At 46.2% G+C, this 71,931-nt stretch overlaps 2 protein-coding genes and 1 pseudogene across 2 annotated transcripts; all 3 read right to left on the reverse strand.

Annotated features, from left to right (window-relative positions):
- Positions 1-11,795: 11,795 nt before the first annotated feature.
- On the reverse strand, positions 11,796-31,215 carry LOC129147397 (proline-, glutamic acid- and leucine-rich protein 1-like). Its single transcript, XM_054709357.1, is given in 15 exon segments — positions 11,796-11,942; positions 12,116-12,216; positions 12,219-13,563; positions 13,695-13,901; positions 14,063-14,118; positions 14,841-15,000; positions 15,151-15,298; positions 15,405-15,521; positions 15,602-15,690; positions 20,390-20,477; positions 20,622-20,707; positions 20,709-20,767; positions 20,949-21,099; positions 30,710-30,769; positions 31,195-31,215. Coding segments are annotated over 15 exon segments (2,781 nt in total). The 3' UTR covers positions 11,796-11,849.
- A 6,745-nt stretch (positions 31,216-37,960) lies between these two features.
- Positions 37,961-47,765, reverse strand: ALOX15 (arachidonate 15-lipoxygenase). The gene is made up of 14 exons (XM_008156697.3): positions 47,631-47,765; positions 45,769-45,973; positions 45,391-45,472; positions 45,176-45,298; positions 44,918-45,021; positions 44,576-44,736; positions 43,772-43,915; positions 42,191-42,400; positions 40,500-40,586; positions 40,234-40,403; positions 39,933-40,054; positions 39,267-39,367; positions 38,965-39,132; positions 37,961-38,857 (listed from the first exon to the last, which is right to left on the reverse strand). Exons 1-14 carry the CDS (start codon positions 47,763-47,765, stop codon positions 38,678-38,680), a joined length of 1,992 nt encoding a protein of 663 aa, XP_008154919.2. The 3' UTR covers positions 37,961-38,677.
- A 6,136-nt stretch (positions 47,766-53,901) lies between these two features.
- LOC114228129 (SNRPN upstream reading frame protein-like) lies at positions 53,902-54,149 on the reverse strand (annotated as a pseudogene).
- Between the last annotated feature and the right edge of the window lie 17,782 nt (positions 54,150-71,931).

Consider the following 71,931-nt stretch of genomic DNA (forward strand, 5'->3'; position numbering starts at 1 on the left):
AAGCCATTGGAAACCTCACATCTCTGCCTCTCTGAGAGATGGCCCAGCCTGGGGCCTGGCATGGGTCTGGGGAGCACTGCCAATCCCTATCAGTTGAGACAGAAATAACATGCCAGTACCCAAAGCAATCTACAGATTCAATGCACTCCCCATCAAAATACCAACAGCATATTTCACAGACCTAGAAAGAACTCTCCAAAAATTCATCTGGAATAAAAAAAGACCCCGACTAGCCTCAGCAATCCTCAGAAAGAAGAATAAAGTAGGTGGGATCTCAATACCAGATTTCAAGCTGTATTACAAAGCCACTGTTCTCAAAACAGCCTGGTACTGGCACAAGAACAGACATATTGATCAATGGAACAGAATAGAGAACCCAGATATCGACCCAAACCACTATGCTCAATTAATATTTGACAAAGGAGGCAAGAACATACAATGGAGTCAAGACAGTCTCTTCAATAAATGGTGTTGGGAAAACTGGACAGATACATGCAAAAAAATGAAACTAGATCACCAACTTACACCATACACAAAAATAAACTCAAAATGGATACAGGACTTAAACATAAGACGGGAAACCATAAAAATACTAGAGGAAGCCACAGGCAACAAAATCTCAGACATATGCCACAAGAACTTCTTCACTGACACTGCCCCTAGGGCAATGGAAGCTAAAGAGAAAATTAACAAATGGGACTACATCAAAATAAAAAGCTTTTTTACAGCAAAAGAAACCATCAACAAAACAACAAGAAAGCCCACTGCATGGGAAAACATATTTGCAAATGCTATCACTGATAAAGGTTTAATCTCCAACATCTACAGGCAGCTTATGCAACTTAATAAGAGGAAGATAAATGATCCAATAAAAAAATGGGCAACAGACCTAAACAGAATATTTTCAAAAGAAGACAGAAGAAAGGCCAAGAGACACATGAAAACATGTTCAAAGTCACTTATTATCCGAGAGATGCAAATCAAAACAACAATGAGGTACCATCTCACACCTGTCAGAATGGCTATCATCAACAAATCAACAAACGACAAGTGTTGGCGAGGATGCGGAGAAAAAGGAACCCTCGTGCACTGCTGGTGGGAATGCAGACTGGTGCAGCCACTGTGGAGAACAGTATGGAGTGTCCTCAAAAAACTGAAAATGGAACTCCCATTTGACCCAGTAATCCCACTCCTGGGAATATATCCGAAGAAACTAGAAACACCGATCAGAAAGGATATATGCACCACTATGTTCATAGCAGCACAATTTACAATAGCTAAGATTTGGAAACAGCCTAGGTGCCCATCAGCAGATGACTGGATCGGAAAACTGTGGTACATCTACACAATGGAATACTATGCTGCCATAAAAAAGAAAGAATTCTCATCATTTGCAGCAACCTGGATGGAATTGGAGAACATTATGCTAAGTGAAATAAGCCAGTCAATGAAAGAACAATACCACATGATCTCACTCATTTAGGGATAGTAAAGAACATTATAAAGTGGTGAACAAAAAGATAGACACAGAGACAGTAAAGCATCAAACAGACTTTCAAATTACAGGGGGAAAGTTTGGGAAAGGTGGGGGAGTTTTGAAATCAAACGAAGGACTTGTATGCATGCATATAAGCATAAACAATGGACGCAAAACTCTGGGGGGGGAGGGCATGTGTGGGTGTGGGGTGGGGGGGTAATAGTAAGATATGTACACATATAATACCTCAATAAAAATATTTAAAAAAAAAAAAAAGATAGCAAGCAGTAAGCCACGTGGCCATCAGGGCAGCTGCTCAATCTGTTCTTTCAAAACAAAGTAAAAATCACATTGCATATAAAAAAAAAAAAAGAAAAGAAATAACATGCCAGGCTGAGGAGAGGCTGGAGAGCAACCCCTCCCTGGCAGACAGAAACAAGTCAGAGAACAGGCCAGGAATTGAGCAAGAAGGGCATGTGGGTGGTTGCGGAGCAGCAGGTGGCCACTTTTGCTGGGTGGAGATCGATTAGCGTAGAGCCTGGGCTGGTGCCCTCCTCTCTTTTCATGGGCAGAATCTTTGGCTCACCTCCCAATCTTCCCACAGGCTCTACCCTGTCCCATCCCCGTCCCCCTATCCCCCTATCTCCGCATCCCCCTCCTGCCCTTCTGAGACTGCTCTCCCTGAGCGCACTGATTGCCAACACACCCCTGCCATTTCTAGGCAGCACTGAGGCCCCCCTCCTGCTGGAAGCTCTTCTTTTCTGTGACACCACACTCTCCACTGTAAGGTTCGAGGGGCAGGAAATGGGAGTCGGAGAACATGTTAAAAGAATAAGTTTATTCCACACTGACGAGTGAGATAGAAGTACCAGGATTAGAGGAGAAAAAAGGAGGACCCAAACTTGCTGTCTCATTGCAGAGAGAACAGCAGCACGTGCAGAGGTGAACACGCCTTTTGAGGGGAGGAACAGGCAAGTGTGGGGCCAAGGGCGGAACGTGAAGTGGTGGGGCCCAGGGTACTTGGCACGCGCTGACTGGTGGTTCAATGTCTCGGGAATGTTCCCGCCGCAGATGCAGGTTAGGTCATACTCCGCCCATCAGTTGAAGAAAGGGAGGATCTATCATTCCAGGCTTTTGGTGATATTAAAAAAAAAAAAAAATTGAGAGTCCTGGCAAGGTCAGGGGGTGAAGATCCCTTTTCCATAGCTACTTCCTGCTGAGAGGGGGCATCATCAGGGGCGTCTACCCGGGGTCTCAAGGATTCTGGTGACATAGGTGTCTCTAGGTTCTGCATTCAAGGCCAAACAGATCTCTCCCACCTTCTGGTTGGTGAATGCCTGCATTCTGTTCTGAAAAAAACTAGTGAAACAGCGCATGATACAGGGGCCAAAGAGCAAAATTAAAGGAATAGATACCAGTGGGCCTAATGATGGGAGAAGCCATGGGAGTGTTTTCCGTGCTGGATGAGGGGTGCAGCAGCATGATTTCCCCAAGAGACTGGTTGGTGAAGTCTCAAGAGCGATCCTGTTGAGTCACTTGGGAGGTAAAAGCTGGTCCTGAGGCTGCCACAGCATCACTTGTCTGGAGCTGAAATACAACCTGGGGGTAAGGTTCTTGAGGAGGACTGAGTCCCCCCGCTGGAGGGCTGTTCCTCAGGAGTCTTGGTCGACTGGTTCTGGCCAGGGCAGAAACCTGCCAGCATGTTCCCGGAGCAGTTGCCTGAGTAAGGGCAGGTATGGAAGATAAGTAGCCAGGAGAGGAGGGTCAGTAGGGAGACGATGGTTGAGCAAGAAGGGTCTCCCATATAGGAGTTCAAAACGGCTTACGAAGGTGGGGCTCCTTGGTGTAGCCCGAATTCCGGTCAGGGCCATAGGCAGGAGGTACTGCCAGGAGCTGCGAAGTTCTAGAGAGAGTTTAGTTAGATGGTCTTTAAGGAGGCCGTTGATCCTCTCGATCTTACCCAATGATTGTGGGCAGTAGGGTATGTGCAGTTTAGTTAAGTCAGGATTGGAGAGAGGAAAACCTGAGAGTCCCGCCTGAGGTTGAGTGAGGGCCTTCACAACCTCGGGGCAGAAGTGCATTGCCTCAGGTTGGGTGGAGGCAGCTGGAAGGAGAGTGACCGGGTTCAGGGCTGAGGACTGGGTCAGGGAGATGTCAGAACTCTCAAAGAACAGGAGATGGAGTTCCTGCATGCGAGAGGGGGCAAGGAGAGACAAGGATCGGAGGGACAGAAGATCCTGTAGTCTATGGGTGGAGAAGACCTGTAAGGGTTGCTGGAGGCAGATCTTCTGGGCCTCCTTGGTGAGAGCGGCCTGGTATAGGGGCTTAGCTAGGAGATCAAAGTTTGGGACCCAATGGCAGAAGAATCCTACCAGCCCTAGAAAGGACAAGATCTGTTCTGTAGAAGTGGGAGGCTGTAGGTCTCCTATTGTTTGCGTTTGGTCAACTGTCAGTCCTCAGGAATTGGGCGTCAGACAGATCCCAAGTAAGTGATGGTGGGAGCCAACAGTTGTGCCTTGGCAGGGGACAAACGGTATACTTTGTCCCCTAGAAATTTGAGGAGGCCAGCCCTATGAGGGGCCTGCAGAGAAAGAGATCATCTACATACTGGAGAAGAGTGCTGGTTTCTAATGAGCATTGTCGGAGGTCTCTGGCTAAGGCCTGGGCAAACAGATGAGGACTGTCTCTGTACCCCTGGGGCAGGACCGCCCAGGTGAGGGGGTCCTTTTACAATTCTTGTCAACAGTTAACTTTAGAACTTCTTTCTTTCTTTCAACATACCTTCCATTAAATATTTCTAAACATGTCTAGCAATTAATGTTTCAGTATTGTATCTATTTAAAATATTTAGGAAATGCAGGGGGATGAGGGAACAGGCCCTAAAGCCTGTTTCCAGGCCTCTAACTGCTTGAATTTTAAAACTGCCACTTTTTCCCTAGAAATAAAGACCTAAGTTTCTGATGAGCCTGTGCCAGCAAGAAAGTTGTTCTCTAGGAAGGGTGGATGGGGGAGGGGCTGAGTGAGAAGGCACTGAGGCCAGAGCAGTTTTCAGCATTAAAGGGTGATTTGTCATCAATACCCATGACAATGGAAGGGAAAATGACCCTGAAAGGGAGGGCAGGACAGAGAAGGTAGCCCCCGTATCAACCAGAAAGGAGACCAGCTTACCCGCTACCTTGAGCGTTACCCTGGGCTCGGTGAGGGTAATGGGGGTCGTCGAGTCCAGGAATCTTCAGTCTTCAGCCAGTCTTCAGTCATGGCCAGCAGTGGCTTATGACCTGGAAGAGTGGCTTCTCTATGTTGAGACGCAGAGAACCTGTCACTTTTCCAGGGGTAGTCACTTTTACTGCACGCCGGGCAGGGCTTGGTTGGAGCCAGGGGGCAGGGCACTGCTTTGCCCAGTGGCCTTCATTTTCACACTTGAAGCATCCTCCAGGTGGCCTTCGTCCTCACATTGAACCCCCACCACACACAGTTCCCTTGAACTGCCGTCAGCCTCAGAGCTGCAACCAAGGCTTGGGTTTGCAGGTTCACCTTCTGTTGAAGGCGGGCTTACTCTGCCTGCTCTTCATGGGCATTAAAACCTTAAAGGCCGTATTCACTAGATTCAGACCAGGGTCTAAGAAGGCAATAGGGGAGGGGTGGCAGAGCAGGCGGCGGGCCGTGGGATAGAGGAGGAGGAGGATTGTGGCGGCGGACGGCCACACCAGGCCGGACCTTCAGGGGCGGGCTATGGGAGGTCTCAGTAACTTTATTTAAAGAGAGGGGTTGGACTTGCTGTTTCAAGATGGCAGCCCCCATGGGAAAGGCAGGCCATGTTGCCAGAGAGGGGCAGGATTTGGTGTTTCAAGATGGGGGCCCCTCTGGGAATGGCAGGCCATATGGCCAGAAAGGGGCAGGACTTGCTATTTCAAGATGGCGACCCCAGAGGAATGGAAGGCCATGTGGCCAGAGAGGGATGGGACTTTCTGTTTCAAGATGGCGGCCCCCATTTGGTGTTTCAAGATGGGGGCCCCCCTGGGAAGGGCAGGCAATGAGGCCAACTGGAGCGGCTGTCAGGATGGCGGGCAGGTAGCTCGCACGCTGTGCAACGGCCTCTGCTCAGCTCACGGCCCAAGGCAGGGATGGTGGCTCCCACAGGGGCGGCAGCCGGCCGCAAAAAGGGCAGCTGTGGTGAAGAAGGAGGAGGAAGTAGAGAGGGAGCAGAAGGCGGGGCGACAGGAGCGGGAGAGGTGGAGATGAAAGATCGACTGGGATGAAAGAGTCAGAAGACAGAAAGGGGCTGAGGACCGGTTTGAGGGGGTGAAGAAGGCTTTGTGAGGAGGATCTGATGAGTGGAACATGAGGAGTAAAGCAAGGGGTGGGAGTGAAGGACCACTTTCCGGTTTGCGAGCAGAAATTACTGAGGTCAGTGAGGATGTGAAGATCAAAAGTCCCATTTTCAGGCCATCTGGACCCATTCCAATTCATACTGAGGCCATGCCACATTACAGAAGTAGCCAGATTGGTGAGGAGACACCCTAGAGATGTGCTAGGATCCAGTTTAGAATTTTGATTACCCATACTAAAACCTGGGATCAGTAGCCGAGGCTAAGGACCAGCATCCCAATCTTTGAGCCAAGGCTACAGACAGGGAAACCGACGGACAGCAGGTGACGTCTACCCTACTTCCTGGAATCCAGTTGGAGGCCAAAAGGCCGGAGAACCGAGGGGGAGACAGGAACATCTCTGCTGCCTCCCCAGGTTCGGAACCCCACCTGGAGGGGCCCAGAGGGCTATGCCCGGAAGGCAATCTCTGACGCAGGACGCAGTTTACAAACAGAGATGCCGGAAAAAGACCACCAGGGATCAGCACAGGCTGGGACTTACCACTGACACTGCCAAGCAGGGGAGAGCGCTGAGGGTCCTGAGCCACAAGGAGAGAAGATGGGGGCACCCTGGACTGGGAACAGTCAAAAGGAGTGCTCGCCCCTCCCGGGTTTCGGCACTAAATGCAAAGTTCGAAGCGCAGGAAACGGGAGTCAGAGACCAAGTCATGTTAAAAGAGGAAGTTTATTCTGCACTGATGAGCAAGATAGAAAAACCAGGATTAGAGAAAAAGGAGGATGACCCAGCCTGGCTGTCTCGCTGGGAGAGAGAACAGCAACACATGCAGAGGTGAACACACCCTTTGAGGAGAGGAACAGGAAGGGGTGGGACCAGGGCACTTGGCACGTGCTGATTGGTGGTTCAGTGTCTTGGAAATGTCATGGCCTCAGATGAAGGTTATGTCATACTCCTCCGACCAGTTGGGGGAAGGGAGGAAACTATCATCCACATACTCCTCACTCTCCTTAACAGGCACCTCTGGGTCCTAAAAGGTTGGTGTTATCTGGGTTCCATACTCAGCTCACTTCTCTTTTCCTTCCAGTCATATTCCCTGGGTGCCTTGCCCCATCCCAAGTTTCTCTGCAGCTCTGTACCCACTTCACGAGCTCCAAACCCCACATAACCAGTTGCTTACGTGTTCTAAATTACTGCCAGACTGTGAATTCCTTCCAAGAAAGATCTTAATTAATGTATTATTTCCCCAATGCCTGGTACCCTGCTGGTACACCCATCAACACTCGATAAAGCCTAAAACTACTCCTATTTGGGCTACAGATCCTGCCATTTGGGGGTTATCCCAAATGGACACTTCTGGGGGCTTAAAAATAAGGACACTGACACAGCCTACTGAGTGACAACAGACAAAAGGCCTGGGCGAGGCAGCCAGCTCTTCCTCAGGAGACACTGCTCCCAGGTGAGGCCCAGCCAGCCTTCAGCAAGGGTCCCCAAAACTGAGGCATTCAGGACTGGGTGGCAGCCCTGCCCCAGACAGCAGACCAAAGGTACCCTTAGATGCCAGGTAGCCAGACCTCCCCATGCTACCCAGGGCACATTTCCCCCCTGGTCTCTTGGGCTCCAGCTCTCCTCCACAGGTTCCAAAGCTGATGGAAAATAAAACTAGTTCCTTCCCTCCTCAAGGTGAAACTTGAAAGGAATCTCTGCTACTTAGAGAACAAAGCCCTAACTCTTGAGCCACAAACCCGTCCAACCACACCCCGTGCCTCCTTTGATCACCACCTGCCCAGCTCCAGCTCCAGCTCCAGCTCCAGCTCTTGATTGAAGCAGCCTGCAGGAGGTAGGCTCTCCCGAGTCCCGCACCTACCTCTGAATCCCCTTTCTGCTAAGCCTCAGAATTCCAGTTCTGTGTCCCACAAAAACATAATAAACAGATCACCAAGGTGCTTACAGTGATTTTGAGCTAGGTCTGGAGCACACCCCAAGATTTTCCAGAATGACCCTGATCTACTAACCTTTGGGGATGGTTATTAACTGCTTGAATTATTTATTAAGTATCCTAATACAGGATGGGGCAAAAGTAGATTTTCAGTTATTTGTATGGAAAATAATGTTTCCTATACTCACAAGTGTAAACCTACTTTTGCCCTACCCTGTATTCAGCCAACATTCTCATATTGTGAGAGTGTTAGAAAGCTTGTGAAGGCAAATGCTATTCCATCTCCACGACTATCAATCCAAAAACCCAGAGGGCTAATCTGACAGGCCCTGTTCTGAACTGTGAACACATTCTGGCTACTATCAATTCTTTTTGTTCAAGGTCACACTGAAACCCATCTTAATATCCTACTGTTCCTACCAGATACTGGAATATATCATAAAGCCACAATAAGTGCATACACAGGGGCAGATCAATGGAACCAGGTCAAGATATAGATCCAGCCCAGCTGGGTGTAGCTCAGGGGTTAAGCGTCGACCCAGGAACCAGGAGGTCACCAGTTCGTTTCCTAATCAGGGCACGTGCCCAGGTTGTGGGCTTGATCCCCAATGGGGGACGTGGAGGCAGCCGATCAATGATTCTCTCCCTCTCCCTTCCTCTCTGGAATCAATAAAAATATATATATTAAAAGATATAGATCCAAATACATATAGGAACTTAGGATATGACAACAGTGGCATTTCAAAGCAAGAAATGATTGATTGCTTAATAAATGACAGTTACACAAATCAGGAAAGTCAGATCTGTACCTCATGCTTTGTACTAGGGTGAGTTCCAATGGATGGAAGATTTAAATGTAAAATCTAAAGTCATAAAAGAATTAATATTATAAAAGTATGGCATCATAAAAATACCAGAAAAAATGTTAGCTCCTTCTAACAATCTGAAAATGGTGAAGGCTTTTTAAAAATTATTACTCAAAACCCAGGAGTTTTTAAAAGACTGATAAATTCAATTAATAAAAATAAATAGATCCAACATGGCAAAAACCACATAAGAGTCCAAAGACAAGCCCTCCCTGGCCAGTGTGTTCAATGGTTAGAGTGTCAGCCTGCACAAGAAGGTTTCACGGGTTTGATTCCTATTCAAGGGCACATACATCACCCTAACTGGATTGGCTCAGTGGATAGAGCATCAGCTTGCGGACTGAAGGGTCCCAGGTTCAATTCCGGTCAAGGGCATGTACCTTGGTTGCGGGCACATCCCCAGTAGGGGGTGTGCAGAAGGCAGTTGATTGATGTTTCTCTCTCATCAATGTTTCTAACTCTGTATCCCTCTCCCTTCCTCTCTGTAAAAAATCAATAAAATACTTTTTTTTAAGTGGGGAAGGGGGCACATACATGGGTTGTAGGTTGGATACCCGGCCCAAATCCAGGCCCGTGCGGGAGGCATCCCATCGATGTGTCTCTCTCACACATCTCTCCCCCCCCCCATTCTATCCCCCCACACTCTCTAAAAATAAAATATCCTCTGGTGTGGATAAAAAGTCAAAAGACAAAAGAAAACTGTAAAAAAATGTAACACATATACAGACAAAGGGCAAATTTTCTTACTATAGAAAAAGCTATGAAACAAGGAAATAAATCAACAACTGAATAGGCAAAGCAAATGGACATTTGAGAAAGGAAAGTCAGAGATCTTAAACATATGAAAAACGAGCTCAAACTCTCTCATGAGAGGAATATAAATTAAAATACATTGCTGTGCCATTTTTAAAACTTATTTATTATTAAAAGTATTACAGATGTCCCCTTTTTTCCCATCAACTCCCTCCATCATGCTCCCACCCACTCCCCAGGCCTTCCCCCTACTATTGTTTGTCCATGGGTTATGCATATCTTATATAATAAAAGCCTAATATGCAAATCAACTGAACAACGGAATGAACAGTGGAACGACTGGTCCCTATGACACACACTGATCACCTGGGGGCAGATGCCCAACACAGGAGCTGCCCCAAGCCTGCAGGCCCCAGGCCAGCCAAGGCGGATGCCAACAGGGACCCCCCACCCCCATCGCCCCGCCAGTCACCCTGCAGATCGGCCCTGATCACCAGCCAGCCCTAGGGACCCTGCCCGTGCATAAATTTCATGCACCAAGCCTATAGCATCCATATAAATTCTTTGGTTAATCTCTTCCCACACCCCCTTACTTCCCTCTGAGATATGTCAGTCTGTTGCATGCTTCAGTCTTCAATGTTGTCCACCACACACATAAAACAGAGGGAATTTAAACCCCATTAGAGGCAGAACAAGGATTTTCATTCACTGCTCTACCTTTTTTTTTTAATATATATTGTTTTTATTGATTTTTTTACAGAGAGAAAGGGAGAGGGATATTTAGAAACATTGATGAGAGAGAAACATCGATCAGCAGCCTCCTGCACACCCCCTATTGAGGATGTGCCCACAACCAAGGTACATGCCCTTGACCGGAATCAAACCTGGGACCCTTCCGTCCACAGGCCAATGCTCTATCCACTGAGCCAAACCGGTAAGGACTCACTGCTCTACTTTTTGTAAGACAAGTGCCAATCACTGTACCAACATCAAGTTCCTGGTTTTAATATTGTACTGTAGTTATGTAAGATGTTAACCATTGGGGGAAACTGGGTACAGGTGCCTTGTCACCTCCTTCCTCATCCTACTATCATTACCACCTCCTGTGGGCCAATCATTATTTAAAAATACATATATTAATGAGAAATCAGTGCCAAGTACCTGATACTCAACATTTATTGAATGAAACCCATGACTAAATGAAATTGACTTATATTGTGATAACATACTACCCTCTTGTGAAATAAAAGGATTTTTGTACATAACTGCTTATATATGCTACAATAAATCTGGAAGAACAGATAAAAACTGATGATACTGGCTGCTCTAGGTGACAGAGCAACGTGGTGAAACTTTTCAATTAACGTTTTATATCTCTTGGGTTCTTAACTATGAATATCCTACTCACAATAGAGTGTAAATTTTAAAACTTTCTGTTCTAGCCTCTTGCTCAGGGTCAATGTCAACTTTACCTACCCAGGTTCCAGAATTCAGGTTCTTTACATTTTTGAGAAATCACTATTCCAAGAGTTTTCACATCTCGCACCTGTCCTTGCAATGATCATTAAGCCTTAAATGGCCCTCTCCACCTAAAATTACATCAAAGGGTGGGGATGGGGGAGAGACAGCTATCAAAAACATTTTAGAGATAAATAGGAAACTGGAACCTCACAATATAGTACATGTAATATTTTATTGCTGTGACTTTTCTTAGGTCTGATAGTGGTACTGTGATAATGTAGAAAATTGTCTTAACCCTGGGAGTTAATGTTGAAGAACTTAGAGGTGAAGGGTCATGATGTCTGCAAGTTTTTATGTGGCCCCACACACAAAAAAATGTGCACATATAATTGTGTATTGGTTACAGATTCAAGGGCATATATAAATACAAGTCTATATGTAGATACAGACATTATAAACGCTGACATGAGAAAATGTTAACAACTGATTAACCTATGCAAAGGTATTATACTGTTCTATTCTAACTTTTCTGCAGGCTTGAAATTTTTGAAAAAACAAGTTGAGGGAAATTTTAAAACCCCTAAGTTTCCCCAAAATTAGCTCAAACATCACTCCTCAGAATACACACAGTTGGGAAGTCACTCCCTTTTCTGCATTTCCAAGGTCCTTTCCTTATGTTCACCCTTCAACAGACTGAGTGAGTGAAAGAATCATGGGGCACCTACCTCCAGTCCATAGATTTCAATACCCTCACGTCTACACCTCCAGGTTCATGCTCACACATGCACCCCAGCACGGCCTGAAATACGTATTACTGCTTAAAGGGAACAGACACTGGCCAGGAATGTCCAAATCTCAAGAACGGGTAGGAAGGCCTGCGGTGAACTTGTTAAATTCCTACCAGGGAGGTGCTGACGAAGGCAGGAGGTGGGGATGAGAGGGGGGACACAGTTGTGGCAAAAGGCAGAAGCAGCAGTCGATGTCAAAGTACATAACTTTATTGGAAACGAGTGGGGGGTGTAGGAGACGGCTAGGAATCAGGCTCAGTGACAGGTGGTGGCTTCTCGTCATCAGGGGGACAATCAATGAAGTCAGCCAGCATGGCAGCTGTGTCGTCCTGCTCCTTTGAGGGACAAAGATAAGATTCAAAACAGTGTCACCCTCATACAGGAGTGGGGCAGACTTGGACAAAGCCCTTCCCTAACACAAGCAACTACAACCCCCTCTTCCCCCAGCACGCTTCCCAACCCCCCACCTTCCCCACCCAGAGATGCCCTCCCTGCCCGGCCCACTCACCTTTTCCTGGAGAGGGGCCGTCTCCATCTCCATTTCTTCAGCTGCAGATGTCTCTGGTGGGGGGCGCACCTCATCATCCCCACCCTCAGTCCCCTCGTCCAGCAGGGCTCCTCTTCCACTAGCTCCTGAGGAGGTGGCCCCGCTGGGGGGCTTCCCCCTTCCTTCTCCAGCTCCTCCTGGGAGGGGAGCACCTCAGGGGCCAGTGTGGGTGCAGTCTCAGCCCCACGCTCCTCCTCCGCCCTCGGCTCCTCCACTTCTAACAGCAGCCCAGGCTCTGGCTCTGGCTCAGGCTGCACCTTGGGGGACTCGGCGGGAGGCAGATCTGGAGGCAGGCTGGTGGGAGGAGGTCCTCCTTCTTCTACCTCCCCTCCTGCTGAGCCAAACTCCAACTCTTCCAACTCTTCCACCTCTTCCTCCTCCTTTTCCTCCTCCTTCTCCTCCTCCTCCTCCCCCTCTTCCTCCTCTTGTTCTTCCTGTAATTCACCCTCCTCTTCCTCAAATTCCTCCTCAAACTCTTCCTCCTCTTCCTCCTTTTCAAAATACTCTTCTTCATCCTCTTCTTCTTCTTTCTCCTCTTCCTCCTCCTCCTCTTCCTGCTCTTCCTCCTCCTCCTCCTCCTCATCACTGCTGTTGATATTAATAACTGTCAAATCTTCTTCCAGGGCCAGCGGTCCTGCCCCACTAGGAGTTCCTTCAGGCACCAACTGCGGTGGTTGGAGTGTCACAGAGCCAGGAACAGGAGGAGGTGGAGGGGGAGGGAGAGGCCCCAGGACTGTAGGAAGCTCTGCAGGCTCCTCCTTGGCTGATAGAGGAGGGGAGGCTGCTGGTGGCCCAGCTGGGGCAACAGGGGGTGGGGTGGTCCCTAGGCGGGGTGGGAGTGGCAGGGGCAGCAGCCCCTCAGGCACGATCACCACACTGTCATCAGAGTCGCTTTCCAGGGAGATCTCTACATCAGACGCCTCCTCCTTATCATAGTGGACAAAGGCTGGCCTGGGCACTCTCCCCTCAAAAGTTTCATCTGGGGGTATCACAGGTGGGGGAGTGCCACTAGAAGCAAGGATGGGGTCCTCATTTGAGCCTGCCCGGTGGTTCTCAGGGCCAGGAAGGAGCCGCGGGGGTACAGACACCAGACCTGGGACAGAGAGGCCTAAGTGGTTGGCTGTGGCTGGAGGTCCAGGACGTGCTGGAGGCACTGGGCCTGACGGGGGCACTGGGCCTGCGGAGGGCAGGGGACCCACCGAAGGCACAGGGCCAGCTGAGGGCATGGGCCCTGCTGAGGGCATGGGGCCCGGGGGATGAAAGGGTGGGGCCCTGAACGGAGACGGGGCCTCAGGAGGAGGAACTGGAGCAGGTGTGGGGCAGGTGGGGCCCATGGACTGCAGAGGAGGAACCCGGGGATGGGTCAAAGCAGCACAGGTCACCAGTGCTTCCGAGCAGAAAGAAGAGACCTGAGGAAGGAAGAGGAAGCCAGTGTGAGCATCAGGAACAGAGGGTTTTATGGTACCAGAGAGAGCCTGCCAGCGTCAGAAACAAGAGGACCCTCAAACCAAAGAGATGGACTCGGCCCGTCTGCAGTTACCTCAAGGTTGTCTTCCCTCTGGCCCAGGGAGAAGGCTTGCAGGGCACAGGCGAGAGGAGGTGGGCAGCGAGGAGAAGGCGCCAGCAGCAGAGCCAGCAGCAGACGGTACAGTTCCCGGCGGCAGCGGGCGCTGGTATATGTGGAGCTGCCTAGGACATCGCCCTGTTGCACACCCATGACCAGGGGCAGGACCAGATCATGCAGCCTCTGAAAAGGACACGGGGCACAACTAGGGACACCACCTAAACGATCCCTCCCTTCTCCAGGGCCCCTCCCAAGTTGCAATGGACGCTCTCCAGGGGCACAGCCCCTCACATGGACAGGCAGTGGCCCCGCCCCAATCTCCATGGGGACCAGGCTCCACTAACCCTGTGAGTCTCCTCCTTGATAAGTGGTCCGCACATGAGGATGGTCCGGCTGAGGCCTGGGGAGAAGAACAGGGTGTAAGAGACCTGCTGCTAACAGGACTGAGAGAAGGGCTTCTGCACCCTGTGGCTCAGGCAAGTCACTTAACTGCTCTGAGCTCGTTTCTCCACCAGGAAATGAGGACCACGCTACACAGGGCTGGGATAATGTAGGTGCACTGTCAATGTGCACTTATCTATTTGAGAAGCACTGGCTCTCCTCTTCACGTGGGGTGGGGTGACAGGCAGTGAAATACAGGGAACCCCAAGGAAAGTCACCCACTAACTGCACAGAGATTGACTACACTTCTGCTTCCAGATTAGCACTTGTGTTGGGAGGAAGCCCCGCTGAGCAGCCTGCCTGAAGGGAATGTAAGCTCCAGAGGCAGGGACTCACCCTTTGCTACGGCTGTCCTGGCACGTGCAGAGGATATGCAACAAGATAAACGAGACCCTGGGGGCAATATAAGTGACCCAACACTCGCCAGCTCCCCGCCCCCTCCCTCCCTCTCCCCCTCCCTCCCTCCCCCCCCCCCCCCCCCCCCCCCCCCCCCCCCCCCGCAGATCCAAGATTTTGCCGCAGCCCTGGGAGCTACATGGCTGCTTCTGCTCCTTTTGGCCTCTCTTGAATCTTTTTAGCTGGTTCTGCATTTATCCACACCCTCTACTTCAACACCTGGTTTGAATATATGGCCCCAGCCATCCCAGCACTCTGAAGGTGCAGGGCACCGGCCTCACCCACCTCTCAGCGCAGCTGCGCACACATCGCTGTTGGCATTGCTATCCCCTTTTCGGTGGCTGGGAGGGGCCGCAGCCTCCCCCACGTCCAGCTTTAGCTTCTTGGGGGCGCTGGGCTTCCCCGTCTGCAAACCGCCGTCAGGGCTCCCCCGGGGACTGCGCAGCTGGTGGTGGAGGGGAACATAGATCACACTCACAGGCACACAGGAAGGCAGGACAGAGTGAGGAGACGGTGTTGAATGGGGAGGCTCACGTGGACCGGGTGTGCAGGATGAAAGCCCTGGCACAGGAGATGTGGGCAGAGCCTCACTCACCTTCAGGGCATCGGCGGGCGGGGAGATGTCACTGAGCAGGTGGGTGAGCAGGGCCTCTCCTGAGGCTCCTGCCTGAAGCACTCCTGCCGAGGCACCACACACCTGCACCCACAGCTCTAACACAGCGTACACCTTGGTCCGCACGGCACTGTGGAGTGAGCAGGGCAGCTTATGAGTGCCTCTCCTCCCTCAGCGCCCAGCCCACCTGCATGGCCTCACCACCCTCTCCTCTTGTCCCCATCCTTGACAGTCACCTTTAAGGCTTCTCCTGGCCCAGAGAGACAGTATCCCTACCAATGCTCCAGGCATTGAGGACCTGGGGAAACAGGCGGCTGATCAGGGCTCCAAAGCGCAAGAGCCGACCTCCACATCTGGGGGCGAAGACACAACAGTGACCTCCATTCCCAGTATGTCCCAGTCCCTTCCTCACACTCTGACCAGTCCCACTCACGCAAGGATGAGCGCAGAGAGCAGGTCCAAGGCTTCCAGGTGGATAGAAGGCAGCAGCAACAACCGCAGGGGACCATCTCCAAGCAAGCTCTGCAGAATGAAATTGGCAAAAGGAGCAGGGAAATGAGACACAGAGAGGGAAAGGGAGACGGAGATGTGACAGAATACATATGGACACACGGGTAAGGAACCCACCCGGGCCCGCCTCTCCCAACAAGATCAAACCCCCATCCTATAAAACAGAGCCTGAAGGATGAGGGGAGGGGGGCTGCCCTCTTGGCAATGTCTGCCTGGCCCCCTTGCTTGCCCTCCCCTCAAAGCATGTGCAGATAAAGAGCTTCACAGACAAAAAAAAAAAAAAAAGCTAAAAGAGTTCATCACCACCAAACCAGTATTATATGAAAAGCTGAAAGGTATCCTTTAAGAAGAGGAAGAAGAAGAAGAAAAAGGTAACGATAAAAATTATGAACAACAAATACAGATCTATCAACAAGTGAATCTAAAAATCAAGTGAATAAAAAATCTGATGAACAGAATAAACTGGTGAATATAATACAATCAAGGGCATAGAAAGGGAGTGGACTGACAATTCTCAGGGGGAAAGGGGTATGAGGGTGCGGAAAGAGACTGGACAAAAATCGTACACCTATGGTTGAGGACAGTGGGGGAGGGGGATAAAGACTGAGGGTGGGGTGGGAACCAGGTGGAGGGGAGATATAGGGGAGAAAAAGAGGAACAATTGTAATAATCTGAACAATAAAGATTTATTTTTAAAAAATAAAATACTAAAAAAATTTTAAAAATAAAAAAGAAATTACAAGGAATTTGGTGTCACTTGAGAAATGATAATCATGCAAACAGTTCACAAGGAATTAGGTGTTTTCAGTTCAGTTCATTCACTTTGGACTTAATACAGGGCGTGGGTTTAAAAGTGAAGGATTAAGTAAAGAGCTTGACCCATCTATGACATCATGAATCTGTGACTGGACATTTGGAACTACCTCAAGTCCCATATAAGGTAACCTGAGCCATAAAACTCTAAGCAAAATGGTTAAGAAAATCAAATGTAAATGTTATAAATATTCTAACTGAAGACAGAGTATGTTGACAGGAAGAGGAGCCTGAAGAACAAGAGTATGTCAGATCAAACATTCATCAGGATATCTGACAAATGCCAATACCTGACAGCCTGTGAGGAGAGGGATAGGCGAGGGCCTTTGTGCCAGAAACATTTCTAACACGTTCACAACTTTAGGATTTTCTATGCAGGGACTGGACAGGGAAAGCTTACCTGACTGGAATATCTCTGCCACTGACTTACAATGGTGCCTTTGGGTTTAAGGCACAGAGGATTGCATCCCATCCCCTAAGGGCCTGGAATTCTACTGCAGAGTGACTACCTCCAAGGGAGCTGCTTAACAAGCCCATGGTGACCTGGAGGGAGGGTTTCAGAGGCCCCGCAGAGCTCTCTCCTGTATCCTGCCCTCAGGATTGTAGACACCGCACTCCAGCTGATCAGAAAGCTTTCTCTTGGTGCCTCTAACAATCTTGTTTCCCCAGTCCCAGGTACTTTCCACTTCAGTTCTCTCAGGACTCTGACTGAGCTGAAGCACACCCTGTGTGATCCCTCTAATCCGTGGTCAATGAGCATAGAAAGGAGGGATCTCAAGAATTTGAGCCTGGCTGGTGTGGCTCAGTGGTTGAGCATCAACCTATGAACCAAGAGGTCATGGTTTGATTCCCGGTCAGGGCACTTGCCTGGGTTTCAGACTCAATCCCCAGAGTGGGGCATGCAGGAATCAGCCAATCAATGATTCTCTCTCATCATTGATGTTTCTATCTCTCCTCTCCCTCTCCCTTCCTCTCTGAAATTAATAAAAATATTAAAAAAAAAAAAAGAATTGGAGCATTCTTGACCAGTGTACCTGCCTCCCCATAGTGAAGAGCAAAAACGGCTCAAGGATGGCGCAAGAAGTAGGGTTGTGTAGAGATCCCTACAGCTTGCCTCAAACACGGAGCATGCAATATACAAAATAAACACACAAAAGCTTATCATCTGCCCTTTTTTACTCCACAAGTGATACATCTGTCCACTCTATACTTTTCCTGAGAAAGCTGGCCTTTATAACCAGGATGAGGGCCTCTATCCTATCTAATAAAAGAGTAATATGCAGATTGATCATCACTGCAACACACAATATAGCTGCCCCCATGTGATCAAAGATCCTGCCCCCATGTGGACACAAGATGGCCACCACAAGATGGCCAGCAGGAGAGGGCAGTTGGGAGGCACCCGGCCTGCAAGTGAGGGCAGTTGGGAGGCACCCTGCCTGCAAGGGAGGGCAGTTGAGAGGGACCAAGCCTGCAAGGGAGGGCAGTTGGAGGTGATCAACCCTGCAGGAGAGGGCAGTTAGGGGTGACCAGGCCAGCAGAGGAGGGAAGTTGGGGGCAAACAGGCTGGCAGCAGAGTGGTTAGGGGGTGATCAGGCTGGCAGGCAGAAGCGGTTAGGGGCAATCAGGAAGGCAGGCAGGCAAGCAGTTGGGATCCAGCAGTCCTAGATTGTGAGAGGGATGTCCAACTGCCCGTTTTGGGGACTCTTCACCTTGACGGGCAGTCAGACATCCCTCCAGGGGTCACATATTGGAGAGGGTACAGGCTGGGCTGAGGGACAACCCCCCTCCATGCACGAATTTCGTGCACCGGGCCTCTAGTTAATAAATAAGAATAAACTCTGTGTTTCGCGTATTCATAACTGTAAACCTACTTTTGCCCCAACCTGAATGAAACAGCAGCAGCCAGACTAAGATAAATGAGACGTAAGAGGACTCCTGTTTGGGGAAATGAGCATAACTGTGTAATCCACGTCCTGTGTGGTTCCATATGCCTCCCCACTATCCCCAACAGCTCTCTTTTGGGGCTCCCATTGCATTCTATAACAACAAAATTTCACTGCATTGTATTCATCTATTTACCTTTCTCTTTCCCAGGAAACAGAGATTCCTTGGGGATCATCACTGCAGCTTTCATTTTTGTAACCTGCAGCACCTAGCATAATGTGCAGCCCACAGGAAGTACTATTTCCATGTTGTGGAACAGTCAGTGAAGGAATGGCCTGTTGGATGGACAGATAGACAGATGGTAGGTGGAATATGACAAATGAAAGCAAGTAACCTCCAGGCTGGTTGACAGGGACTGAAATGATCAAAGTGTTAAAGGGTTTAGATTCTTGCTGTCTGAGACCCAAAAATGTGGCGAAAGCACTATGCCACCACATGGAGTTGACTGAGTCCCCACTGTGAACCAGGAATGTGGGAAGGAGATTCAGCGGTGAGCAGCCCAGAAATAAAGTCTCTGCTCTCAAGGTGCTTGCTTTCTTTGGGAGGAGACAAACTCTAAACAAATGCATATCCAATAGCATATAGCAGGTGGAAATGTGTTAAAAGTCGAGGGGCAGGGTAAGGGCTTCATAATGGGAGATGGGGCAGATTTCCAACAGCATGGCCAAGTAAAGCCATCAGAAACCTCACATCTCTGCCTCCCTGAGAGATGGCCCAGCCAGAGCCTGAAGACCACTGCCTCCCCCTAGTGGTTGAGACAGGAACCACATGCCAGGCTGAGGAGAGGCTGAAGAGCGACCCCTCCCTGGCATACAGAAACCAGTCAGAGAACAGGCCAGGAACTGAGCGGGAAGGGCATGTGAGTGGCAGCGGAGCAGCGGGTGGCCACAGTCCCTGGGTGCAGAGGGCAGTGGCGCAGAGCCTGGGCCGGTGGGGCAGAATCTTTGGCTCGCCTCCCAATCCTCCCATGGGCTCTACCCCGCCCCCCTTGCCCTTCTGAGACTGCTCTCCCTGAGCGCACGATTGCTGACACACCCCTGCCATTTCTAGGCAGCACTGAGGCCCCCTCCTGCTGGAAGCTCTTCTCTTTTCTGGGACACCAGCTCTCCACGTCCTCCTCACACTCCTTCACAGGAACCTCTGGGTCCTAAAAGGTTGGTATTATCTGGGTTCCAAACTCAGCTCCCTTCTCTTTTCATTCCAGTCATATTCCCTGCATGCCTTGCCCCCTCCCAAGTTTCTCTGCAGCCCTGAACCCCCTTCGCGAGCTCCAAACCCCACCTAACCAGTTGCCTACATGTTCTAAATTACTGCCAGTCTGTGAATTCCTTCCAAGGAAGATCTTAATTAATGTATTATTTCCCAATGCCTGGTACCCTGCTGGTACACCATCAGCACTCAATAAAGCCTAAAACTACTCCTATTTGGGCTACATATAAGTGACCTCAGGCGACTTCCAGGTGGATAGAAGGCAGCAGCAACAACCGCCGGGGACCATCTCCAAGCAAGCTCTGCAGAATGAAATTGGCAAAAGGAGCAGGGAAGTGAGACACAGAGAGGGAAAGGGAGACGGAGATATGACAGAATACATATGGACACACGGGTAAGGAACCCACCCGGGCCCGCCTCTCCCAACAAGATCAAACCCCCATCCTATAAAACAGAGCCTGAAGGATGAGGGGAGGGGGGCTGCCCTCTCGACAACGTCTGCCTGGCCCCCTTGCTTGCCCTCCCCTCGAAGCATGTGCTACAGGTGTCCTCGCACGAGGGCAGAGAAACCACTCTGTGTATGTGTCGGGAGAAGCACAAGGAATAATGGCATTCGGAAAGAAGTTAGGAGCTAGCCAGACAACCTCAGGGATGATATCATTTGGGGAGCTTCAGATCCCACACTACTTTCCTGGCTGCCATGGGTCCTAAGGACTATGAACAGAGGACAAGCATCACTTACAATATTCTTGGCACTGATGCTGAGGGTCCGGCAGATGAAATCCAGGATTTCCTGCACAGGGATGGACACGGGGGCCCCAAACTCAGAGCTGGAGAGAATCAGAGCAGGGAGATCCTCAGCACAGGTTCCCCAGTATGACTGGCCCACCTCAAGCTCCTTCCTCATGATGCAGAAGACACCCCAGATCAATCCCTCCCCGTCCAGGCCCATGCTCCCTCCAGCACTCACTCACCTAAGCATGAGCCCCAGGCAGCTGGCCAGACCTGAAAACCTTTGCTGAAGCCCGAATAGGTTATGCGCATCAGCATCTTCTGCGGGGAGGGGGTGGGGGGAGGGGAAAGAGCATCTCCACCCCCGGGCCTTCACACTGTACAGGAGCTGGACATAAACACAGCAGCTTCACACTCCAGGGCTTTCCATCCCCTCCCTTTTCGTTTCTGGTGGATGGCCCACCATTCTGCCTAGAAATCAACCGTCCCACCCTCTGGGCCACTCTCCTGGTTCCCTGCTGCCATGCTCCCCAACCACTCTGCCACTGACTGCCAGCCAGGGTCCCTACCTGGTTCTGCTCCCTCGTAGAGAGCCCCCAGCAGACTGTGCAATGAGGCCAGCAGACTGTGTAGCTCCTGCTCCCAGCTCTCAGTGTGCTTCAAGCCCTGGGAGAAGCCAGCCCCTAGGGAGGGCAGCCGGGAATAACACTCACACGCCAACTGCACAGGAAAGGTCAGAAGCTTGGTCAGATGGGAATCCAGCCCAGCCAGACACCCCCAGCACCACCAATGCCAAGAAAAGGAAACCACAGACAGCTTTTAGAAAAGGGACGATGGGAGAACTGTCAAAAGTTTATTAGGGAGAAAAACATGGCAGCGGGAAGGGAGTGAGCGGTCTGTGCGGCCCCACACCCACAGGAGGAAATAGAGGGAGCTGCTGAAACGAGAGGAATCCAGCCCGAATTGGCGAAGGAGACGTGGCTGGTGAGACAGTTTGCAGCTGAGAAGGGCAGAGATCTCCTGGAAAAAGGTAAAACAAGGATCTGGGCAATAGAATCTGCCAGATCTCTAAACCTAGAAGGTCAGGGGAAAACTACACGGCGCCAAGCCGCGTCCCTGAGGACAGGCAAAGCGTCTGACTGTGAGAAAAAGGGTCCACGGGACTGCGGGAGGTAGTAGATTTTAGACCTTGGAGTCTGATTTGGGATCTGAGCTCAAAGGCAGCCCTGAAGAGCTAACTGCCTGACCGTGCAGTGCCGGCAAGAGAGGAGCTTGTAAAGACGTGGTCCCTCTTCGCACCGGGACCTGCATCTTTCTCCACTGAACCTAGTTCGTAGGACCTTTCGGATACAGACACTTACCCGTGGCTGAGGTGCAGGAGAAGGGGAGGAGTTGTGGAACCTGGGGAGAGTGGGCAGAGGTGGAAGCGTGTCTGGGGCTAAGTCACATCGGATCCCCGGTTGCCATTTTCTCCTAAGAGATAACCCCTCCCTCCAGTCTCCAGGCAACCAATATAGCCACACCCGGACTACACTCTGATTAACACTATAGGATTTGAATACTCCCTGAGGCCATAGGTACCACCCTAAAGAAAAACCTTTAGCATCTAGGCACCTCAATTACGCAGTTACACTACCAGAGCTCTTCAGAGTGCTTCAGTGTGCCTCACTGGCAAACTTACTGCGGGTGCTCCTGTGAGCTGCCACTGGGAGTAAGCGCCTATCCACCACAGGTACAGTAGCAAAAGCTGAGTCTGCCCACCCCACAACTACAGAACTCTGGGCAACACAGTCACGCCTTTCCAGAGTGCAGGCCCCCCGAGCCACATCACCCCGACAGACGGTTCCTTGGAGCCACTGTGAGTCCCCACTGGGCAAGCGTAATTTCAATTTAGGGTGCAAGACAGAAAAATTGGGATACTACCCTCCACGACTGCTGACCTCTAGACACTGCAGTTGTGCCTCTCAAACTTGCAGGCCTACATCAAGAGAACCCAAATAGTTCAAGTAGGGAACTACACTAGATTACCAAGCCCAGGAGAACTGAGAGATTATACCAGTAGCACCATCACCAAAAGAACCTGGGTAGCAAAGCAATTGGAACTACAATTAAAACATTACAGGAAAACATGGGGAGACAGAAAGGAAATTCTCAAAGGAAGGAACAAGAAGAATCACCAGAAAGGGAGTTAAATGAACTTGAGGCTAGCCGCTTAACAGAGAAAGAATTCAGAGTATTCATTATAAGGATGTTTAAATGGATGGATGACAAATACTAACAATTCAATGAGAACTATAAGGAGCTGAATGAAAATGTCACCAACATGAAAAGAAACCAAGAGGAGATGAAGAACGACATAGCTGCAATAAAGAACACAATGGAAGGCTTAAAGAGTAGAGTAGAAGAGGCTGAGGACCGAATTAGCGAATTAGAAGACAAGGTAGGAAAAAACACACAAACACAGCAGCAACTGGAAAGAAGACTTAAAAAGCAAGAGGAGAGCCAAAGGGAACTTAGGGATGACAAAAAACAACACAACATTCGAATAATAGGAATAAAAGAAGGAGAGGAAGAGAAGCAAGGACTAGAAAACCTGTTGGAAGAAATAATGACAGAAAATTTCCCTGATATTGGCAAGAAAAAAACTATCCAAGTCCAAGAAGCATACAGAGTACCAAACAAGTTGAACCCCAAAAGACCGACATCAAGACACATCATAATTAAATTGACGAACACCAATGACAAAGCAAGAATCTTAAAGGCAGCAAGAGAGAGAAAGAAAGTTACCTACAAGGGATCTCCTATCAGAATATCAACTGATTTCTCAACAGAAACACACCAGGCCAGAAGGGAATGGAATGAAATATACAAAGTGATGCAAAACAAGGGACTGAATCCAAGAATACTATACCCAGCAAGGCTATCATTCAAAATTGAAGGTGGAATCAGAAGCTTCACAGACAAAAAAGGGCTAAGAGAGTTCATCACTACCAAGCCAGCAATGCAAGAAATGCTAAAGGGGCTGCTGTAAAAAGAAGAAAGAGGCCAAAACCGGTTTGGCTCAGTGGATAGAGCATTGGCCTGCGGACTCAAGGGTCCCAGGTTCGATTCCGGTCAAGGGCATGTACCTTGGTTGCGGGCACATCCCCAGTAGGGGGTGTGCAAGAGGCAGCTGATGGATGTTTCTCTCTCATCGATGTTTCTAACTCTCTATTCCTCTCCCTTCCTCTCTGTAAAAAATCAATAAAATATATTTTTTTTTTAAAAAGAAGAAAGAGAAAGGCAAGAAGAAACACAAACACTAAGGAAAAATATGTTAACAAACAGGTACTTATCAATAATAACATTAAACGTAAATGGATTAAATGCACCAATCAAAAGACATAAGGTAGCTAAATGGATAAGAAAACATGACCCATATATTTGCTGTCTACAAGAGATTCACACAGACTGAGAGTGAAGGCATGAAAAAACATTTTTCAGGCAAATGGAAATGAGAAAAAAGCTGGGGTTGCGATACTTATATCAGATAAAATAGACCTCAAAGTAAAGGCCATAATAAGAGATAAGGAAGGCCACTACATAATAATAAAGGGAGCAATCCAGCAAGAAGATATAACTCTGGTAAACGTTTATGCACCCAATGCAGGAGCGACCAAATACATAAAAAATCTGCTGGAAGATATCAAGGGAGAGATCGACATCAATACAATCATAGTAGGGGACTTTAATACACCACTGACATCAATGGATAAATCCTCTGGACAAAAATCAGCAAAGAAACAGCAATTCTAAATGACACACTAAATCAGATGGACCTAATTGACATCTTCAGAGTATTTCACCCCAAAGCCAGGGAATATACATTCTTCTCAAGTGCACATGGGACATTCTCAAAAATAGACCACATATTGGGTAACAAGCAAAGTCTCCCCAAATTCAAAAAGATTGAAATCATATCAAGCATTTTCTCAGACCACAATGGCATAATATTAGAAATAAACTACAATAAAAACATTCCAAAAAATTCAAACACTTGGAAACTGAATAGCATGCTACTAAACAATGATTGGGTTATCAATGAGATCAAAGAAGAAATTAAAAACATCCTGGAGACTAATGACAATAAAAGCACAACATTGCAAATCCTATGGGACACAATGAAAGCAGTCCTGAGAGGAAAGTGTATAGCTCTACAGGCCTATCTCAAAAAAAAACAAGAAAAAATGGTAATAGATCATCTAACTCAACAACTCAAAGAATTAGAAAGGGAACAACAAGAAAAGCCCACAGTGAGCAGAAGAAAGGAAATAATAAAGATCAGAGCAGAAATGAATGACATGGAGACCAAAAAAACAATACACAAGATCAACAAAACCAAGAGCTGGTTCTTTGAAAGGATAAACAAGATTGATGAACCTCTAGCCAGGCTCACCAAGAAGCAAAGAGAGAGGACCCAAATAAACAAAATCAGAAATGAAAGAGGTGAAATATCAACAGACCCCACAGAAATACAAAGGATTGTCAAAAAATACTATGAACAACTCTATTCCAACAAACTAGACAACCTGGAGGAAATGGACACATTCCTAGAAAAACACAACCTTCCAAAACTTAGGAAGAGACTAAAAATCTCAACAGGCTGATAACTATGGAAGAAATTGAAGCAGTCATCAAAAAACTTCCAGCAAACAAAAGCCCGGGGCCAGACGGCTTCACAGGGGAGTTGTACAAAACATTCAAGGAAGAACTAAAACCTATCCTCCTCAGACTATTCCAGAAAATTCAAGAAGAAGGAACACTCCCAAGCTCCTTCTATGAAGCCAGCATCACCCTAATACCAAAACCAGATAAAGACAACACAATGAAAGAGAATTACAGGCCAATATCCCTCATGAACATAGATGCCAAAATCCTCAACAAAATTCTAGCAAATCGAATCCAGCAGTACATCAGAAAGCTTATACACCACGACCAAGTAGGATTTATCCCTGGGATGCAAGGTTGGTACAATATTTGCAAATCAATAAACGTCATACATCACATAAACAAATTGAGAGATAAAAATCACAGTCATATCAATTGATGCAGAAAAAGCATTTGACAAAATCCAACACCCTTTCTTGATAAAAACTCTCAGCAAGCTGGGAATAGAAGGATCATACCTCAACATAATAAAAGCCATATATGACAAACCCACAGCCAACATCATACTCAATGGGCAAAAACTAAAACCATTTCCCCTAAGAACAGGAACAAGACAGGGATGCCCACTCTCACCACTCCTGTTCAACATAGTGTTGAAAATACTAGCCATTGCAATCAGACAAGAAGAAGAAATGAAAGGCATCCAAATTGGAAAAGAAGAAGTAAAACTGTCCTTATTTGCAGATGACATGATACTGTACATAGAAAACCCTAAAGACTCCATCAAAAAAATTATTAGACTTAATAAATGAATTCGGCAGAGTAGCAGGATACAAAATAAATGCTAAGAAATCTATGGCATTTCTATGCACCAATAATGAACTTACAGAAAGAGAGACTAAAAAAGCAATCCCATTTACCATCACACCAAAAAAATTAAGATACCTAGGAATAAACTTAACTAAGGAGGTAAAAGACCTATACGCAGAAAACTACACAACACTGAAAAAAAGAGATAGAGGAAGACATAAACAGATGGAAGAACATACCATGTTCATGGATTGGTAGAATCAACATCATTAAAATGTCCATACTACCCAAAGCAATCTATAATTTCAATGCACTTCCCATGAAAATACCAACGGCATACTTCACAGACCTAGAACGAACTTTCCAAAAATTCATCTGGAATAAAAAAAGACCCCGAATAGCTACAGCAATCCTGAGAAAGAAGAACAAAGTAGGAGGGATCTCAATACCAGATTTCAAGCTATATTACAAAGCCACTGTTCTCAAAACTGCCTGGTATTGGCACAAGAACAGACATATAGATCAATGGAATAGAATAGAGAACCCAGAAATCGATCCAAATCACTATGCTCAATTAATATTTGACAAAGGAGGCATGAACATACAATGGAGTCAAGACAGTCTCTTCAATAAATGGTGTTGGGAAAATTGGACAGATACATGCAAAAAAAATGAAACTAGACCACCAACTTACACCATACACAAAAATAAACTCAAAATGGATCAAGGACTTAAACATAAGACAGGAAACCATAAAAATACTAGAGGAATCTACAGGCAGAAAAATCTCTGACATATGCCAAAAGAACATCTTCACTGATACCACTCCTAGGGCAATGGAAGCTAAAGAGAAAATAAACAAATGGGATTACATCAAAATAAAAAGCTTTTGTACAGCAACGGAAACCATCAATAAAACAACAAGAAAGCCCACTGCATGGGAGAACATATTTGCCAATGATGTCAACGATAAGGGTTTAATCTCCAACATTTACAGGGAACTCATGCAGCTTAACAAAAAGAAGATAAACAACCCAATCAAAAAATGGGCAACTGATCTAAATAGACACTTTTTGAAAGAAGACAGAAGGAAGGCCAAGAGACATATGAAAACCTGCTCTAAATCACTAATCATCAGAGAGATGCAAATCAAAACAACAATGCGGTACCATCTCACACCTGTCAGAATGGCCATTATCAACAAGTCAACAAATGACAAGTGCTGGCGAGGATGTGGAGAAAAAGGAACCCTCGTGCACTGCTGGTGGGAATGCAGACTGGTGCAGCCACTGTGGAGAACAGTATGGAATTTCCTTAAAAAAACTAAAAATAGAACTCCCATTTGACCCAGTGATCCCACTTCTAGGAATATATCCTAAGAAACTGGAAACATCAATCAGAAAGGATATATGCACCCCTATGTTCATAGCAGCACAATTCACCATAGCTAAGATTTGGAAACAGCCTAAGTGCCCATCAGCAGATGAGTGGATTAAAAAACTGTGGTACATCTACACAATGGAATATTATGCTGCAGTAAAAAAGAAGGAGCTCTTACCATTTGCAACAATATGGATGGAGATGGAGAACTTTATGCTTAGTGAAATAAGCCAGGCAGAGAAAGATAATATCACATGATCTCACTCATTTGTGGAATATAATGAACAACATAAACTGATGGGGGGGGAAATAGATCCAGAAACAGAGAAACATCAATCAGAATGTCAAATCTCAGGGAAGAAATTGTGAGGAAACCAGAAACCCAAGAATGCACGAGAACGCCTTTCCAGCCATGCTAGCAATCATCAGATGTACGGTAATTTTACCTGGGACAAGAGGGTAAGTATTTTGATCTTATGCTCCTGACCCTTCATGGGTAAGACCCCTTATGTGGGCTGATCCCCTGACTAATGTAGTTACCAATAATACCAAACACCTTGGTCATCCAGGAGGTCCATGGTTGGGGCAAGAAAGTATAAATACACAGGGGTCTCCACCCAGCTTCCCTTTTGTATGACACAAAATCATGTACACAGTTGTTATGTACACATAAACAACTGTTGTGTGTAAAATTAAAGAGAGGTTTCTGGCTTGTGTGGACACCAAAGAAAGGGTGTCACTACTATCACTACTTGCCCGCGGTAGAGGTGCAGAAAATGTAACTAAGACCTTGTCTATACAAAAAGAAACAGACAGCCAGTTTGAAAGGGAATTGCCATGGACTAGAACAAAGAATATCCTTACATGATATTATTCTACACTGTCATTAAAATTTTTCCCAGATTTGGATCACCCCCATTACTTATAATAGTTCCTTGCACCCATGGGGATAAAAAAAAAACATCTGTTTGGTGCTTGGAGACAAATGTAACACATCTCTAGATATTTTAGAATTACAACAGCATATTATACAATTACCCCAAACAAACTTACAAACTAATTCTTTGAATGTCTGGCAGCAATTTAAAAAGGACATGAAAGGGTTTAATCCCTTCCACTGTGTAGAGGGCCCCCTGGGAAGGCACCTGAGCATTCTAAATTGGCCCCTCTTGCCCTTTTGGCCAAGAGGGACCTGCTTCTCACAATCCAATTGTCCACAGCTGTTGCCTGAGCTTCTGTTCATGCCAAGGTTGAAACCTCGTGATGGCTGGTACCATGGATCTGTCTCTCGCCCAGTGGGGTGAGCTGGGCCTCCTTGGAGAAGAAACCTGGGTTCCACAAGATATGTGATCAGTGCTGGGACCCTGCCAGCAGGCGAGGGGATCCCAAGGCAGGTGCTGGGCGTGGAGGCCATGGGGGCATAGGCGACCAAGGAGACAGAACTAAACCTCACATCACCCTGCTTGACCCGGAGGATGGCTGGTTAGCCAGAGATGGGTAAGATTCCTCAGGGAAGGAACAACCTAAGACAGGCACAGTCGCATAGGGGCCATCAGGAGAGAACTTGGGGGTCAACAGAGGTGGGGCACAGACCTTCACCCCCGCCAAGTTTGCAGGGGCCTGAACCCTCACCCCTGCTGAAGGAGATCTCCTGCCCCCATGGCTGCTCAGCTTCACATGTCCAGCTCAAATCGGGACCCAGGTAACAGAGACTTGGCCGACAGAAGATGCCCTCTCACTGCAACAAGACTTGATGGAGATGTATTGCACCCATGATCCGGGGAACTGGGGTCTATGATATCTAAATCCAGCCTAGCACCAGGAATGCTCAGGGCCTACTCAAGAAGGCAAATAATCCTCTCCACTAATATTTACAGGGTAAAACAAGATGGTTGTTAGAGTATTAAATTTGACAGTAAAATAGTAGTCAAGTTTTCAGACTAATTTAAATTGGCCAATCAAAATAAGCAAATACTCTAGAAAAATCAATTGTACTGGACAAAAAAGCTGTTCCTAAAGTGTTAACTAAAATTTTTATTGGTAGTTCATCTCATGGTAAAATTGCGTAACATATAATGAACCTAAAGCAGTCACATTTTAGTGCAAAAAAGTAAAATTTAAAAGCTATTAAGATTACAGAATAAAATTTCCAAAAGCCTCCCAATATTTAAACCAAAAAAGGGGGGATAGTAGAAGAATATCATGTATGGAAAAATATCCTGTAAATAAGTTACATCTAGAAAATTTTTACTTTAGAAAATTAACTTTCATTTGTAATGCTAACAGCAAGACACCCAGGTAAAATATACATGGTGTCAAAACAAGCCAAAGGAAAATCGTTTGGGCAAAAAAATGAAAAAGGATCGCAAGTCAAATTTATAGAAAATATTCCTTTATTAACTTTTGGTTGAGAATATGTTTGTATATTTTCAGAAAACAACTCCGAGACCATGTGGATTCCTGCAACAGAGAGGAATTGACACGAGTGCTCCAGCCATGAAGTCAGAAGAGAAACAGTCCAGGGATGGAAGACGCTGACCATGCCTTGCCATACTAGCAGTCAGCAGATGTGCGTCACTGCAGATTGCCCAGGATCAAACCAGAGAGGGTCGGACCTGCATTACCACCATTTGTCCACCATCCAGAACTGAAATATCATTGCTGTTATGTACACATAAACAACTGTTGGACATAGAAATCGGGACTCAAAAGAACTGTTGGCCCAGAAAGAAACTCACTATAGACTGATTCATTTGCCTCTCAGCATAACCATTATTGCTCCTCTCATTTTTGGTTCCTATAAGTGTATCCCTAGTATCACATGAGCTCACTCATCTAGGGGAAAAGATGAACAACATAGACTGAAGAACAAGAACAGCATTGATCAGACTGTCAGACCTCAGAGGGAAGGTAGGGGAGGGTGGGGACAAGGGAGATAGATCAACCAAAGGACTTGTGTGCTTGCATATGAGCCTAACCAGTGATCACGGACAACAGGGGGATGGGGGCATGCGTATGGGGGGGTTTGGGATGGAAATGGGGGGGGGGTTGATGACAAATATGTGATACCTTAATCAATAAAGTAATTTTTAAAAAAAAAGAAAGAAAAGGGACGATGGGGCAGAAGGACACAGATGTTGTGCCTCTTGAGTATGCCAACAGGGAGGGAACTGGGAACATGGTCCAAGCAGTACCAAGAGAGAAATGCTGCCCGGATGGCATGGCTGAGTGGGTGAGCATCAACCTATGAACCATGAGGTCATAGTCCAATTCTCTGTCAAGGCACATGCCCGGGTTATGGGCTCAATTCCCAGTAGAGGGGTGCAGGAGGCAGCCAATCAATGATTCTCTCTCATCACTGATGTTTCTATCTCTCTCTCTTCCTCTCTGAAATGAATAAAAAAAATTTTTTTAAAGAGAGAGAGAAATGCTAAGAATGAGAAGAGAAGCTCCATCTCATGCCCACGCTTTTCATCTGCCTCTTTTCCTTTACCTGTTGCAGCTGAGGGCTCAAGGCATCCACCAGAGACAGGGAAAAAGAGGCCAGCTTGCCCTGGGTTGTGGAAAAGAGGAAAAGGCTGGTGAGTCAGCTCCAAGGGCCAGAGACATCCACCCTGTCCATTCCCAGCAGCAGAATCTAAGCCCTCGCCTTTTCTCTTTCCTGCAGACACAGGCAGCAAAGCATTCTACGGGGTATCATGCCTGGAAGCAAACATGCTCTCATGGTAGAAAGACATCCTGAAGGTCAGCTCTCAACCTCAGCCTCCCTGTCTGGTGAAGAAAGGTCTCCCGTCCTCCAGGAGCAGGCCTTCTCCTCTCGGCCTCAGCGGCCCCTTTCACAGCGTGAGCGCCCTGTCCTGCAGGTGGGCACCCTGAGCTGTGCGGGGCCTTCAGGAGGTTTCATCCAGGGGCTCCCCAAAGTCCTGGGTCGCCTCACACACAGATATTGTCATGAGTTCTCTTGGGAAAAAATATCACGCTCAGGTTTTTGAGCAACATCGGCTGCAGATTAATGAACATTAGCTATTTCTCCTTCCTCATCACAAGGAGGCAGGCACCAAAAATCAGGCAACTGTCACTTTCAGTTCTCCCTTGACACAGGCACAGAAAGAGCGCTGTGCTCTGTGCCAAGCCTTCAAGTTCTCCTTCAGCTGCCTCAGGCGTGTGGCTTTGGGGGAAGTAGCTCAGCTTCCTGACCTCCGTTAGTCATCTTTAAAATGGGAATATTGCCACCATCACCACCATTCCCATCTGTGAGAGCCATGCCAGAGTCATCGGATACTCAAGGTCAATTAGAGAGTGAAGGCCTTGTTGTTAGCATGCCAATGACCAAGGCCACTCTGAATATGGGAATCTTAATCAGTATGTTCAAGGCTAAGATGCCATACACAGGTGCAAGGACAGCAATCTCACAGTACACTGTGCACATGTGCCTTTCTGTAGCCAAAATACGATGTTACTATTGGCAAGAGGCCTTTTTGTCTAAGTGCTATAATCCATGTGACTGACCAGCTAGAGTGGTGCGGAAAAGGGGGAAAGGCTGCAGAGGCTAGAGAGAGGCTACTGAGGCTGCTGAGGTTAGGAGCTCAAGGGCCGCTGCTATGTGAGGCGGTGGGTCTAGAGGCAGCGTGCGGCTGCTCAGATAATGACTGTGGGTACAGAGGCTCCTGCTACTTTGTGAGAAAGATGTATTTGTTCATCAACTGGTGTGCAGCTGCCTATTGAGACTTGGTTGTGAAGAACTGTTTTGTCTGGTGGCCATATGGCCACTGGCTCCTACAATGAAGACTCACTCTTATACACCCACAACTTCTCATGGCTTCTCTGTCTACCACCCGGCGTCCAAGAAGGTCCAGCCCCTGCCAGAGGGGCTCAGCCCTGATAGTTAGCATAGTAGGGCAGGATCAGGACCTGTGCTCCTACACTTGGACCAGCAGGCAGGATGGAGCAGTGAGTGCTCTCACACCTGGTGCTGTGAACAGGATTTACTAGGTGTACCAGTTAATAATGAGGATTTTTTTCAATAGATGGAGTTACACATATGTTGATATATATGCGATTTGATATATATGCTATTTTGTTGTATTGACAGCAAACTTCAGATGTCAAATTTGCCTAAGGTGTTAACATCATAGATATTTTTACACTTAAAAATGTCAAATTTTGTGCCCAAAAAAGACCATTTGCAGGAATTTTTATTTTTATTTTTTTTGTCTTTTTTTTATTTTATTTTTTTTAAAATATTTTTTTATTGAGGTATTATATGTGTACATATCTTACCATTAACCCCCCACCCCACACCCACAGATGCCCTCCCCCCCCCAGAGTTTTGCGTCCATTGTTTATGCTTATATGCATGCATACAAGTCCTTCGTTTGATTTCATAACTCCCCCACCTCTCCCTAACTTTCCCCCTGTAATTTGAAAGTCTGTTTGATGCTTTACTGTCTCTGTATCTATCTTTTTGTTCATCACTTTATAATGATCTTTACTATCCCTAAATGAGTGGGATCATGTGGTATTTTTCTTTCATTGACTGGCTTATTTCACTTAGCATAATGTTCTCCAATTCCATCCAGGTTGCTGCAAATGATGAGAATTCCTTCTTTTTTATGGCAGCATAGTATTCCATTGTGTAGATGTACCACAGTTTTCTGATCCAGTCATCTGCTGATGGGCACCTAGGCTGTTTCCAAATCTTAGCTATTGTAAATTGTGCTGCTATGAACATAGTGGTGCATATATCCTTTCTGATCGGTGTTTCTAGTTTCTTCGGATATATTCCCAGGAGTGGGATTACTGGGTCAAATGGGAGTTCCATTTTCAGTTTTTTGAGGACACTCCATACTGTTCTCCACAGTGGCTGCACCAGTCTGCATTCCCACCAGCAGTGCACGAGGGTTCCTTTTTCTCCGCATCCTCGCCAACACTTGTCGTTTGTTGATTTGTTGATGATCATTTGCAGGAATTTTTAATTCATTACTTTATTTTGAAGAAAAAGTTATTGTATACTTTGGGAAGCTTATGGTGAACATGCTCCATCTCAAGGTACTTGTGAACGCTGGTTTAAACACTTTAAAAGTGATGATTTCGATGTGAAAGACAAAGAACATCCAGGTCAACCAAAAAAGTTTGAAGACCAGCAATTATAAGCATTATTGGATGAAGATGCGTGTCAAACTTAAAAACAACTTGCAGAAAGATTAAACATTGCTCACCAAACAATTTCTGATGGTTTACAAGCAATGGGAAAGATTTAAAAGGAAGGAAAATGGGTGCCACATCAACTGAATGAAAAACCGAAAAGTCATCAGTAACATGTTGCTTCAACAGCATGAAAGAAAGTCTTTTTTGCATTGAATTGTGACTTGTGATGAAAAGTGGATTTATTCTGAGAATCCCAAACGCACAAAATCATGGGTTGATCCAGGTCAACCATCAACATCGATTGCAAGGCCAAATCGCTTTGGAAAGAAGACAATGCTCTTCGTTTGGTGGATCAGGAAGTTGTGGTGTATTGGGAGCTTCTAAAACCAGTTGAAACCATTAATACTGATCGCTACCAACAACAAATAATCAATCTGAACCACGCTTTGATTGTGAAATGACCAGAATGTGCCAGAAGACACGGCAAAGTAATTTTGCTTCATGATAACGCACCATCACACACTTTAAAACCAGTTAAAGACACGTTAAAAGATCTTGCCTGGGAAGAATTAACCCACCCGCCATATTCACCAGACCTTGCTCCTTCAGATCACCACTTGTTCCCATTGATGGCACACGCACTTTCTGAGCAGCACTTCAAAACTTACGAATAAGTGGAAAATTGGGTCTCTAAATGGTTTGCCTCAAAACAAGAAAATTTCTATTGGGACGGTATCCACAAATTACCTGAAAGATGGGGGAAATGTGTAGCTAGCCATGGACATTACTTTGAATAAAGCACTTTTGATGTTTCCCTTGAAATTATCGTGTGTTATTTTTAATTACAAAATCCGCCATTATTAACCAGTACACCTAGTAGGTGTAAGTACTCCGAGAATTAGATCCTGCTTTGACACTTGGCATAGACATTAGCAGAATTCAGAAGAATATACGGACTCAGAGCAGCTGTGCTCTGACACCATCTCAACGTGCCCTGAGCTCCCTGTTTTACACCTGGGGGTGTTAGATCCTCAGCTTCCCCTCTCAGCCCCTTCCAGAAAAGAGACGACCCACTGGGTTCCTCTTCCTGGCCTTCCTGATCCCCAAACCTCCAGCTCCGGGTCCCAGCTCAAACCCAGTTTACCCAGAGCCAAAACAAGAAACTCCCTTTAACAGCATATGGTGTCTGAGAGTTAAAATAATGCCTTGTTTCATAAACGGGAACATAATTATTTCCTCAGCTTTGAACAGCCTTTCAGTGTGCCAAGCACTTCACCTCGAGTATCTCACAGAAATCACACGAGGGAGCGGGAGGGGGTGGTCTTCCCGAGGTCCTGCTACAGGTAGCACGGGAGGGGCTGAAGCCAGTGGCTCAGGACTCGTGGGTGACTGTTCCTTCCAAACAATCATCTAGAAATTGAGGAAACATTCATTCTGACATAGCAAACATGAAAAGAGAAAGGAAGAGACGTCAACAGAAACTAGTACGTTTGGTGAAAAAAGGGCAGATAGAGCCCAACAGAAAGCCTCGCCGACAGGTTCTGCTGAGCTGAACCAGAGTGAGCAGAAGTGTGTGTGGGGGGGGGGGGGGGAGAGAGCAGATAATAAAAACAATCAAAGCAATCACTTTTTTAAAGTTTTATTCTATTTCAGACAGTGTACAGAGCGTTTACATTAGAAAATCCCATGTAATCTTCAAAACAACCTTATCAGATAGGTGCTTCTACCAGTTAAGGATGTTTAAGGTTGGAAGTGATAATATTGTAAGAAACTGAAAATGGTTTAAGCAGTACAGGAGCCTCCAGCCAATGTGGCACTTGAAGTTCATGCTTTGGGCTCTCCCTCGATCCACGGCACTCATAGAGAAATATAAACTGTGAGGATGAATAGGACATAGCCACTTTCAAAAGCAAGGCAACCGTCTTTCTGGACTCGATATAGAAGACAAAAACAAGAGGAGGTGCTGGCTGAATTGCAGGTGTGCTGGGACTGGTGCCAAGAGGCAGGCAGAGGTGGCCGGGAGCTCTAGCCCGTGGGGTACAAGGGACTAAAAGTGTCACACATAAAGCAGGGGTTTTGATTCAAACTCACTGGGCCTGGCAGGCGGTTGAGAAAGGAGTTAAAAACAAACTGCGATGCACCCCGGCCCAGGGTTGGGTTTGCTTGAAGCTCTGTGACTAGGAAGGTGCAGCCTTCCAGCCAGGACCTGGGAAACACAGGCAGGCTCTTAAGTGCCTCCTCTTCATCCCCTCAGAGAACCGGAGCCTTAACTACCCAGACAAGACCAGGTCCTTTGATGGGGCCTCAGTGGCTGTTGGAGATTACTATAAAGGTGGATGTGTGTAGGGGAAACGGACGGGCTTCCCATTTAAGATAATCCTACAAAGCCAAGTTCCAAAAGACGTGAGGCAGTCTAACACTGAGAAAGAAAGCCAATTCTCAGGAGGCTAATTCGCCCAGGCCAAGGTAGAGCAGTAGAGCGAGCACCAAATAACAGTTCTGGTTAGATAGGATCCACACGGATAAAGGAAAAATAACCTGAATCATAACAATAAGGAAATGTGGAGCCAAAGCAAACGGAAATGAAACAAGGGCAGGTATTGTACTTAAGCAACAAGATGTACAATCAACGGAAGAGTGTCATGTAAGAAACAAAGGTGAACTCAGAAATTGGTAAAAACACGTGGACAGATTTAATTCTTTGCTAAATAATTCTATTTAACTACTATATAAATACTACATAATAATAATTTCTAGACCAAAAGACATGAGGGTTCTGTAAGTAAGATATTCTATCTGATAGAGAATAGAAATAGTGAATAACCTTTGACTTTCTTAGAAAAATTAATAGCAAAATAGAAATGCCAAAAATATAAAGGTCATTGCTAAAAGAACAGTAATACTTTATAGTTTCCAAGTCAACGGGAGTAGGGAGGAATGAACAACAACAACAAAAAAACTAACCATCTAATGACAGTTTAAAAAGTAGGAAAACAGAAGTAAAAAAAAAAAACACCATAAATAAGGTGGTAGACACAGTACAGCAATAATCACACAAAAAGGTTAAAAGGTTAAACTCATCCATTAAAAAACAGACTACCAGTTTAGATTTTTTTTAAATCCAACTACATGTTGCTTACAAGTGACAGGGAAAATCTGAAATAAAGTGAAAAAAAAAAGGCCAGGCAAATATTAAAGGAAAGCAATACTAATATGAGACAAAATTTGAAGCAAAAAATATAAGAGAACTAAAGAAGTACAATACATCGTGATTTAAAAAAAAAAAAAAAACCTCCACTAAAGAGATATAACAACCATGAACTTCTATTATCTAAATATCCTGTCTCAAAATATATAGAGTAAAAACTGGAAGAGTTACTAGGAAATATTGACAAATACCCAAATGCAGAAGAGTTTAGTGCACTCACCAGAAACAAATAGATCAGGCAATAAGAATATAGACCATTTGAACCACATAATTAAAAGATTGATCTAACAGAGAAATATGTAACCCTGCTCCCAAAAAGCATGGAATGTAAACTTTTTTAAATATATATTTTTTAAGTATATTATATTGATTTTTTTTATTTTTATTTTTTTTACAGAGAGGAAGGAAGAGGAATAGAGAGTCAGAAACATTGATGAGAGAGAAACATCAATCAGCTGCCTCCTGCACACCCCCTACTGGGGATGTGCCCGCAACCAAGGTACATTCCCTTGACCAGAATTGAACCTGGGACCCTTCCATCCTCAGGCTGACGCTCTATCCACTGAGCCAAACCAGTTAGGGCTAAAATATATATATTTTTTATTTCAGAGAGGAAGGGAGAAGGAGAGATAGAAGCATTAATGATAAGAGAGAATAATCGATCAGCTGCTCCCTTATCGTCCCCCATTGGGGATCCAGATCGTAACTGGGGCATGTACCCTGACTGGGAATTGAACTGTGACCTCCTGGTTCATAGGTCAACAGTTATGCACTGAGCCACACCAGCTGGTCTAGAATATAAATATTTTCAGGCACATAAAGCACATTATAAAAATTGACTTTGAAAAAAATAAATAAAATAATAATAAAGTAAAAAAAAAAATTGACTTTGCACCAAGTCGCAAAGGTAGTGTTGACAAATTGGAAATAATCCATTTCACAGACAATAGGGTGATTAAGGCCTAGGGTGAGGCAGGAACCAGGTAGAGGGGGAAAATGGAGACAAAAAAAGAGGAACATCTAAATACTCTCAACAATAAAGGTTTAAAAATATATATCCACAGATAATCATATTAAGAAACAAACTTCCGCCCTAGCTGGTTTGGCTCAGTGGAGCATCTGCCTACACAGACTGAAGGGTCCTGAGTTTAATTCTGGCCAAGGGCACATACCCCAGTTGTGGCTCGATCCACAGTAGTGGGTGTGCAGGAGGCAGCTGATCAATGATTCTCTCTCATCATTGATGTTTCTATCTCTCTCTCCCTATCCCTTCCACTCTGAAATCAATAAAAATATATTTGGGGGGGGAGGAAGAAAGAAAGAAACTTCCAAGTTTATTTTTTCAAAATTTAATAAGATACAGAAGTTGAAATTTATTGGTTTCTTTGTTGTCACTTATTAAAATAACCATGAGATTTTTACTATCTTTCCAGTTCATTATTTTTATTTTGAGCCTCCTGGCTGGTGAACTGCAAATGGATTATAAGTATGGACCCCTCAGCCTGAAGCCCCAAGGCCAAATCCTTCCAGCTGAGAGAAGCTTCTTGGTTTAACCACTTTACTTCCACTTACCATTTTCTAAGTGAGCCAAAAAGTGAGAATTGCCATGTTAATGGTCTGCCCTGTGTTGTGTCTGGCTGCAGGATGTGTTAAATCCCACCGAGTTAAAAAGACATGCTATATACTCTTTTGCCAGTGTTTGATTTAGGATAGTTTTATCTAATTTCTTTTCTTTCATTAATCTAAAGTATCTTTTTTATTGTTAAACTCAAAATTATAAACATGTGGAGTAATATGTATTATTGCCCTAATCCAAAGAAACAGTTTCTATAAGTGTGACTACTACTGCCCTTTGGGAGAACCCAATGAAGAGGGAGGAGGGGAGGACAATAGGAAAAGTGGGAGGAATAAGGGGGAGATGAGGCCCCTAGGTGGTGAGTCTAGAGTAAAATGTGTTCATTGTGGACAGACACAGAGAAAAGGTGACTCTCTAGGGCGGGAGGAGATAGAAGGGGGCATGGCTGGGGAGAGGAACACTGAAAGCTCTAAGGGATGGGGCTGGGGTTTGGGGGGAAGAGATGCTGGAACAACCACAGGCCGGGGTGCTCATATGGCCACACTGTTTTCTACTATGCTGGGTCGCAGGTACTCGTAGGGCATATCCAGCTTTGCATTCCGGATCTCAATTTCCTTATCCAGGGCAGCCAGCTCCTCCCTGAACTTCTTCAGCGCAGCTTTGGGCTCAGGGCCTGAAAAATACTCCTCCTCATGCTGGCCCAGAAGAACCTGAGATGGAGAGAAAGTCAGCTTAGAGCCTTATGAACCCCATTTTGGAGCGCCACACCTCCCCACAGCTGCCCCCTTCCTCAGGGACCAGGCCATCTGGCTCTCACACGAATGGGCTGACGTCTGCCCAGTTGCCAGGTAATGGACATCTGGAGAGAAGCCTGATGAAAGTTGGGCAGTGTTGCCATCACCGTCTCCAGTGTCACATCCTTGGTGGTCGGTGGGGGCAGCCGCATTGTGCAGGGTGCATTAGGGACCCAAGCATACCAATCCAGCTAAGAAGGGGCAGATATCTAGAATCAAAGTCTGCTAAGCATAAAAACCCCTTAGCCACCTGCACACCCGTCCCCCACCCCACCACCGCCGCCACTCCAGGTGCAAATGCCCACTGCCCCCCTATAACAAGTACCTGGCCCAGGTGAACAGAAGAGTGCTGGCCAGTGCAGGTGAAGATGCACATGGTGACAAAGTGGCAAAGCTGCTCCCGGGACTCTAAGGACATGGGAAATCCTGCAAGAGATAAGGACAGTTAGAAGCTGGGAGGCCAGGAACAGAAACAGAGCTCAGAGAGGCTGAGCAGGGAGAATACGGGAGGGAAGAAAGGGGGTCCAGGACTCTGAGGAACTGTTGTGGACACTGACATGAGCATGAGTTGTGGTGGGAGAAACGGGGAGATCTCCTGGGAGGGCCCTACTCAATGGGGTACTGGTATGGCTCACACTGGCTCACAAGAGTCAGTTATGTTAAATGTTCAGGTATTTAGCGAGCTGGTGACATCACAACGGGAGCTATGGTGAAAATATTTACACCATGGAAATGGGCAAATGCTACAAATCAGGGCTTTTTTTCTTTTCTTTTTTTTTCCAGAGAGCCAGTTGTTAAGCATTTATGAGCAACCACTGGTCCTACTGCATCTGGGACCTAGAGGGATTCTTCTTGCATAAGAACCTGAAAAGGCCATTGGGCATTTTAATAGGGGTTGGACATGCTTCTGGGAAGTTTCATAGAAGCAGGGAGGGTTCTGGGGATGTTCCCAGGAGGAATCTTCCACACTCAGAGCAGGGACTCAACTCACCTTGGTCCTGGGCCCCTAGCAGGCCAATTTCAGTGATCTCTCGACACCAGGTCTGCAGTTCAAGGTCCTCTTTCACCGCCTTGTCCGTCTTAAAGTGAAGACTCACAATTCCCTCCACATAGCTGTCAGCCAAGGGGTTGGGCCAAGAGAGCTGAAGCTGACAGGGAGCCTCCAGGCCCTCTGCCCCTTGCCCACATGGCCAGGTCAGGGTACCCAGCCCTCCAACACAGATCACCTGGTCTCTCAAGCCACCCCCTGACCGCCCACCCTCCCCCCAAGCCCTACCTTCCCCTTGCCTCACCGATACATGATTTCCCAGAGCCGCAGAGCATCCTGAGCATAGTAAGAAGACTTGACTCCCAGAAGCCCCCGGTCAGTCAGGTCATCAGGGGGACAGAATGATCTATACGTTAAAGAGGCTCTAGCGCGCCTAAGCAGCTCCACGTGGCCTCCACCACCGGTGCTCACCACCTGAGAAGCAAGGATGGGCAGGGGCAGGCAACTCCACCTGCCAGAGGCCAGAGCCAGAGGGAGCAAGAGCTCCAGAAGCCCCTTCTCTCTTCATACCTGGTCAAAAACGCCATGTTCGGAGACCAGCCCAGTCCTGGCCCGCACATTAATTTCCAGGGTGTATCGAATGTGGGGGATTATCAGCTGGAGGAAGAGAGCAGGGAAGAACAAATCAGGAGAGACCTGCGGCAAGTCCCTGCAGGAAATTGGAACTGAAGAACAGGAAAGGTGCCAGGTCTTCAGGAAAAGCAGAGCCATGAAGTTCAGTGGTTCCTCAGCACCAAGAGTGTTCAGTCAAATTGTGATTCATTCCACAAACCATTGACTTATTGCTGTAGGATAATGGGAAGAAATCATTCTCCTTTTCTTTTCATATAAGACTGTTCAAGTTCTAGTTCAATGTTTCTCAACCTTTTGCATTGTCACTCCTCTACAGAGCCTTTTCAGATAGTGTTTCCTCTCCCCCAACCACTGAAATTTTAATGCTGCACTATACTATATCTGTTATGTACTATATATGTGTGTGTGTGCTTTATTTTTTCATTGACTTCAGAGAGAAAGGGGAAGGGAGAGAGAGATAGAAACATCAATGATGAGAAAGAATCATTGATCACCTGCCTCCTGCATACCCCCTACTGGAGATTGAGCCCGCAACCCGGGTATGTGCCCTTGACCAGGACTGAACCTGAGACCCTTTAGTCTGTAGGCCAATACTCTATCCACTGAGCCAAACAGGCTAGAGCTGTATATATCTGCTTTATACATAAAATATTCTAAGTTTTTGCACCCTAGAACTTTTCCATGGTTTTGGACCCACTTTCACCCCCTGGGAGGGGTCTAATTGCCTCCATTGGAATGCATGCTCTACCCCGCCTACCTGCAGAACTTCCTCTCCTCCCTTCTCCCTTTGGTCCATTACACTCATCTCCTTTCCATTCCTCAAACACGCCATGCTTGCTCCTGCCTTGGGACCTCTGCGCTGTTCTCAGCTGTTCCTTCTGCCCAGAACAATGTGCATCTTGGTCATCTCAAGGCTGGCTCCTCAGAGCCTCATTCTCTATGTCATCTCAACAAGGGAGCCTTTCCTGGCCACTCAGTCTGAACTCAACATCACATCGCTCTGCTTTGATTCTCTGCATTGTATTTATCACAGCTGATCCGTCATAATACAGTCTTTATTGGATCGTAGCCCAAAATGAACATGGAAATTTCCTAAAGCACAATCATCTAGAATGGTTCTTGCCCCATTGGAGGCACCCAAGAAGAAAAGTTAATGGGTGAATACTCAGTTCAAATTGTCTGTTTAAAAAAAAAAAAAAAAAAAAGCCACTGTTGTGGGCCTGAGCTAACTGGCCTGTGTGTTACTATTTTAGGACAGGTCAAAACTGGCTGGAAAAGGCTTCTATGTTATTTGCTTGGTCTTCCCTTTTGCGATGAAGTCCTCAGTCATTTGTGGGCACTGTCTATATACTGTATGTTCATCAATCTGTGCTTTATACATAAAAAGAGTAAGACTTCTCACCTCCCATCCCCTCATTCCCCACCTTGCCAATGAATCATTTCCACCTCCTTGGGAGGTGATGTCACCCTGTTGAAAATGTAGAACAAGCCACCTCACTTTCTTGCTCCCTTGTCTCTCATTGGTTGGCTTTTTCCCACTCCCTGAAATTCCTCGAGAGGGTGCCTCCAGACGTGGGACTGTGCCATGGGCAGAGAGGCAGGCAGGAGAGAAGGGGATAAGGTATTACCTTGAAGATAGGGTGTATCGATGGAAGGCATCTCATGGTGGCCATAGCGATAACCTCAGCCATCAAATGTCCCCTCAGAAGATGAGAGAGAAGCTCGTGAAGCTGGAAGTCAGAGCTACGGACCCAGCATTTGGCCAGGAGCCATGCCATCGGGGGATCCGTGGGCAGGAAAAGTGGTGGTGGTGGGGATCCCGTGCGTGGCAACTGGAGCTGGAGTGAGGATAAAGTGTGGGGAAAAGAGGATGAGTGGCCAAGTGCCCAGCAGATTCCCCCTCCTTTGCATTTTAACCACTCCCTTCTTCCCCAAATTTGCTTAGCTTTCTCCATCTCACTGCTGCTACTCCCAGCAGCCACTATTCCTTCTCCTGACTTTCCTATCCACTCAGTGCATTAACATTGTACATGCTGCTCTGCCCAGCCTTCTGCAGAAACTCCTCTTCTACCAACTTCCTGGCCTCCACTTGTCCTTTCACTCCCCTAGTGTGGACAAGATTCAAACCCTCTGCTTTCTTTATCCCACACTTTTTCAGAAAGTCCAGCTTCTCTCTAATCTTTCAACACCACCCCTATTCAGCTGATTAAGTCTCCAGTTCTCAGCTAGTCACTGGCTAGATGTAACAATTTGAGTGTCTCCCCATCTATAATAATGAAAGCATAATATGCTTACAGATGAAGCAGGGGCTTCGAGAGAAGCCCTGGTCCTGGGTGCTTGCCAGCGGCCAGAGGAAAACCCGGGTCCCAGGTGCCAAAGGGAAGCCAGTGCCAGCAGCCGGGGCAAGAAAGGTCTACTCTTGCACAAATTTCATGCATCGGGCCTCTAGTTCCCTCATAATTGGCCAGAAAAAAGCCCACCTGAGCATCTTTTCCTCTTTATTTGTCCTATTTCTACAGTTATCTTGCCTAACTCTTCCTTTTCTCTTTCCTTGAATCAAGGCCAGTTTAATTTTCCTCTGTATGCCCATATAGCTTTCTTCTGCACCCCCACAGCTATTCCCCACAACTGAGTCCATTACCCCCATCTTGGGCAATTGCTGTAGCATGTCACCCTAATCTTGGGAATAGCATCTCCCTTCTCCAATCCATCCTAAATAAAATGACCCATAGAATGTGCCTATAACATCTTTCACAACAGCCTACACCAGCTTCCTGTGTTCATACTCCTTGATTTGGCATCCACCGCCCACTACAGTCTGGGCCCTCTCACCTCACATTACCCCCCCAGCACGCCAGCCCAATGGTCCACTGACAATCTAATGTCTCACACTCTGCACACCTCAGCCTCGCTGCCCAACCCATCTTCTCCTGGGAAGAGGTCCTGCTCCTTTGCCACAGCTATGCCCACCCCACCTCCCATGACCCCTCCCACACTATCTCCATCCTCAGGTACTTCCTCAGTGCTGGAGCATATTTAGATTTTCCCAGTCTCTCTCTCCAGCTAGACTGCACCTTTCTGCCTTTGCCCATTGCCTCCTTTACTGCCACCTCCAGTGCTTTAGCACAAGTGAATCCTCAATGAATTTGGGTGAAGGGCTGAGCTGAGAGGGCCAACCACCAGGGAGCAGAAATCCTGGGTCCTCTCACCTGGATGACCATGGGCAAGAGTTTCCCATCAGGCTGCAGTTTCAGCATGACCAGAGGGGCAGCCAGGTATTGCTGGCTACATAGGATGACGTTAGCCTTGATCCCATCCAGCAGGGAGAAGTCAGCTTCAAACAGCGTGCCTCCCTGGATGGGGGCAGAGGGTGAGGGCTATCAGTATAAGGCATCTACTTCCCACCCTGATTCTCCAAAGAAAGAAGAACAAGAAGGAAACTAACTTATCTCCATCACCGACTTTGAAACAGGTAATGAATCACATGCTATTGTTTCACATAAGTCTTACAAGCACTTGAATTAACTCCAGGTTTAAAAAAAAACGGGGGGGGGGGGGAACATGATAAAATAAGATAGATAACTTGCCTGAAGTCACACAGTTTATAAACAGCACAGCCAGGGTTCAAACCCAAGTCTGTCTCACCCTATACCCAGGAATTTTCTCTGCCCAACCCATCAATTGATCCATGTTGACTCCTGATTAATAAGCCCACCCCTGATCTAATTCTCTTACTACACACTCGCCCAAATCCTTAGCACCAAAGCCCAGTTATTTCTTCATTTTGATTGCATCTATCACCCATCACACACTCTTCCTTCACAATATGCTTTTCTCAGTTGAGGAGAAAGGCCATGTGGTTGCACGCCTCCAGGATCACTTAAGATTTCCCCTGTAGAATTCCCTCTTGCATCTGGGGGCAAATTGGGCTCATAGTGGGGCCTGGAGCAGCATAAACACAGACCACACTCCCATTTCACTGCGTGGCCTCCTTTGGGCCACTATGTCCATACCTGCAGCTCCTGCTCCAGCTGGGCCTGCACCTCCTCCATCCCAGAAGGGAACACTAGGCGGGCAGGAAGGCGACTAGAGCGCCTTAGCAGCATGGGGTTGGCGCCATTGAGAAACTGGTACCCAAAGAAAGCATCCTCCTTCCAGGAGTCCCGCACCTTCTCTGAGGGTGGCAGTTGTGGAGCAGGTTGTGAGATCTGATGTCCTGGTTCTTCTAAGCCCCACCAAACTGTTCCCTCTTGCCCCCACCCCACCAGAGGGACCCAGAACTCAGGTCTCCCAGCCCTGGTTCCCTAGATTGGGTGGTAAGGGTCCTGGGAGAAGTACTAGGTAGGAATACTGACCAGCCAACTTGCTGTGGTCACACCAGAAGATCCTGTTGAAGTCATCCAGATCATTCCAGCGAGCAAGAACATTTAGAGAGTCTTTGACAGCTAATTTGGCCAGCCTTCAGGTAAGGATAGGTGAAGCATTTGAAAGTTAGTCTCAAAATCACACATTAGAACTATAAGCACCCCCCTTGGGCTAATCCAGCTCTGTTCAGTGCATAGGAGCCCCTGGATCAAAATACCTCCCTCTCCTCCAGCCCCCACTGTTCTCACCCCACGGCCAGTGAAGTCTCAAAGTCAACTTTCTTGTCTTCCAGAAACCTCTCATCTTGCGGGAGGTCACATAAATTGGCCGCAGCCACATTCAGGATTAACCCATCCTTCCAGTTACCCCATCTGCGGTGCAGAAATGAAATCAGGCATTGATGCCAGAAAGGGCCAGGACTCACTGCCAGGTCAGGAGGGGTCAGGGGCAGGGTTAGGCTAACCTGTACAGCTTCCTTCTCTCTTCCAGCTCCTCCTCCCTGTGTTTCTTGAACAGGCCTTGAGGGTCCTCTACCAACGTGCGGCCTAGAGGAGGAAGGAGGGAAAGGACAAGGGCATGGACAATAAGGCTGCTCCTGAGAGCCTCCCCCCTGTCCCTGCCAGGGGTGCCTTCTCAGCCCACCCTTGCGGGGGAGGGGTGACTCTTCAGCATCACGCCCCTCCCCAGCCTGCGTGCCAACTCCACCAATCCACCTCCTCCGAAAGGAAAAAAGACCCAGCCCTTCGGTTCCGCCCTCACACCCTGTTCCCTCTTCTCCTCTCCCCCACCCCCAGCTTCTTTTGGGCCCCAGAGGCCTCCTCACACCCCACCCTATGCTCACCTGTGCCCTCGGGGAGGCTCAGGATGCCACTGCCCTCCACCCAGCGGTAGCACGGGAACCGGAACTCGTCCCCACTGGCCCCAGGGCCCTGCACGGAGATCCAGTTGCAGAACCAGGCGTCATCCTGTAGTAATTGCTTTTTGCGAATTTTCACGAACAGCAGCGGCCCTAGGTACTCCTTCACGTCCTCCTGGAACTCAGTCTCCTGCAGGCGACACAAGAGGCTCAAGCATCCATGGCCATCGCTGGACGCCGGGACTGGGACTGAGCCCAGCTCCCCGCCCTGGCCCTTCCGCTGGGCCTCTGGGAAAGCGGCGCAAAAGGAGTCAGACAGAGAAAGGGGAGCGCCCCGACCAGGTGTTCCCACGTCCCCATTACGGGTCGTGGAGTTCTTCAGCCCGGAGTGAGGCGGAGGAGGGAAGATGCACTCCTTCCTGTCCTGTTTCCTCCTCTTTCCTCCTCGTAGTCATTGATCCAACCGAGCGCTGAGCTGGGCGCTGGGCGCTGGGCACCGCCTCGGGCGAGCGCACCGCCCCGTTGCGCGGGGAGATACACTGTGGACCAGGCACTTACAGCCCAGAGACCCCGGCGCCCCCTCCGCTCGGTGTGAGCAGAGACCTCTAGGTGTGAAGGGATTAACCAGGGAAAGAGAGAGAGGGAAAGGTTGGAGAAATGCGTGCCAGGGGGAGGAAGCGAGAGCGCGGAGGCTGAGCCCAGCACAGAGCGCGTGGGAGATGAGCATGACTAGATCGTGAAGAGTCTCGAAGGGTAAGCCAAGAAGCTGGTCCTGAGAACCAGCAGAAGCCACTCAGATGTTTGTGGGGAGGGGCGTTTGAGGCTGGGGACGTATTTGGAAGAAGTCGATCTGGCTGCAGAGGGGCTTGGAAGGGCAGGAGAGGAAGCGGCCGGGCGGGGGAAGAGGCTGAAGGTGGCGTAGGTTCCCGGGGACACTGGTGGTCGGGGGGAGGGGGGGGGGGGGGGCATCCGGACCCGGAAGCCGGAGATGTCCAGGAGGCAGAATTGACAGACTTGATTCTTGGTTTGAGGTGAACAGAGCGGGACGGTCACGTGACACCTCTGGGAAGGCCAGCGGAGAGGTGGGGGGAGGGGGGTGGGAAAGGGGAGGACCTCGCTTGGGCATGTTCCTTTGAGGCATCCGCGGGACAGACATCCAGATCTGGAGGTCCTGGAAAGAGCTGGGTGGGCGACGGGAATGTGGGGATGGGAAATGGGGAAGAAAAAGTAACGGGAGCCGGGGGCGAACCAGGAAGATGTGATGAGAGAGGGGAAGGGATCAGGAAATTCAGCTCTTAGTTTCTCTCCTCCTCCCCCGAACCCACCCCAGGCCCCGCCTCGGTGGAAGAGGTTTGAAATAGAGTTTCCGAATGGAGGCAAAGTCCCTGGCCAGGTAGCTCAGTAGGTTAGACCGTGATCTGACACCCCGAAGTTCCAGGTTCACCCCCGGTCAGGACACATACAAGACTCAACCACGCATAAGTAAGTGGAATAAAATCTCTCTCTCTCTCTCTCTCTCTCTCTCTCTCTCTCTCTCTCTCTCTCTCTCTCTCTCTCTCTCTCTCCCTCTCTCTCCCTCCCCTCTCCTCTCTCTCTCCTCCCTCCCTCCTGCTCTCTCCCTTCCTCCCTCTCTCCCTTCCTCCCTCCCTCCCTCCCTCCTCTCGAAATAAAATAGAGGAAACCAGAGACACGCAGCCGCTCGAGGATCTCTGCAAAAAGAGAGAGCTCTGTGAAGGAGGGGCGTGCAGGAGCATCCTCTCCATCCCAAGGAAGCCAGAGGGCCGGGACATTTATTGAGCGCATCTCTTCCCAGGTATGTGACCTCCTCCGGGCTGGGGCCAGCTCACCTTGCCCCGCGCCGGCCACAGGCGCCCCCGGAGCTTGGCTTCCCCGTGCTGGCCCACCAGCCACAGCTGCACCTGGTTGTTGGAGCCCGCGAAGAGCGAGGACCCAGTGGACACGCGGATGCGGTAGACACCCATCTTCCACAGAGACGTTTCGTGCCTTCTGAGGGGGAGGAAGAGTGGAGGTGCCTAATAAAAGGGCTCAAGACCCCGCCCCGCCCCCCTAAGCCTTACTGGGAAATTGCAGAAGAATTTCGAGGTGTGGATGGATGGCAGGCCTCCAACCAACCAGGCCTGGCCACAGGGCTCTGGGCAGCCCAGAGCTCGGCCCCAGCTCAGGAAGGCGCGCCCTACGCGGTTTTGGGTGCAGACCCTTATCGTTGTGGGAGGAGGACGGAATGAGGAAGCAGAGAGGATTTGGGCCGAAAATATGCAAGAAGAAGAAATTGACGCCTAGTCCAGCAAGCAGGTGGAATGTGTCTGGGAAGTCCCCTCCATCTGAACACGTACACACACACACACACACACACACACACACACACACACACTTGCTGGCCTCCCAGGTTTGTTCACTCCTGCCAATGGTCATGCTTAAGGTTGTAGGGGTGGATGAAGAAGCAAGGAGGCCAGGTCTGCATTTGAGGAAGGTACATTCAGCCACCAAATTAACTTAATCGAGTGGGAACACTTGTGTCTGTTCCCTGTGCAAGGCTCTGGGGCTCATTCCTTTCTAGCTTACCAGTCCCGGCCTCTCTGTTGCCTACAGGATGAAAATTCAAACTGTTTTTTTCATTTACCTTTATTATTGAAAGTATTACAGATGTTCCTTTTTCCCCATTGACCCCCTCCACCCCGCTCCTGCCCCCTCCCCAGGCCTTCACTGCACTATTGCCTGTCCATGGGTTATGCACACATGCCTGTAAGTTCTTTGCTCTCAAGGAAGTCACAAACAGTTCTGATAGGGCAAGATGTCCGATTTGAGGGGCCCCCACTGGCTATGTTGTGACTTTTTGAGAAGCAAAGACTAAATAATAAATAGGGTTACTTGAAATAGATAAATGTATCTGTTAATAACCCAAAAATCAATTGGTTAATTAGTTGCAGTTAATCAAAAAAAATCATTTGAAAATGGTTCAAACAATAAGAAAAAGTTATTATTGCAGAAAAGAAGCAGCCCATAGGACAGATTGGCTCTAGGGTTGTTTGCTCTGTGGCTCAACAGCATCATCAAGAAGCCAAGGTTTGCCTGGTTGGTATAACTCAGTGGTTGAGCATCAACCCATGGACCAAGAGGTCCCCTGTTCCATTCCCAGTCTGGCACATGCCCAGGTTGCCAGCTCAGTTCCCAATAAGGACCATGCAGGATGCAGCTATTCTCCCTATCCCTCTCCCTTCCCCTCTTTCTAAAAATAAATTAATTAATTAATATAAAAATTAAGGTTTTTTTAAAAAAAGGAAGCCAGAATTTGTTTGTTTTTCTGTCTTTCCATCCTTCATGAGTTAACTCCTCATTAAATTACCTCCTTAGCGCCGAAACCGGTTTGGCTCAGTGGATAGAGCGTCGGCCTGCGGACTCAAAGGTCCCGGGTTCGATTCCGGTCAAGGGCATGTAACTTGGTTGCGGGCACATCCCCAGTAGGGGCTGTGCAGGAGGCAGCTGGTCGATGTTTCTAACTCTCTATCCCTCTCTCTTCCTCTCTGTAAAAAATCAATAAAATATATTAAAATAAATAAATAAATAAATAAATTACCTCCTTAGCAAAATGCCTGCTACCACCTCAATAATCCCATAAATACATAGCAACATCCATTTGGAAAAGAAGAGCCATTTCCTCCTGTGCCTCTCTTTTTAAAGAGCAGGGGACGCTTTCCCAGAAACCATCCAGCAGCTGCCCCTTACCTATCTTTGGCCAAAACTGAACACCAAACCCAGATCCTTCAAACGGGCAAAGGAAATGAAAGCACCATGAGCATTCTAACCTTGCCAGGATTTATCCCTGAATTACCTGAGGACAGATGAAGACACAAACATATTTGGGACCCCACCCATAAGCAAGAAAGGATAAGAGACTGGGAGTTAGGCACCAAGAGTGTCCGTTACAATTAGTTTGTAAAAGGCCTGACTTCATGATGATATTACAAAGTAAAGTACTGTAAGCTGTTACCTAAAAAGTATAAGAGTGGTTATATTAGGATTTTTTAAAGTTTTTTTACAAATTTAATGTGAGGCTTTCATTGCATCTTTAAATATCGCAAATAAGTGTGACAAATCATTCGGCATCTTGGTGTTTCTATAGTGAGACAACTTAGATCTTATTCATTCATCAGCCTGCTGAACTGTTCCTTTTTCAGAAACATAGATGCCATCTAGAAACTTCCTGATAGCCTTGTTTTAACTGTGCCTTGCTCAATCACAGCAGCTGAACTTGATACAACTTCAATGTAGTTTCCTTCAAGAATCAGCTCATATTTCTGGGCTTGAGATACTGAAAAAGCAACACCTGACTTTATCCAAACTCTATGGGTATATTTTTTGCCCAAGAAATTTTTAATTTCAACAAGAGAACCATTCTCCTGAATAACCACGTTGATAGGGAAGTGAGCGTACACAGACCTCATCTTGTAAGAGAAGCCCTGTGTAACACCCTTGATCACGTACTGTACATGACTACAGATCATGTGGCCAGTTCCTTTCTATTTCACCCCAAATACGTCCCTTCACAGTGATGACCACATTTTCTGGGATGTCCACAGAATGATTGCTGAGAATGGTCTTCATCCTCACAGTAGATACGGCAAAGACAGGATTTTTTTAATTTTTCAATTTTATAGGAAAGTGAATATTACTAATTATGAGTATGTGTGTTTCTTCTAAGTACATATATGTTTATAATGAACAGATATGTGCTCATTTTCACTGGTCAATGGAAAAGAATAAAAACAGAAGATTGTGTGTGAGCTAAATAGTCCCAGAAAAAAATAGGAAGTGTTCCAAGATCAGTACATGTGGCTACACACACATATGATAACCAGGTAGAAAGGAAGTTCAACTAGTTAACCAGCATTGCTCAGACTCCATGATCAAGGAGAAAGAGGGTTCTGAGATGCTGGGTGAGCCCAATGTCCTAAAGATGGGCACAAATGTGCAAACACAATCCTCTCTCCCAGGAGATGAATCTACTAGATGGCCCCTTAACCATATGGCATTACTAGCGCAGGCATAATTTTAAAGTAATGCTAACTATATCATAATGACAGAACAAAGGGTTCCATAACTCTGCCCAAGTGAAACCAAAGGCATACATCATTATAGATGCAGAAACTACAAATTTAGTGGAAGATACAAACACTAAATTAGGGTAACAGGTTAAGTTTTACTGGAACAAAGATAACTCCTTGGGAGATACAACAAGCTTGAGAGCCCAAAGCATGGATCAACCTGCTAAGAAGCCCACTTCTGTAGCCAGGTGTGTATGAGGTTCTGAGACAATATTCTTTGGGGGTGCAGGGAGTCTAACAATTTTTCAGTTAACACCAAGAAAACATCAAAAGATGTATTTGAGCAACCTTAAAAAAAGTATCTTCTTCCCAGAGAAAAATAATAGCAAGTAGAAACCAATGAAGTAATGAATTAAGTCTACGGTGTTGGTGTCTTAAAATAAATTTAAGTGTAATGACAGTACATACATGTTTATAATGTTTGTAACTTGTATTTTTTGTTTTGTGTAGTGTTTAAAGTGTATTCAAATAATCATATTAAATTTGTCATTGCAGTTGATATTTTTTAAGGAAATTGATAACATTTGCAAAAACTGTTTAAATATTAAAATTTATTTATTTAAGTTCTATTCTTAGATGTATGTTTAATAAATTGAACATTTAAAAAATACAAATAGACCTCCCTTGCTCTCCAGCAAAACCTAGCTGAGTCCTCCTATTCGGTGAAGATTAAGGTGAAGATCAAACCATCATGGCTGGCACTAGCCTGGGCCCTCCATGCCCACACATCCTGGGCCTGCTCAGCAGGCCCACTCTACTCTCTGCCTGTGACCACATGGAGGTGGCCAAAGACTTGACGACCCCTGCTATCCCAGGGTCTGTGCTTATGGTCCTCCAAAAGTACAGGCAGCCCAGATCCTGTCCCAGGTGACCCCAGCTCCCTCCCCACAGTCCCTGAGAACCTGGAGCCAGGCTGGTGCTGCACCACCCAGGACCAGAGAGCATGGAAGAGAAATCCCCAACTGAATATCTAGAGCACCTATCCTGTTCGTTCTCAGTCATGAATGAAAGTTAGCAATTCTTTAAGGCCCAAAAGGGAAATAAAAGATATTTCATGCTGCAGGGAGGATTCCCTGTGACTTCTGCCTACCATCCATAAAATACTCATCCTTTCAAGTGAAGAGATTGAGACCCAGAACTTAGGTGTCTTACTGAAGGACATTTAGTTGTCCAGGTAGGGGCAAAATCTAAAGCCAGCAGGTTCCTCTCCAGGCTCCACCCTGTGTGGTCCTCTGATTAAAGGCAGCATAAGACCAAGTCTTTTTTTTTTTTTTTTCTTTTTTTAGGAAGGGAGAGGGAGAGCAAAACATCAATGATGACAGAGGATCAGTGATCAGCTGCCTCCTGCACACCCCACCCCCAACCAGGCATCGAGCTCACAACCCCAGCATGTACCCTGACCAGGAATTGAACTATGACCTCCTGGTTTATAGGTCAAAGCTCAATCACTGAGCCATGCCAGCTGGGGCGAGAGTGGGTCTTAATGGACACCAGACCTCTGGGGGAGCCAAGTGCTCTGGGGTTACCTGTTCTTACCTGTTGGAAAGTTTGTTCTTGTTTTAATTGGTAGTTGAACTGCTATAAACTCTGGGGAAAGGCACCTTTCTCAGAATCTGTGACTCACCTTGACTAACACTATTTAACAAAATATTCCATTGTTCACCTACTTGTGGCCTTAAGCAGGAAAAAGAAAAGTCAATAGTAGGTAAATCAAGTAGGGTGTCTAAGTAAGGCCGTTTTATTATTGTTGTTATTAGCTAGTTAGTATTAATAAAGGAAAGAAAGAAAAGGGAAGTCGGACATTGTAAGCATGGCCACCTGGGAACCTTCAGAAAGCTACATTGTTCCTCCAAGATTAACACCCCTCCCTTCCCCCCTCAGAACTGGATTGTTAATGGACAAGAAGAAAAAAATAGGAAGTGTTCCAAGATCAGTACATGTGGCTACACACACATATGATAACCAGGTAGAAAGGAAGTTCAACTAGTTAACCAGCATTGCTCATACTCCATGATCAAGGAGAAAGAGGGAGAAGACCCAGGAGAAGAGAAGAGGGAGATAGGCACATGCGAAGTAGAAAGCTGGTGGTGCAGGGGAGGTGCTTACCTGTCAGTCTAGCCTGGGGAACAATGCGTTGTCTAGGCAGCAACCCCATCGAAAATCTGGAAAAGTTAGTTAGTTTGAAGAAGCTACAGTTAAAATCCCCAAAAAGTTCCCTTCATCTTGTTCTCTCTTGTTCTGTGACTCCTGCTGGCCTGTACAGACTTCACATGCAGGATGCTGGACTTGACTGGACTTTAATATGGAGCAGAAACTGTGGGCAATGACCTTTATTCTGGCCCTGCTGAAGACATGGTTAGACTTTTCCCAGGGTGTGACGAAGGGAAATGGGACATTGGAAGTCCAGGATTTTATTCCCACCCAAACAAATAATCCTTATCCTCCTAAGCTAGTCTCAGGAAATTCTTTTCCTCGTGACATCTCAAGAACTCCACTTCCACCGATAACAGTTTCTCTGAGCCTAATAAACCAGAAGGCTGCTGAGCTACATGAGAATGTTAGTATTTGTAAAGCACCTTAGAACAGATTGTCACATAGTAAGCACCATTTAGGGGTTCTTGCTATAATCATTAGCATTATGTGGTATGTGCCTATTGAATGTGTATATTGATCAACATAGTCTGTCTTCATAACCAAAAAATATATACAAATATTTGTGGAGTGTTCTCTCCATGGACAAAAATATACCCAAACTTTAAAAGTTCTATCAACAATAAACATAGAAAAGTACCTAAAAGTGTGTACACCAAAGGAGCAGTAGAAATTGTTGCCAGGGAGTGAGAGAAGGTGGGGAGAATGCTTTCATTTTTTACCTACTTTGGATTTTTTGGAACTTTTTACAGAAGCATGAGTTATTTCTATAATCTCAATTTTTTAATCTTTTTTGTCGATAATATCTTTATGACACTGTCAGCTGGGCTAGTCCAAGACTGCTTCAACCACCTCTTGGTGTCTCAGCTAAGAATGCCTGCCTCAGTTCCCCCTGGAAACCCACCACAGGCACTTGCTGCTGCTGAGATCGCCTCAGGTTCAGCTGACATCGTGGTTGCTCAGCGAGGCTGTCTTTCTACATTTGACTTGGACTTCCACACCGGGTGTGTGCTGTTCCGTAGTCCGTCTCAAGTGTAAGTGTCTCTGGCCTGCTCCACTGTGCTGGGGACAGCTCCTCAGAACATCAGGCATCTCTGGTGGCTGCTCTGCTCAAATTTTAATCTTTAACAAAATCCAAGGCGATAGATGCTATTAAAAAAGCATTAACTTTAAGGGAAACCCCAAAATGAAGTTCAATCTTTTTTTGTAAGTGAAATTCAGAAAGATTAAAATGTAATGAATACCTGGGTTCGGGTGAGGCTGGGTCCCGGGCCCGGGTGAGGCCACGCGCCCCTGGATCCGGGTGAAGCTGGATCCCGGGTCCGGGTGAGGCCATGTGCCCCTGGATCCAGGTGAGGCTGGGTCCCATGTCCGGGTGAGGCCGCGCGCCCCTGGGCCCGGGTGAGGCCGTGCGCCCCTGGATCTGGGTGAGGCCACGCGACCCTGGGTCTGGGAGAGGCCACGTGCCCCTGGGTCCGGGTGAGGCCACGCGCCCCTGGGTCTGGGAGAGGCCACGCGCCCCTGGGTCCAGGTGAAGCTAGATCCCGGGTCCAGGTGAGGCCGTGTGCCCCTGGATCCGGGTGAGGCTGGGTCCCGGGCCCGGGTGAGGCCACGCGCCCCTGGGTCTGGGAGAGGCCACGCGCCCCTGGATCCGGGTGAGGCTGGGTCCCGGGTCCGGGTGAGGCCATGTGCCCCTGGATCTGGGTGAGGCTGGGTCCCGGGTCTGGGTGAGGCCGCGCGCCCCTGGATCCGGGTGAGGCTGGGTCCCGGGCCCGGGTGAGGCCACGCGCCCCTGGGTCTGGGAGAGGCCACGCACCCCTGGATCCGGGTGAGGCTGGGTCCCGGGTCCGGGTGAGGCCACGCGCCCCTGGGTCTGGGAGAGGCCACGCGCCCCTGGGTCCGGGTGAGGCCGTGTGCCCCTGGATCCGGGTGAGGCTGGGTCCCGGGTCCGGGTGAGGCCGCGCGCCCCTGGGTCCGGGTGAGGCCGTGCACCCCTGGATCCGGGTGAGGCTACACGACCCTGGGTCTGGGAGAGGCCACGCACCCCTGGGTCCGGGTGAGGCCATGTGCCCCTGGGTCTGGGAGAGGCCACGCGCCCTTGGGTCTGGGTGAGGCCACGCACCCCTGGGTCCGGGTGAAGCTAGATCCCGGGTCCGGGTGAGGCCGTGTGCCCCTGGATCCGGGTGAGGCTGGGTCCTGGGTCCAGGTGAGGCCACGCGCCCTTGGGTCCAGGTGAGGCCACGCCCCCCCTGGGTCTGGGTGAAGCCATGCCCCTGGGTCCAGCCGAGACCAAACCAGAGGGAGTCAGACCTGCATTACCACCATTTATCCACCATCCAGAGCTGAGGGGTCAGTGTCGATATGTACACATAAGGAACTGGTGGACATTGATGTTGGGTCTCAAAAGAACTGTTGGTCCAGAAAGAAACTCACTACAGACTGATTCATTTGCCTGTCAGCATAACTATTATTGCTCGTCTCACATTCAGTTCTTATAAGTATATCTCTAGTGACACATGATCTCGCTCATCTAGGGGAAATGATGAACAACATAGACTGATGAACAAGAACAGACCCAGAAACAAGGAGGCATCGATCGGACTATCAGGCCTCAGAGGGAGGATAGGGGAGGGTTGGGGGAGGGGGGAGAGATCAACCAAAGGACTTGTATGCATGCATATGAGCCTAACCATTGGTTAAGTTCAACAGGGAGTTGGGGCATCCGTGGGGAGGGGTGTGGGATGGGAATGGGGGGATGAGGACAAATATGTGACACCTTAATCAATAAAGAAATAAAATTAAAAAAAATAAAATGTAATGAATAAAACTCATCATTTATAAAAATGACACAAAATTAGTAATTTTCTTATGGACCAAAGGTGTGAACTGAGACCTCCACCCATAGTAACTTGCAGGTAGTTTCAGTGATGTTAGCTTATGATGCAGTTGAAACCTTGAGAGGTAAAACCCAGGCCATTGCCCCCTTTTTTAAATAAGAATATCTATAGCAATTATCCTATGCCTGCTCCACCATTTTATATTGGGAGGAAGGGGCAGATGGCATTTTCCTCATTTCATGGGTCTTAAGAAGGAGAGGAATTTCACTCAAATTTATAGTTAGGGAACAGCTGTACTTAAAGAAATGCACTTGAGAAATGTCATTCATACCTGGACCTAATTTATTTTTATTTTTTAAACATCACATTTATTTTCTTTTCTTTTTTTAATCCTCATCCAAGAATATTTTTTCCCTTGATTTTTTTTTCTTTTTAGAGAGAGTGGAAGAGAGAGGGAAAGAGAGAGAAACATCAATGTGAGAGAAACACATCGATTGGTTGCCTCCTGCATGATCCCTGACCAGGGCTTGGGACAGGAAGAAGCCCACAACTGAAGTACGTGCCCTCGACCAAAATCAAACCCTGAACCCTTCAGTCCGAAGGCCAACGCTCTATCCACTAAGCCAAACCAGCTAGGGCCTACCTGAACTAATTTAGATGGTAAAATTCTGGACTTCAGGATAATGCTATAATAGGTTTAAAGTTTGGGGTACCTTGAGACAGGGAGGGGGTGAGTATTTTGCAAGTGGGAGGAATATGAATCATTAGGGGCTAGAGGGCATACAGTGGTAACTAGTCTTCAGAACAGCCTGCAGTGACCCCCTACGTCATGACATTCATGTCCTTGCATAGTATCCTTCCATATCTCCCAAATTGTATTGTGGTTGATCTATGAACCAATAGAAATTCTCTCTCTCTCTCTCTCTCTCTCTCTCTCTCTCTCTCTCTCTCTCCCCCCCCCCTTTTCTGGGAGAAGTCAGCTGCCATGTCATAATGACACTCAAGAAACTCTGTGGAAAGGTCCATATAACAAGGAATTGAGCTCTCCTGCCAACAGCAAGAGAGGAACTGAGACCTCCAGCCAACCACCATGTGAGTTTACTATCTAGGAAACAGATCCTCCAGCCCCCGTCAAACCTTCAGATGATGCAGCCCCAGCGGACATCTTGACTAACACTTCATAAAAGACCTGAGCTAGAACCACCTAACTCTCAGAAATTGTGTGAGATAATAAATATTTGTTGTTCTATACCACTGAGTTTAGAAGTAAAAGTAATGCAGCAATACAAAATAAATAACAAATATTGTTGCCGTACTTACTTTCTGAATCCCTGAACTCAGAAGCTTCTGTAAAACTAAGAAGTATTCATGATGAACTGACCTCTTACAAAATTAGTCCTCAAGTGTTCCTGCCAACCTTGCTCATCTAACTTTAAGTTTTGAAAAAGAAGACCTCACGAAGTCCATGGAAGTGCTATTAGAAAATGAATCAATCAGCAAAGCATTGACAATGCTGATACTGGAAGAAGGACCATCCACCTGAGATAACTCAGACAGGGGCTAAGCAAGGTTTCAGGGCAGACTGTCAATAAGTGACATATTGGCCACAATCAAAGGAGCAAGCTTAGACAATCAGCAAAGCTTTTCTATGCAGGTGATGTCCACATGTCATTTTTCTGCCCTCCTCTGTCCCCATGTGGCTCCTGTGCACTGACAACAGATGGTGTCCTCAATTTAAGGGCAGAGACAGCCCTGGATATTGATCCTCCTAACTCCGTAGCTCCTCCCAATCCTCACTCATCACTCTTTTCCCACAGCCCTCACCTATGCATAGGAGTCATTCCTAGTCCCTTTATGTCCAGGCTTTGAAATTCAAAACTCCAAAACCGAGGCTCAAGTGCAGTAGGCACAAATGAAATCATGGAAGCATCAGGACCATAAGAACCCATATGTTAATTTTGTATTTTATAAGTATTATTCCATCAAAGTGGGGCTCAGCAATGTAATTTAATGAATTATAGTGTTCCTAACAGTCATGGGGAAAGAAGCAGGATATAAGATAAGGCAAAGAAATTGCTGAATGCTCTGTGTTGCATGATGTAGTTCCTCCAAGAAACCCTCTGGCCCTTCTATAAAAATTATGAAATGTTTGATGTTATTTTGAGTGAAGTAACTGAATTTTGCATCTAAGTTTACTCAAAGGCCATCAGAGACACCATACTTGGAGTTGGGATGACAGGTAAGAGGTACGGCTATTAGTCTGAAGATTTCCACAGAAATTTGGGGAAAACTTTTGGATTTCCTTAGGCCGTGGACATTTGGGAAGGGGAGTACGGAAATTTCCCCTAGAAGAAAGGGACAGGGATGTTCCTAATTGACCATTATGTTACATTTGAGGTCCCATCCAGGATAGTTTGAAGTAAGGTGGTGTAGCCAACTGCACAACTGAGCAAGAAGTGCACGCTACCCACTGCTGCCCAATTTTGGATAATGTATGTCAGGGTATTGATGCTAATCCCACAAAAAGCCTCTATGGTCCTAGGAAATTCACTGCAAAGACAACAGGAAGCTGTGTAACTACACCGAAACCAGTCGTATAGTCTTTGGGAATGGATACACAATCTATGGTTGGATGTTGCAGTGGTAAGCTATATCTACATCATTATGTGAACTTAGAGGTACTCAGCCTAAGAAATTCTCTGGTGAAATAAGTGGTGGCAGAAGACCTCAATGTCTGGTGTTTGCCAGCCTCTAGCCACCCCATTCCTTAAGAGAATAGAGCTTTTCAGGAAGCATATTTGATATGCTTGAACTTGATCAGTCTACACTCTGTTCCTTCTGCTAGAACAGGATCCCATTATCAAGTTGAAAGACATTAGGGTGCTTATATTTTTCTGGTGATTACAAATAAAGCTGCTATAAAGATTTGCACACAGGTTGCTGTGTGAACTAACGTAAGTATTCATTTCTCTTGGGTAAATATCTAGGAGTAGGATCGCTGAATCATATGCAAAGTGTATGTTTAACTTTATAAGAAACTGCCAAACAGTATTCCATAGTGGTTGTGCCATTTTGCATTCCCACCATTCATATGTGGAAATAAACAAAGATCACCCAAATGACGACAAACAGAGGCTGTTTACTCAGAGTTTGCTACATAGCAAGGGAGTCAGCCACCATCACTTGCAAGCTAACCAGAAGCAGGGTGTCCTATGTGATTGGTTGGGGAAGCCCTTTTGACTTTCTCTGGTTGGTCCTAAATTGGAAACAGCGGGCAAAATTAGGGAACTTGGCAGTTACTGACCAAATGCTAACTGTTGGGGGTCAATTGCTGCAGAGGTTGAGGTTTGGCTTCCTGGACTGGTTGCTGCAGAGGTGTGGTTTGGCTTCTCTGCTACTTGCTCCAGAGGTTGTAGGTAAGAATTCTATATTTTCATATGATTATGGCCATTGTCCTTTTGTAGATTCTGTCTCTCACTAGCAATGTCTGAGCATACCAGTTGCTCTGCATCCGTGTCAGTACTTGGTATCGTCAGCTTGGGAGAGATTTGTGGGATTTTTTTGGCCATTCTAATAGGTATAGTAGTATGTCATTGTGGCTTTAATTCACATTTTGCTAATGACTAATTATACTGAGCACCTTCTCATGTCCTCGTTTGCTTTTTGTTTATTTTCTTCCATTTCTGCACTAGCTAGGACTTCTAATATGATCTGAATAGGAGCACTGAAAGTGGACAACTTTCCTTTGTGCTTGCTGTTAGGGGAAAGCGTATGGTATTTCATAACTAAGTATGGTGTTAGCTGTAGGTTTTCAGTCTCATCAGTTTGAGGAAGTTCCCTCCTACTCATAGTTTGCTGGTAGTTACCATAAATGGATGTTATCGCGTGCTTTTTTGCTGTTGTTGTTAATCCTCACCCGAGAATATTTTTCCTTTAACTTTTAGGGAGAGTGGAAGAGAGTGGGAAAGACAGAGAGAAACATTGATGTGGGAGACATTGATTGGCTGCCTCCTGCATGAGTCCGACCAGGGCCCAGGCATGGGGAGAAGCCCCCAAGCAAGGTACGTGCCTTTGACCAGAATTGAACCCATACACTTGTCCGCAGGCCAACACTCTATCCACTGAGCCAAATGATCTAGGGATGTCACATGCTTTTTTCTTCACATAGTAAGATGATCTTATGATTTTTTTTTCCTTAGCTGCTAAGATGGTAAATTGTATTGCTTGACTTTCAAGTGTATAATATAACCATCCTTGCATTCCCAAGATGAACTCCACTTGAATGTGCAGGCCCTTAGCCCAATTCACAATTATATCCATCTGCTGCTTATTACTGGTAATAGTAAGTTTCACAGCACTTGCCACAGAGCCACCAATAGATAACTGGCAGAACTCAAACGGGCCATCAAGCACTCGACCGTCCTCACCAACACTGAATCTCTACAGCTGCCTGCTGTACTCAGACATGTTATCTGGGAGGATGGAGGGCAAGAATTTTATGTAGTCATCACGGTGTACTTGGTCATCTCCTCAGCCGGGGCTTTGTGAGGGTAATAGATTTCCATTTTGCCTTAGAGACCATAGTTAAGTAGCAAATTGTGAGTCATGCAGATTCGATGAGGCTTCATTGGGTAGCCTTGTCCATAATAGTAATTTCCAGCATCCTATCATAGTAGTAGTAACAGACTTTCCTCCTGGTACTCTGAGTCTGTACCATCTTGCTCGCCCCCCTTCCCTCCCATTCATCCATCTGATATTGTGACATTTTAAAATATATTTTTATTGATTTCAGAGAGGAAGGGAGAGGCAGCGAGACATAGAAACATCAATGATGAGAGAGAATCACTGATCGGCTGCCTCCTCCACACCCCTATTGGGGATCGAGCACACAACCCTCACATGTGCCTTGACCGGAATTCAACCAGGACCCTTCAGTTCACAGGCTGATACTCTATCCACTGAGCCAAATGGGCTAGGGTTGATATTGTGGCTTTTAATAAGAAATATACATTTGGTCTTCCTCCCCATTTCAGGCAGAGTTCATAAAACCCTTGGAATTCCTTAAATGATAAGAGCAAGAAAAGTGTCTTTTATTATGTTAATGAGGTGGGTTTTGGAAAGCCCCTAGTTCACCTAAGAATGGAAGCTGGTTGCTCAAGGAGCCCAACTGATGAGAGGGTTGGAACTTTCAGCCCCACTCCCAGTCCTCTGAGGAGGGCAGAGGGGCCTGAAGTTGGCTCAGTCACCAATGGCTAATGATTTAATCAATCCCACCTGTGTATAATCAAGGGCTGGGTTTAGGGAGCCTCCAGGTTTGTGAACACGGAAATGGGGGAGAGTGGTGGTTGGAGAGGGCATGGAAACTGCACACCCTTTCCCATACCTTGTCCTATGCATCTCTTCCATCTGGCTGTTCCTGAGTTATATCCTTTATAATAAACCAACGATCTAGTAAGCCAAATATTTCTGTGAGTTCTGTGAGATGCTCTGCAGAATATGTTTTTTGCATCCAATGTAATCTCTCCTCTCTTTCTGGGAATTCAATGACATGAATATTAGACCTTTTGATATTATCCCACAGAACACTGAGGCTCTATCTTTTTTTACATTTTTTCTCTATGTTTATCAGATTGGAAAATGTCCAATTGTTTGTTGCCTCTTTCCTGTCACCTCCATTCCACTGTTGAGCTATTCCAGTGAATTTTTATTTCAGATATTGTTTTTTTCAGTTCTAAAATTTTCATAATTCTTGTTTATAGCTCTATTCAGCCAAGAACATCTATCTTTCCATTCAAGACCTTTACCAACGAACAGTCTTAATATCTGTTTAATGTCTTTGTCTGATAATGCCAATAGCTGAGTCATCGCAGGGCTGACTTTCAAGTTTTGGCTTCCCTCTCAATCTGCATGCTATTATTAATTTTACAGACTCCTCAGGTAGTTAGTTGCAGTTTGTATTTGTCCAGAATTTCCCCATTATAATCAGTGGGAAAGATAGGCTGTATTGGGCTTACCAGAGTCATTGTTGAATTTTAATAATATGCATGTACAATGGATGAATGTTGAAAACATCATGTTAAGGGAAAGAAGCCAGACACAAAAGGCCACATATTGTGTGATTCCACTTACATAAAATGTCCAGAATAGATAAATCCATAGAAAACAGAAAAATAGACTGATGTTTCCAAGGTTTGAGGGGAAGGGAAGAATGAAGAGGGAATGAGAAGAAATCCCATGTACAGGCATAGCTCATTTTACGGCACTTCACTTTATTGTGCTTCACAAATGTTGCATTTTCCACAAACTGAAGGCAAGATCCTTCACCTTGGTCTGAAACCAAACCCACAATATCTCTGAGGTATGTCTGCAGGGGGTTTCTTTTGTGGATGGCAAAATGTCCTGAAAATAAATAGTGGTGATGGTTGCATAACTCTGCAAACATACTTTAAAAAAAGAACTTTTAAAAGGTGAATTTCATGGTATGTGAACTACATCCCAAGTTGTTATTGTGAAAAAATATATATGTAAACCTATGATTTTTATTGTTTCTTTTCAACAAACATTGTATTCTACTTGAAAGTTAATTTTGACAATTTCCTGTTGTGCAGTTAGCCCCTGACATCATTAAACATGTTCATTGCCAAGAGCAAGTTCACTGACAGTTCACAATTATTCCAGCTAACTTTGGATACAGTTTTTGGTTCCAGCCCAAGTTGGGTGGAGTACTCATTTTTAAGATATTCAAACATCAAAGACAATTTTTAAAAATTTAATCTCAATTTCTGAAGTATACTTTGATTTTTGTTTAAACGCAAACACAAGAGAAACATCTCAGATCCTACTCTCTGTGTATGCAGTTTTTCTTTTCTTAGTTATCTTTTTTATTTCTGCTGTGAAGTTTTAAGTGCAATTCATCAGACACAAAATATTTCAAACAGCTGTAATCAGTCTTAAATAATACACACCAAAGCACCAAGCTTTAAATTGTTGCTTGAAGATTGAGCACAGAAAATGTGGGGAAGGTCATTAACTGTGCAACAACAAAATGTAAGAAAATAAGCATTTACATTGAAAAAAGAATCAAATTTCAAGAAAGAAATGAATAAATTTTTAAGAGAATTCAAAGTATGAGTCCATAGCTTTTCTTATTATAATTTTTTAACTTTTAATTTTTGAAATTTATTGGCATGATTATGTAGACAAAGCTTAAATTAAAAAAAATGTTCCCTGTCTCATTGATTTCTAGCCATGATTATTATTATTTATTTGTGACTGCTAACATTGATTTAAGGGTGTTTAAAATTATCTGCTTTGAGTGTCAAATAAGCAAGATACACAGCTGCCCTTTGGTGTTGACTGCAGCAAGGATGGCACCTGTGACTCAAACTTTCCCTTGGACATTGTGACACACTGTGACAGACCCTGCCCAATGACCCATCTAAGACCATAGACCTTCTACAAACCCATATAAATTTCCACTACTCACCCCACCCAACTCCAAGTCTGAGGAACAGAACATGTTGTATGTCTGGACCCCACTGATACCAGCTCCACCCCAGAGCCCCCACCTTAACCATTTTTTGTTTTATTTTAATTGATTTCAGAGAGGAAGGGGGAGGGAGAGAGAGATAGAAACATCAATGATGAGAGGGAGCCATTGATCGGCCGCCTCCTCCACGCCCCCTATTGGGGGATTGGGCCTGCAACCCAGGCAGTGCCCTTGACTGGAATCAAACCAGGGACCCTTCAGTCCACAGGCCCACACTCTATCCACTGAGCCAAACCAGCAAGGGCCCCACCTTAACCTTTAAACCTCAGTCCCTCGCAGAGATAGGGCCGTTAGCTCTCTATAGTTCTCGGCCCCTGTCCTCCCTTAGAAAGTGAATAAACCTTTTTGGTTCAGTTACTCTTCTATGTGAATTCTTTCACAACCCGTGGCTTAAATTGAGAAAGCCATCAGAGCCCACCCAGCACACTGTAGTTTCAAAACATAGCTGCCTCGGTGACTTTCCTCCCGTTGAGTGACCCACTCTATTTCAATCTCCTCCCTCTTAAGTGGACCCATGTGTTTGCCTCAACCAAGAGAGTACAACAGAAATGATATCTGTGACCTCCAAGGCTAGGTCATAAAAATATCATACATTCCCTTCCACCTATTCTCTTGGAACCCAGCCACCATGCTGTGAGGAAGCCCAAGCTACATGGTGAGGCCACATGTAGGTGTTTCAGCTGATAACCAGCATCAACCACTGGATGTGTGAGTAATGAAGCCTGCAAGATGACTCCAGTTCCAGTCACAACCTGACTATAATGAGAGACCCCAAGAGAAAACCACTTCTCCCAGGTAACCCCCAGAACCATTAGAGATAATAATAAAAAACTGTCAATATTTTAAGTCTCTTACTGCTAGGTCCCCAAAACAGATTTCAGCACCAAGAGTGGGGTGCTGCTGAAACAAAAACCAAAATCATGTGGCATTGGCGTTAGGACCAGGGGTTGGTCAGAAGCCTAAAGGGCCTTAAGCAGGAAGTTTGTGAAGGCTTCGAGTCCTTCAAGAAGGTTGTTGATGAGGGCTTAAAGGAAAATAGAAAAGTGTTCTTGGAAGCTGGAGGAAAAGAATTATGCATGCAGGTGTTATGTCTCTAGTATTGTTATGTGATAGTGGAAACTTTATCCCTTCCAGTAACAAGAAAAGTGAGAAATGTATCTAATAAACTCAGTGATCTAAGGAGATTTCCAGGCAAAATATTGAAAGTATCACCTGACTTCTTACTGCCTATGATAAAATGCAAGAGGAAAGCGATAAATTAAAGATGAAATGTTACATATGCATGATCCAGGACTTGCTGAGATCAAAATAAAGTTGTTTCTTATCTTAGTCACTCCAAATGACTAGCAATGCCAACATTAAGAAATGGTTTCTGGGCAGAGTCAAATGCAGGGCATTTTAAGGAAAGCAAAAGTCTGAAAATTAAGTGAAAAGTATAACTATAAAATTATTTTTTAAAACCTTAGAAAGATTTAAGGTGGTGCTTCAAACAAAGGCCTTGTAAGGTTCTCAGAGGTATATCCAGCAAAATTTCTCTATTAAAACAATAGGGCATTTCAGAATCTTCAGGAGGAGTCCAAGCTAGAGAAGGGGTTATTGAAAAGAAATTTATACCGTATACAAATTTTTGTATAACGGGTTGTATTCTAATTGATGCCTACAATACCCACAAGGTATATATTCTATCTAATAAAGAGGGAATATGCTAATAGACCATCAGGCCGTCGCAAAGATGGCAGCGCCCACAGACAATAAGGAGGGAATATGCTAATTGACTGCCCCACCCTCAAAGATGGTGGCTCCCACAGCCAATAAGGAGGAAATATGCTAATTGACTGTCCCACCCTCAAAGATGGCAGTGTCCACAGCCAATAAGGGGGGAATATGCTAATTGACTGTCACACCCTCAAAGATAGTGGCACCCACAGCCAGAAGATGGCAGCGCCCAGTCCCCTCAGCCCCGCCAGGGCAGCAGTCATGCAGCAAGGCTGGGCCCACCACTCCGCGTGCCTGCCTCCGGAGTCCCCCAGTCCCCTCAGATCCCTAGTCACCCAGGGCCAGACTGAGGTACAGGCAAGCCTCGGATGGTGGCTGCCCAGCCACTCAGGGCCGGCCTGAGGTGCAGGGAAGCCTCAGATGACAGCTGCCCAGCTGCCCAGGGCTGACCCGAGGCACAGGCAAGCCTCGGATGGCAGCTACCCAGCCACCCAGGGCCGCCTGAGGCTCAGGTAACCAGGGACAGTCGAGGCTTGTGCAGCAGAGATATGATGGGGCGTCACCTTCCCCTGATCACCAGGTCGCCTCCCGCCCCTGAGGGCTCCTAGACTGTGAGAGGGGGCCAGCTGGGCTGAGGGACCCCCCCATTCCAGTGCATGAATTTTCATGCACCAGCCTCTAGTATATATATATTTGGCCCTGACCAGATAGCTCATCTGGATGCTGATCCAACCTGGCCTTTACACTAATGATGACTATGTGGCTACATACTAGGGAACTAGTTACCTATAAACATGGGCTACTGTTTATTGAAAGGAAAGGGTGGTTTAGAAGAGAAAGAGCCTAGAGCAGCAGTTCCAAACCCGTGGTCCGCAGACCACTGGTGGTCCGTGAGGTCCCAAAGGTTGGCGACTGCTGGCCTAGAGGATAAATCCAACAGCCACAGTGAATTCACAGGCAGTAGAACCAAACCAAATCTCATTAGCTACTCCTGAGAAACCACACCCAAGAAGCCTCATCCACATCTGGATGAGATCCTGGATTTTTAACTGATGCCACATGGAATGCAACTTAGGAAAAGGGTTGAGTGTACTTTGCAAGTGGGAGGGATGTGACTTGTGATCAAAACATGGACTGGGACAGATTGTGCTTTCCAAATATTTCCACAATAATATCAAACATTTCACATGCTCTTTTGTAATACTGACACTACTCTCATCAAATGGTGGGATTTATATTCCCCCGTCTTGTGTCTTGTCTGGACTTCGGTGACCACCTGAACCAATAGACTACAATGGGAAGTGACGCAATGTGACTTCCAAGGCTAGGTTAAATGTCATGCTCTTCCTTGCACCATGTTATCTTGGGCTACGTGCTCTTAGAACCTAGCCACCAGCAGTGAGGAAACCCAAGCCACATGAAGAGGCCACATATAGATGTTCCGGCCAACAGCCCACACTTGAGATACCAGTGAACAGGCAATATCAACCACCAGACACAGTGAATGCAGAAGCCTTTGAGATGTCTCCTGCCTCAGCCACTGTCTGACTACAACTACGGGAGATTCCCTAAGTGGGAATAATAGCTGAGCCCCTAGAACTGTAAGATAACAATAAATGATTGTTAATGTTTTAAGTCACTAAGTTCATGTTTAAGTCACTGAGTTAATCTTTTAAGACACTAAGTTCATGTGTAAGTTAATGTCTTAAGTCATTAAAATGATTGTTAATGTTTTAAGTCACTAAGTTTTGGGATGATTTATTATCCCAACTGATAATTGGAACAAACCTTCAGAAGCCAAGGAGAGGAAGGAGGAGGAGGCCTGGAGAGAAGAGCTGACCCAGTCCTTGTATAAAAAAGGGTTGACAGAGATGATAGGCCCCTTGCCTTATATGAGACAGAACTATATAGGCACAGGCATATGTGGTCAAACCGCATCTCTCCAACAAATGGCATTCTACATTGTGGATGTCAGCATATAGGTGGGCCTCTAGCAAATCCAATATGGTTGGGGGGGGGGCGGATTTTTTTTCCCGCTTCCATCCAACATGAACAAATATATCACCATCAGAGATATATACTGGCAGGGGTAGTATAGATTTTGCAGAGGAGACATCATGGAGAAGAGTTGAAAAAATTTAACCCATTTCTAAACAACCATGGAGATCCAGGAAATAATACCCAAAAATGAGCCTTGGAGAAGAGTTCTATATAGCTCTTTAGGGGAAAAGAAGAGGAGTATTGGGCTGAGTCCAATAAGGTCCAGGGGTCATAGGGAAATACTGTGTTCTGTCTTCTCACCTACGTCTCAGGTGAAAAGTCCACAGGTTTTTTTAAAGAAGTCTTGAGAAGAAATTTGAGCATATTCAAACCTTGGAATCTGGGAGGTGGGAGGGGGTTGGTCATGGAATTACAATCTAAAATACAAATGGCCAGAAGGTTTCAGCAGACTCCCAAGGTACATATACAGCAGACACAAAATAAATGGATGAATAACAGATGAATTAATAAATAATTACAGCACAGTTATTGACACCTTTCCTCTCTTTTTTAAAAAAAGAAAATTTGACTCAGATGGTGTTGAATGGCTTGGAAATGAAGTAGTACTAGTCTTTATTTGAGCAGAGACTGTCAAAGCCAATAGTGCTAGTGCATTTTAATAACCAAACTAATGTTTTGCCTCTATCAGTTAAAGGGCAGGATAATTTATTTATTCAGTGAAACATTTAAAATGCAGGGGAAATTAAATATTTTCCTGTATGATTATACAAAGGCAGGAAACTGAGGTTTCAGGAGATCTTAAGCAGGCGTCCTCAAACTACGGCCCACGGGCCACATGCAGGTGTTTTTGCCGTTTTGTTTTTTTACTTCAAAATAAGATATGTGCAGTGTGCATAGGAATTTGTTCATAGTTTTTTTTTAAACTATAGTCTGGCCCTCCAACGGTCTGAGGGACAGTGAACTGGCCCCCTGTTTAAAAAGTTTGAGGACCCCTGATAAGGTTTGGAGAGTCATACATAGAAAATCCGGTTTTAGAACCTATTGGGCCACACACACCCAAAGTCACAAACACACATACATATACACACACAAACAGATGCTTAAAATATTGCATACAATTTCAGCCTTGAACTCTAGGTTAAGCACCCCTGCTGGACACAATAGTTACAGACTTCTTCGAGCCAAGTTACTATCTTGTGGAGCAATTTGTGTCTTATATAATACTGTGGTTAAATCATCTGCCAAGCCAGCCTTTGTTAGTGGATTCCTTTAATATATTCCAAAATAGAAACATTTATGAACAAGAATATGAAGGTATTCCTCCTGGATTGTACTACTGCTTATACATAGTGTCACCCTGGGCTTTATTTCCATTTCCTAAGATACTATATCACAGAAATGTAAAACTTAATGAAAGAAGCAAAAATAACATGAAAATACAAGATAAGGAGAAAGAAGATAGAGAAATGCTTAAACTGAAAATCAATGTTAACCAACTTAAATATAAATTTTAAAGTATCAATTTTTAAAATAAAAATGGAGAAACCAAGATGGTGGCATAGGTAAACACATGAAATTGCTGCCTCGCACGACCACTTCAAAGCTACAACTAAAAGACAAAACGGACATCATCCAGAACCACAGGAAGGCTGGCTGAGTGGAAATTCTACAACTAGAAGGAAAGAAAAAAGCACACTGAGACTCAGAGGAGGTGTGGAAGTAAAGTTCAGAGGTATGGAGGAGTGCGCGCGGAAAGGGCTGGCAACTGAGTACACGGTTGTCTTTCTCAATCGGGAGGGAGACACAAGCTCCAGACTGCTCTGAACTCTCGTTCCGGGTGAGACTCTGGGGACCCAGACTCATACGGGGAGAAACTGGACTGTATGGCATTGGGCAGAACTCAAGGGCGGCTATCTCTCAGAGGTGCTTGCAGCGATTACCGCGGGACACTGAGACCCGGGGACCTCTTAGGGCAGGGCTGAAGATCAGCCATTGCTGTTTGCTCCGCCCTGTGGATTCCCTGAGACCCTGCCCCATCCAAGCTGTGCACAGAGGCTTTTGCATATGAATAGCCTGGTCCTTTAAAATCTAAAATTACCTAACAAACTGCAGCTGGGTCAGAGAGACCAAGAACATCCAAAAGAAGGCCCAAGGCCCCACAGCAGCTTGCATTGCTTCATAGCTGGGCCTCATCTGGGCACCTCCAAACCCCAAACAAAGAAAAGGAATCTGCAGATCTCTCCGTAGCTCTTGCTGGGTGGCCTCAGGCAGAGGCTAAATTTGCACCTCTTTAGAGATCCAAGAGCCAGTGTACCCAGTGGTCAGAGTGGGACCATCCAGATTACAACTCCATAGATCCATAAGGGACACACTCAGAGGGCAGACTCTGTGAGCACCAAAGCTCCACTGAAGCAAGACTTGCCCCATAAGGGTGTCTCCAGCACAGAAGTTCTTCCATCGTAGACACAGCTGATTCTCACAGCCAATTGACCTGGAAGTCAATTCCTCCCAGTGATACTAACAACAATCAAGGCTTAACTACAACAAGACTGTGCACACAGCCCACAAAAGGGTGCACCAAGAAAGTCCACCTCAGGTAACTGGGGAGACTGAGACACTGGGCCCTATAGGACACCTAGCACACAAAGCCACTCTATCAACACAGGGAAGCAGCCAAAACGAGGAGACAAAGAAACAGATCACAAATGAAAGAAATGGAGGAAATCAAACTACTGGATATAGAGTTCAAAACCACAGTTATAAGGTTTTTCAAGAATTTTCTAGAAACTACTGATAAATTTAGTGAGACCCTTGAAGATATGAAAAAGGACCAATTAGAAATTAAGCATACACTGACTGAAATAAAGAATAATATTCAGAGATCCAACAGCAGACTAGAGGATCGCAAAAATCAAGTCAAAGATTTGAAATATGAAGAAGCAGAAAACACCCAACCAGAAAAGAAAAAAGAAAAAAGAATCCAAAAATATGAAAATAGTATAAGGAGCCTCTGGGACAATTTCAAGTGTAGCAACATCCAAATTATAGGGGTGCGAGAAGAGAGAGAACAAGATACTGAAAACCTATTTGAAGAAATAATGACAGAAAACTTCCCATCTCTGGTGAAAGAAATAGACTTACAAGTCCAGGAAGCACACAGAACCCCAAACAAAAGAAATCCAAAGAGGACCACACCAAGACACATCATAATTAAAATGCCAAGAGCAAAAGACAAAAAGAGAATCTTAAAAGCAGAAAGAGAAAAACAGTTAGTTACCTACAAGGGAGCTCCCATACGATTGTCAGCTGATTTCTCAACAGAAACTATGCAGGCCAGAAGGGAGTGGCAAGAAATATTCAAAGTGATGAATAGCAAGAACCTACAACCAAGATTACTCTACCCAGCAAAGCTATCATTCAGAATTGAAGGGCAGATAAAGAGCTTCACAGATAAGAAAAAGCTAAAGGAGTTCATCACTGCCAAACCAGTACTATATGAAATGCTGTAAGGTATTCTTTAAGAAGAGGAAGAAGAAGAAAAATATAAAGATAAAAATTATGCAAAACAGCCCCAGCCGGTTTGGCTCAGTGGATAGAGCGTCGGCCTGTGAACTGAAAAGTCCCAGGTTTGATTCCGGACAAGGGCACATGCCTGAGTTGTGGGCTCAATCCCCAGTGGGGGACTTGAAGGAGGCAGCTGATTCATGATTCACTCTCATCATGGATGTTTCTATCTCTCTCTCCCTCTTCCTTCCTCTCTGAAATCAATTGTATGTATGTATGTATATATATATATATATATATATATATATATACACACACACACACACACACATATATACTATACACACATATATGTATTTTTTAATTATGAACAACAAATACATATCTATCAACAAGTGAATCTAAAAATCAAGTGAATAACAAATCTGATGAACAGAATAAACTGGTGAATATAATAGAATCAGGGGCATAGAAAGTGAGTGGACTGACAATTCTCAGGGGGAAAGGGGTGTGGAGGGTGCGGGAAGAGACTGGGCAAAAATCATACTCCTATGGATGAGAACAGTGGGGGCGGGGGGGGGGTAAGGGCAGAGGGTGGGGTGGGAACAGGGTGGAGGGGAGCTATGGGGGGAAAAAGAGGAACAACTATAATAATCTGAACAATAAAGGTTTATTTAAAAAAAAAAGAAAATAAAAATGGAAAGTAATTAATTAAAATAAAATAATTTTAATATGTTTTTATTGATTTTAGAGAGAGAGAAGAAGGGAGAGAAACTTCAATCAGAAGCATCAATTGGCTTCCTCCTACATACCCCCTACTGGGGATTGAGCCCATAACCCAGGCATGTGCCCTGACCAGGAATGGAACCGACAACCTCTCAGTCAACTGAGCCACACCAGCCAGGGCAACACCTTCCTGCTCTTCATTTTTATGGTTAGGAAATACATGTTTTGTTTGAAATTCAGGGTATTTTTAGTTCAAAATCTTTCTAAATCAAAAGAAAGTTAACTATTCAACTATAGAAAGTTAACCTGACACTTAAACCTGATACCTAATAATTGGGTCTCTTGATAAAAAAAAAAGTACAGAAATTGTGAAAAGAAAATGATCTGAACCTGTATTTTATTAGAGAAGACACCCTAATTTAAAAATCATCAGACATTTTTAAATGTATTTTTATTTATTTCAGAGAGGAAGGGAGAGGAAGAGAAAGAAAGAAACATCAATGAGATAGAATCATTGATCGGCTGCCTCCTGCACACCCTA

This window comes from Eptesicus fuscus, chromosome 20 (assembly GCF_027574615.1).
Source record: "Eptesicus fuscus isolate TK198812 chromosome 20, DD_ASM_mEF_20220401, whole genome shotgun sequence".
NCBI classification, from domain to species: domain Eukaryota; kingdom Metazoa; phylum Chordata; class Mammalia; order Chiroptera; family Vespertilionidae; genus Eptesicus; species Eptesicus fuscus.

Bases quoted from the DNA above. Each gene is read 5' to 3' on its own strand.
- ALOX15 (XM_008156697.3), bottom strand. From the start codon at position 47,765: ATGGGTGTCTACCGCATCCGCGTGTCCACTGGGTCCTCGCTCTTCGCG. The intron at 42,401-43,771 runs GTGAGAGGACCC...TCCTCACTCCAG, and splicing joins TCTTGCCCATGGTCATCCAG to CTCCAGTTGCCACGCACGGG. The intron at 39,133-39,266 runs GTACTTGTTATA...GCCCCTTCTTAG, and splicing joins CTTCTGTTCACCTGGGCCAG to CTGGATTGGTATGCTTGGGT.